We start from the raw sequence: 72,089 nt of genomic DNA, 5'->3' as shown, positions 1-72,089 counted from the left end.
TACGGGTCTCCACCCCTTGTCCTTTTTTTCCACAAGGAAAATATTGCTTACAAAATTCCTGTGATCCCAAGGAACTTCTAGAATTGCACCTTTGGATAACATTGAGGTTACTTCCTCGTCGATGATAGAGTGTTGTTCTCGCGTGAAGTTTAGTAGTTTGGGAATTGAGGTCTGGGAAGGTTTTTCCGTGAAGTCTATTCTGAACCCTTGTATAGTCTGTAAAACCCAAGGATCGTGTGTAATTTGCTCCCAAACGTGAATGAAGAGTTTTAGGCGACCCCCTACTTTTCGAGTTAAAGAGGAAGGGGGAAGAGAAAGAGTACTTACTTGTTGAATTTTGATTGCTGGTGCCTCTCGAGCTGAAGTTCCTTGAACGGAAGGAACGACCTCGTTGAGGGAAGAATGAGGAGTTGTGTTGGTAACCTCGTCCGAAGTCTCTTGATCTTGAAAAGGGTCTTTGAAAGAAGCGGCCGGCAGAACGACCCCTTCTGCCGGCCCTTGCAAAAACATTAGTGTTGAAAACTCTGCGCATGTTAGCCTGCGCCTTATCTAGGGCCGTAAAGGTTGCTACATATTTGCCCAATCCTTTAATCATATCCTCTCCGAATAATAGTCCATTAGGATTGGAAGAGGATTCTTTCTCTGCCATATCGCAGAGTTTAGGGTCAATTTTAGAGAGGACTACTTTCCTCCTCTCGGTATTGAGAGATGCGTTGGCATTACCCAGGAGGATAAGGGCTCTTTGACTCCATCCCCGTAGGAAGTCAATGTTAGGTTGAGTGCCCTTGACATAGCTCTCCTCAATTAGATCAATCATATGGCATAAGGGTCCGAGTAGGTCAAGCATGCGATCCTGGCAACTTTTGAGGGAGCGTTCAATACCTTTCCTAGGGTCTCGGCCCAATTTAAATAAGAACTTAATAAGTTCCGGGTCCAGGTTAGGAGTAAGGCAATATTTATTTATTTTTTATTTTATTTTTGCGATTTGTAAAGCGCCTGGTGACCCGTAGGCATCCCCGCGCTGTAAATCTGTGGAGACCGAGAGAGGGGGAGAGGGGAAAAACTATTTGGGGAAAAGGAAGGTTTTTAGTTTTTTTCGAAAGAGGGCGTGACAGGGTTCCATACGCAAACTGCGTGGAAGTGAGTTCCATCCTGCGGAAGCTTTGACCGAGAAGCGTCGACCACCGGTGCGAGCCTTCCTGAACTTAGGGACCGTGGCCAGATGTTCGCCGTCAGAGCGAAGGGGTCTGGGGACTTTGTAGGGGATGACCATGTCTTTCAGGGCGGCTGGGCCAACACCGTTGACGAGTTTATGGGTGGTGCACAGGGCCTTAAACTCCACTCTCTGGCGAACAGGAAGCCAGTGCAGAGCCAAAAGAGCAGGCCTGGCTGAGGCTCTGGGTGGAAGGTTCATAATGAGCCTCGCCGCCGCATTTTGGGTGCGTTGGAGTTTTGCCAAGGTGAATTCAGGTGCGCCGAGGTAGACGGCGTTGCTATAGTCGAGCCAGGCTAAGATGAGCCCCTGAACCAGTAGTTTCCTGGATAGGGGGGGGAGGAGTGGGAGGATCTTGCGAATAGATCGCAGGAGGCCAAAGCATGTTCCAGCTGTTTTGGCTGCCTGAGTCTTCATAGTGAGGTCAGGTTCCAGCCATACTCCTAGTGTTTTAATTTCTTTTTTTGGTGTAGGGATGTCACCAAAAGTGTCCGGCCAGACTGATGATGGGATCGAAGTCCATTTATTGCCCAAGAGCATGATTTCGGTTTTTGCACCATTCAGCTTCAGGGAGGATTCGCACATCCAGGTGTGAATATCCTGGAGACAGTTCAATAGGCTGTCTGGGTGGTTATCCAGGTGGGAAAGAGAGACAACGAGTTGAGTGTCGTCTGCATAATTTACTATTTTTATCCCGTACGGGCTCACGACATCTTCAAGGGGGGCCATGTAAACATTAAACAGGGTGGGACTAAGCGATGACCCCTGGGGAACACCACTCGTGAGTGGTAGTGGGTCCGAACGTGAGTTGCCGTCCCACACCTGAAATGAACGGCCGGATAAGAAGGAGTCGAACCATATGAGTGCAGTTCCCACAATTCCTGCCCTGGCCAGGCGATGTAGAAGGACACGGTGGTTCACCGTATCGAAGGCGGCACTGAGATCCAGGAGGATCACTGCCACTGATCCTCCTGAATCCAGGATACACCTTGCCTCCTCGATGACGGAGAGGAGGGCAGTGTCCGTGCCATGGCCGGGACGGAATCCTGTTTGGGATGGACGTAGAAGTTTGTTCGCCTCAAGGAATTGGGATAATTGCGCATTCACTAATTTCTCAGCCATCTTGCTGATACATGGAAGAAGCGAGATGGGTCTGTAGTTGGCCAAGTCGTCCGGGTTCAGTTGGGGCTTTTTCAGCAGAGCCTTGACAACAGCATTCTTCCAGTTAGGAGGCACCGTGCCTTGGAAGAGAGAGGTATTGATGAGATCCCTGATGGTGGGGGCTAAGCTGGGAGACACGGTTTTTAAGACTCTAACCGCGGCCGGGTCAAGGGGGGATCCGCTTTTTGGCCAAAGTGGAAATTACATCGGTAAGGAAACTGCTCTAAAAGTGGACAGCAGTGGGCTGTTAGTGCATGCCTCTATATCCGTGTGATTATGTGGGCTGGTAGTTGGAAGGGAGTCCAGTATCCGTGAGATTTTGGAGTCGAAATAGGTGGCCAGGTCCTTTCTTCTATCCGGAGGGGGGGAGTGAGAAGGGGGTGCCATTGGGATATTGAGTAGTTCTTTAACTATAAGGTATGATTCTTTTGACGAGTTAGTGGCATTTTTTATTCTATTGTCATAGAATACGGCTTTAGCTAGCTTTAGGGCAGATTTGTAGCGTCTTACCGAGCTGTGGTACATGTCCTTATTACTATGGAGCCAGTCTTTTCTCCACAGTCTCTCAGCCTTTTTACACTCTTTGCGGAGAGCTCTGAGTTCAGTATTGTACCATGGGGCATGGCCCCTTATCCTATTTTTGTTCTCACGTTGTTTTATGGGAATAATACTATCGAGGGAAGAAGAGATCCAATCTCTAAACTGAATATCAGCGGTGGAAGGATCATCCGTGAGAGTGGGGGTCGTGGAGTCCAGGGCTTTGGACCAGTCCTCCGCCGAGAGTCTGGCCCACGATCTGTCCCTAGTGTAAGTAGTAGGCTTTTGGGGTTTCCTAAATGCCCCTGGTAGGTGTGTCGTGACCAGGAAATGGTCCGTCCACGGGAGTGGTAGGGCATTTATGAATTGGAGAGAAGGAATGTTGGAAAACACCGGATCAAGCAGGTGCCCTTTCGTATGCGTGGCTCCGGTATTGGCAAGGAGGAGGCCATGGGCCGCCAGGTCGCAGATTAGGTCGGATGCCCCTGTGTCTAGTGGGTCATCGAAGTGTATGTTTAGGTCTCCTGTTATTAAGAAGTTGGGTGTCAGATGGGCCGAGGATGAGATAGCTTCCAGAAGGGTGGCAGAAAAGGGGCCGAAATGCCCAGGGGGCCGATACACCAGGAGGCCTGACAGGGAGCTAGTCGGGGATAGCTGGATCGTGAAGAGGCAGCTTTCTGACTCCTGGCTCTGAATCTCACTGGTTCGACAGGCGAAGTGGTCCCGATAGATGATGGCTAGTCCACCTCCTCTACCTAAGGGGCGGGGTTGGGACATAATAAGGAAGCCCGGGGGTAAAGCCAAAACTATGTCCGAGTTAGAATGCCCAGTGATCCACGTTTCGGTAAGGAAAAGTATGTCCAGATCAAGGTCGACAATAAGATGATTAATGAGCAGGGCGTGCTTGGGAAGCGATCTGCAATTAAGTGTCGATATTTTAAGGCCTGGGGGTGGGACAGAAAATTTGTGAAGGAGTAGCTTTTCTGGTTTACAGATATTACAGCTAGTAAAATGACCATTGGGATCGTGCATTACGTGACATGTGCTGTTTTTAGTGGGTCTGAGACTAAGAAGATCTCGACGAGAGTAGCTTACCCTTGTGGCGGTAGGGTCCGGCATAGAGTCTGGCCCTAGGCCCGGTCGTGCGCAGACGGGCGCAGACAGGCTTGCCTTAGGCGCGCCTTCGGCACGCAGATGGCGCTCCCGCTGCGCTCGTCCGCTGCGCTGGTATGGCTGACACATTTGAGGAGGAGGGGGATGGGCGTGGCCTCGAAGTGGGCGTATCTACCCTTCGAGCCGCGATGGCGGGTGGAGGGGAGTTTCCCTGTCTCAGCGGTCAATCGGCTGTGTCAGGGGGATTTCAGGAAGCCTGCTAGGCGCTAGTGGCGAGCGCTTTAGGTGCAGGTGAGTGAGTTTTAAAAACAGTGAAAGTGATAAGCTTTTTTAAAAAACACAGAAATACAAACAATCCTCCGGCTTCCGCCTCAGAGGTCGACAAGATTGTAGCAGCGCTAGTGATCAGCGGTTATATACTACAATGAGTGGGCGTGGCCTCGAAGTGGGCGTGTCTACCCTTCGAGCCGCGATGGCGGGTGGAGGGGATTTTCCCTGTCTCAGCGGTCAATCGGCTGTGTCAGGGGGATTTCAGGAAGCCTGCTAGGTGCTAGTGGCGAGCGCTTTAGGTGCAGGTGAGTGAGTTTTAAAAACAGTGAAAGTGATAAGCTTTTTTAAAAAACACAGAAATACAAACAATCCTCCGGCTTCCGCCTCAGAGGTCGACAAGATTGTAGCAGCGCTAGTGATCAGCGGTTATATACTACAATGAGTGGGCGTGGCCTCGAAGTGGGCGTGTCTACCCTTCGAGCCGCGATGGCGGGTGGAGGGGATTTTCCCTGTCTCAGCGGTCAATCGGCTGTGTCAGGGGGATTTCAGGAAGCCTGCTAGGTGCTAGTGGCGAGCGCTTTAGGTGCAGGTGAGTGAGTTTTAAAAACAGTGAAAGTGATAAGCTTTTTAAAAAACACAGAAATACAAACAATCCTCTGGCTTCCGCCTCAGAGGTCGACAAGATTGTAGCAGCGCTAGTGATCAGCGGTTATATAATACAATGAGTGGGCGTGGCCTCGAAGTGGGCGTGTCTACCCTTCGAGCCACGATGGCGGGTGGAGGGGAGTTTCCCTGTCTCAGCGGTCAATCGGCTGTGTCAGGGGGATTTCAGGAAGCCTGCTAGGCGCTAGTGGCGAGCGCTTTAGGTGCAGGTGAGTGAGTTTTAAAAACAGTGAAAGTGATAAGCTTTTTTAAAAAACACAGAAATACAAACAATTCTCCGGCTTCCGCCTCAGAGGTCGACAAGATTGTAGCAGCGCTAGTGATCAGTGGTTATATACTACAATGAGTGGGCGTGGCCTCGAAGTGGGCGTGTCTACCCTTCGTGCCGCGATGGCGGGTGGAGGGGAGTTTCCCTGTCTCAGCGGTCAATCGGCTGTGTCAGGGGGATTTCAGGAAGCCTGCTAGGCGCTAGTGGCGAGCGCTTTAGGTGCAGGTGAGTGAGTTTTAAAAACAGTGAAAGTGATAAGCTTTTTTAAAAAACACAGAAATACAAACAATCCTCCGGCTTCCGCCTCAGAGGTCGACAATATTTGTCCTCTATAACAGGACGTGGGCATTCTGCCTTAAGAATGTTCCTTGCCTCTCTTTCCAGTGGGTGTTTGATCCATCTCTTAATAAATTTAGCTACATGGTTTTGGGGCCACCACTGGGAGCTCCTAGGGTGTTGTATGTTGTCAGGACAAAACATTTCCCCACAAGGGGGTCGAGAATAAATTTTTTAGATGAGGAGGGAAGGTCTTCCTCCGAGAATTCAGGGTCAATATCATCATCGATTTGATCCAGGTCAAGTATGTATTCGTCAATTGCCTCATTAGAGGGTTCATTAGGTAAGAGAGTATCAGTATTGGCACTTTGATATTTATGAGCCGCTTAGGGCGTCCAAAAGAGGTGTGTCGTTTTTGGCACATAGTCTTTTTGGGGCGCGTAGGCCACCCGTAATATTTGAGGAGCTTAGTCCTCCTTCAGTTCTTGACGCGCATGGACCTCCCAATATAAATGAGGTGCTTTGACCTCCCATAGTGCCATCATTTTCTAAGTTGTTGCATTTTTTGTTTCTTTTACCCCCAACTTTAGGTGGTTCATTAGATTGCGCTCCGAGGAGTGCAGGGGGTCTCTTACCTGCAACAATCTTATCAATAGTCTCCCTCATGCAGGAATGTATTTCTTTATGAATCAATTGTTTGATAAACTTCTCCTTATTAGAGGGGGCGGGTGTAAGGTTCTGAGAGTCATCAGAATCAGACATCTCCTCTTTTTTTTTTTTTGACTCAGTAAAGTGATAATAGTCAAGGGGTATTAGTAGGGTAAGTTGACAAAAAAGTATATTAAGATAGCTGTTATAGCTGTTTATGTTGTAAAGTAGATGGGGACCGGTAGGAGTTGAAACTGCCAACTGTCGGTGATCAGCTGAGGAAAGCAGTTGCTATGAAAACGTATAGCGTGGAGAAAACGTAAGAAAATGAAGGGAAGTCTTCGCTACGACTTTCCTCTAATGTGAAAGGCCAACGAGACGAACGCGTTGTCTTCTCTAGTGAGACGAATGCGTTGTCTTTCTCCCCCTTTTTTAAAAAATTTTTTTTATTTAATTTAGCTTATGCAGAGTAGCGCTGGAGCGGAAGACACGGCGAAGGTGCGGCGCGTCTCGCAGCTTGAGCGTTATATAGCTGCGACGCCCGAATGGCACCAGAACGAACATGATGCGAGTTACTAAGGTAAGAGAGCGTCCGGGGGATGGCAAGGCGGGTGCCGGGTCATTGTGTACTGATAGGCGGCCTGAAGGTAGTGGACAATGAGGTAAAGAGAAAAGGTAACGATGCGCGTGTAAGGGGGAGATCTTATCTCGAGTCTGAGGGAAAACGGAACGATGCATAAAGGGTAATGGAGCATCTACGTTAAGGGTATAAAACGGCAGAGAATGGGGTAATAACAACAGTCAAGAAGGCAGTATTAAACATCTTAGGTTGTAAACACTGTAAAAAACAGCAGTATTAACATTTAGGCTATAAAATAAACAATGAAGGCAATTAAAATGGTGATTAAACCAGGTATAAGAAGATCTAGTAAGGGTCTAGAGGATATCAGAATCTAGTCAGGAATACAAGTAGGTAAACCAATTAAGAAAGGAGCAGTACAGAGAGAATAGTAAAGCACAACTTATCTGACTTGAAGCCGGTCATTGAGAAATTTACTGAACTTTTATTAACAGGGATTTTTGGAGCGATAACTGATTTTCCTATAATATTTACTTTCTTTGGAAAAAAGCTCCCCCGGCTGCGGAAGATAGCTCCCTACAAAATTGGATTTTGCAAGCTTGTTAAATGCTTATTAAATCTGTTCAATTTAAAATTAGATTGTATGCTAATCATTTGAAATGAGATAAAACAACAATTTGAGATTAAATACTCTGATGATTCGCTTCATTATTTGCTGGGGTTAAATTAAGCTGACCTATGATCAACTAATTGGGTGGTAGAAATTACTTGGGAGTTTACTGTGACTTATTAAATACTAACAATTATCTTATTCCATTCCCTCATATGAAAATTGTTAATCCCCTAAGTATCCTGGTCCCTTTCAGCACAGAACAAGATTCATTGGAGCACCTAATGGGATTGGTGTGATAGCTGAGGGTATACTGAGATAAAGTAAACTGGATTAACTAAAATAATTTATGAGGCCCAACACTTTTATGCTTCAACATTGCCTACCTGCTATTGTCGGATTTGGGGCCTCAACTAGAGACTCACTGGCAGGAAACGGCAAAGGCTGTGAATGTCAGATACATACAAAGCATTACAAATGCTTAAAAACATTATTGGTGTTAGATATTACATTAGTAACTGAAAAAAGTAAGGTAAGACACCATATTGTTGGTCATTATATTGTTTACCATATAGAGACAGAGTATAAATATAGTCCGTGGTTCGCAAGGGGCTGTGGTCACTCTAATGGTTGAAATGATGAGCTGAGAAAATGCTCCAATTGAAATGGTTGATAGTGGGATCAGGGTATAAAGGAGACCCTAACGTGTTATATAACAATTGGGCTTTACTCTAATCACCAGCTAGAATGAGGATAAACTGCCCACAGTCTTTTGTATGTGAATGTTAAATACAATGTTTTGCATTTTCCTTTGGGTTGTGATCATTTTGCCGTTGAGAGAAAAAGGGTTTTATGGTCAATAATCTTAAAGTATGCACCTCTCATCAGTCTGAAAGTTCTAAACACTATTCTCTCTAAAGATATTTGATATTTGAGTAGCTTTGGGGACGTATATTAAGGAAGAAGAAAGATTTGTTTCCGATTATTGGTCTTATACTTTTATGAAGGATCATACCATTTAGTTTCTTTTGATTTTATGTACAGAAACTGATATGTTTAATTGACACATGCATTCTGAATATATTTTAAAGTTTTCTGCCTACATCTTGCCATTTTGAAATGTTTTCTTTAACTATTTTGCACTTTATTCAGTGTATTTCTCTCTTTGATGATTTTCTTTCTTTATTTTTGTTTATACTGATGCCTGTTTAAAAGCATTTCTTTGACCTGTTTGAGAAGACTTTGTTCCTTATAATATTGTAATTTTATTGTATTTGTAATTACATTTTATTCTGTAATTTATATGAAAATGTTTTTTAGAAATCAATTAAATAAATCATAATACTAATTAGTAATGATTTAAAACAAAGACAGCTTAAGGTGGTGTGAGACCCTTGAGCTCTTTTTTATGTTCTATAAATCCATCACTGACAAGTTCAGCTTCATCTATTTAAAATGCAAACCAACACATTTTTGTGACAGTATCCCAGAATGTCCCATGGAGAAGTGGAAACCTTTAGAAATAACATGGGGTAGCAGATTTATTCAGTGAAAATGTCCAATACATACCCATGTTGATCTCTTCTTTCTTTCTTGTTATGTCTGTATTCGTTTTGTAGCTCTTCCCCAACAGAAAACTGAGGGACACTTCTTCAGGTGTTATAAGAAGTGGTAAATTGTTGGAACGCTCTGGTCTTAAATCGTGGGATCCCTCCAGTGGAAAGTGTAAATCTTACTGATTAATTTAATCTGGTTTGATCACACTATACTCTTTGTTTCATAAGTATCAAAACTAAAAGAGGTAAGACAAATCTAAAAGCAGATTCAATATTCTCAGGTGAAATTACTTTAAGATTTGATTGTGATGTCAATGTCTGCTATGTTTCATGATAAAGAAAATTGCTAATTAGATTGTATTTACCCTAAATAGATAAGAGTCCTGATGAATAGATGGCACTGGCCAGTGCAAAGTTCTAGGCTGTAAAAACTCACTTTAAATTACGGGGCAAATATTGTGCCTTACGATTCAAGAACTGATACAGATGCAACATATTGGATGGCCTCACTTGTACTGTTGCCTTGCGAAGGGTTAGCTATTTATAATATTATATTCTCCACTTGATCGCCAAATGGTACGTTCAGTACATCGCTCAGTAGGTTGGTTTTGTCACAGAGATCCTTTTGTTACTTGCAGTTTAAAAATTACAATCCTACTAGAGCACAGTGAGCTATAAACTGGCAACAATGAGCTACATGCAAACTGCAAGGCATAGGTTTAGAAGTTTATGTTTTACCTCAGTCTTTCATTACTGAAAATGATTGTGTGCATAGAAAGAAATTATTTTTAGTAAAGCCAACCCTAACTACAGTTTTACATTTTAAATACCGAGTTTGTGCTTTTCCAGACATCCACTCTTAAAATATACTGCCTACCAATATGGATGACATGGGACTCCTACACCATGTGGTCCCCATTTTATTATGTAACATTTTCTATACATTCATTTACACACCTGTGTGATTCATTGTCTCTGTATAATGTGTGTGATGTAAAGTGCTCTGACACTCTACATTGGTATGAGTAATGCTGTAAAAGAAATGAAATACATGTGAGAGAGGACCTATAGAGAGACGAAGGAATCCAGAGAGGGTGGTAGTGATGAAATACATGGAGAATGAAATCTTTTAGGGCACCAACAATGATTGTCCCACCGGGTGCCTCCAGTACTAAAGCCGCCCTGGCTCCTCTCATCTTCAGGATAACTCCACAGAGTGTCAAGGCCAGTGTGGCTACGTCTGCTGAATGACAGTACTGTTTGCAGAATATACTAGCACTAAACTCCGTAGTAAAAGAAACACAAGAAACAGTTTTGACATTTGCTCTCAAAATTGCTGCCCTAAGACATCAGAGTTGTGGAATGACTGCCTTCACGTTGAGATAAACAAAACGGGAGATATTCTTGGAAGGTGTTTCTTTATAATCCTCATAGGAAGGAGTCAGGGTGTAATTAGGAATATTTTTTTCTCTTGACACGTTGGGTCTAGTGATCATGGAGGGTGGTCGTAGCATAATGGCTTGTATTGTGCAGTGACAAGCCTCATCCTTTGCGTTGCAAGGGATTCAAAAAACCTCTCGCAGTGCGAACAGACGTCCCAAATCCAATGCCCCGCTAATATTAAAGTGTCAAGAATCAGTTTGCAAATCAACGTGGAAAGAGCAAATGCTGGAACTGAGGCCTGCCTGGGACAGGTCTCTATCCACGCCTTCGCATGTCCGATTTTGGGGCATTGCAACCAAAGTCCTTGGTAGGGACACAGTTAAATACCCGCGCCACATTGTGTTCTTTTTTCTTTTTTTACTTCAGCGGTCTAAGTCGATGCACTGCTATTCTGAATAGCATTTACGAATCACATTTACTTCTTCTCATATTATGGACCAGGACCTTGTATTCACAAAGTCTCTTGCACGAGATCTGTGGGTATAAATACTTTTTTTTAATTTTTTTTATCTCTAAGCCCCTTATGTTTCGTTCTTGGTACACAGATAGATAAGCGCAGTGATGAAATTGTTGGTTTTGTTTTGTGTGATTGCTGTCTGTGGAATACGGCAAGTACAGTGCAAAGAATAACAACAAAACAACTTCAGGACAGCATACATATTATTAACTGTTTCACCATGTTTTTTTCCATCTCGAATTAAGCTGTCTAGAAGGTACTTCCTGAATTCTACCTCCTGCTTCCACAGAATTCCTTAGCCAGAGTGGGACGTGCTGTGCAATGAAGATGCGCTCCTTTAAGCGAGGCTGGAGTGCTAATACCGCAGTGCTGCTGCGTAGCAGTGTCTACTTTGAAGGGAAGCAATGCTACTTATTAAGTTATTACACCCACGAGGGCTTTTCATTCACACAGTTTGCATTTTTCAGTCATCAAAAATATTACGAGCAATCCAGAAGTTATGTTTAGTTTGATGAGCTTGAGTTTCAGTGTGTAATAAACTTAATTACAATTATTTTCTTCCGAGTCAGCAAGAACGCATTGAGATAAATCATTCACGCATGCAGCAAACACATTATTTAACTGCTTGCTGCGGAGACTTCTATTACATTTAGTATAAAGACGTTAAATCCTGTGAACAGGCAAACACACTGCGCTGTAGCAACACAACGTGCCTCAGTTTTTTCAGTTTTATACAGCGCGTGCAGGACCCCCTTTGGAGAGCTTTATATGAGCACCAGTTCCATTACACTGTCATTTTATTTTATAGGAACTGGGCATGTACGTGATTTGTCCACATTCACAGGATGTTGAGCAGAGGCCGAGAGTCCAACCTGGTTCCCCAGTTACAAAGTAATTTCAACCAATAAGGTGTCAAACCACGGAAAGTGCACGGTTGCTGTTTAGTTTTTAAACTGGTTTGTGACAATTTTGTAGAAGGCATTTGTATCATCACTCGGAGCAAAACAAGCATTTGCACTGGTAGAGGGTGCAAAAGAGCAGTTTCGGTTCAAGACTTTCACAAATTGCCTAGAAGCAATTTGTTGCATCCCCGCATTAGTGCATTTTACTTGATCTGGTCATTGGTGGTATTAATCTGCCTTCAACTTCCATGTCTTAGTAGGTGCAGAGTACATGAATATATGTTTTAAAGATAAAGAGAACCACTTTATCTGGTCTAAAAAAGAAGTGAATTTGAAAAATTGAAGTAAAGGATTAAATATGACATATGTTGAGGTGAAAATTATAATAAAGGCATACACTGATTGGTGTTCTGGTTTGGAGAGGTGCAGGAAGGACTGGTTCAGCTACAGTAGCTAAAGCATGCTTGCAAATATAGCTCATATTAAGGACAATCAGTAGTAAAGGAGAGCAATGGTTTGTGCGCAAGACAATGGATGAGGCTGAGCTCAGAGAAAGTACAGAACAGGTTTGTTTGCCCAAGGGAGGTATGAGGAAAGACTGTGCAGATGCTAAACTTATAATAACTTACTTCTGAAATTGGGGTAGGAGAAAGGCATCTCCAAGAAGCTAGCGAATGACCGAGAACACCGGGGTCAAGAAGGATTTACTGATACTTATGGCCTAATTTAGATCTTGGCGGGACCCCCATCGTCCCTAAGTGGCAGGGTTTACAAGTACTCCGTCGTGCTGACGGATTCCCACCTGCCCTATTTAAATGTTTGCTGGCTGATCCGCCGTCCGCTTTGACAGACTATTTTCTGTCGCGTAAATGGTTCACAGCTGTTGATGCAGCTAACTCCTCTTCTGGCTACTATTACTCAGCAGCCATCAGAGCCTATTTAGATTTCCCAGTTGTGCTGGCATTGTTCTAGTGGCGGATTGCTGATGGAGTGATTCCATCATGGGACGTGTACATTAGTGCACTATTTCTGCGTTTTTGGAATGGATACTAGCATCACACACTTGACTTATTTGCTTTCTCTGTTTCTTGAAAACATTTTTCTTCTTTCATTTATTATCTTGGGGATCTAAAAATGTATTTCAGTTCTTATGTTTTTTATAAGGGCAGGGAGCAGATATCCACATTTTACAGAGGGAGAATTGTCAGTCATGGTGGATGAAATTATTAGCATAGAGCCACAATTGTTTTGAGCCCAAGAACAAAATACAACCATAGCTCAGAAAAGGCAAATATGGACCAGAATAGTTGACAGAGGCAATGATGTGGCAAACAACCTGTGCACAGAGGATGAAATTGGGAAGACGTGGAATGACCTGGGTGAGGGGGCGCATTCCCTGGCCTCCAAGTGTCACTCGGTGTGGGCCGAGTAAGATTGACTGGAACTGTCTGTCCAGGCAGACCAGATGGACCAGGCACTTTCTCATCATACTAACTTGCAGGAGAAGAGTTCTTACTGAAGACTTGTTTCTGGTCTGCAGTGGAGGTATCCTCAGTGGCAGATGGTCATCCAAGTACTGGGTGTAGGACCTTTTATGAATGTAAAAATATATATATATATATATCTTGTAAAAGTCCAGATTATACATCAAATGAGTTTGAAGCAAAAAAAATGAAGCAACAGCTACATTCATTCAATGCAAAATGTGGATTCAGCCTATGTGAAGGGAGATTTGTATGCTTTGGGTGACCTACCACATGTGTTTAGAGTAATTTAAGCAGCACCTATAGCATTGGTGGCAAAAATCAATAGAAAAAAAGTCTAATGCAATCTTAACAAATGCATTTCAATCACTGTGGAAGTGGTCTTTGAATAAGATCTGTACATCCAAAGTGTGTGTGTCTTTCACAGGATTAACCCATGCTAGCTTTGCACTTTCCAACAGCAATCTATATCTGCAAATGTCACAATGTTGAAATGTTGAAATGAAGATGACATGGTGAAGGAACATAAAACAGAGTAAATAAAAAATATTTTATTTGCATGACATTAGAAAATAGACACATCACAAATGACACATTTTGAGGACACATTTTCTAAAAACAATCTACGTTAAACAATGAAAATAAACACAGTAGTCGAGGCAAGATGGTGGCTGCGTGACCACTGTGAGAGTCACTCCCCGACCGTTGTGCTGTTTGATTGGTATCTAATGGAACCTATGCCCAGCTAATTTTTTTTAAAAAACCTGATCGTAACGGATCTGTAATCTTACTCATCGCCCCGGATGATTATCCCACAAGATTTACATGAACTACTGATACGCACAGCAGCGGGATTCAGTATCGGCGTTCTGAGAAGCCGAGCTCACCTGCGGACATTGTGGGCATGGCTTGCCGGGAGCCAGTGGTCGAGCGTGATCGTGAGGCATACCAGGATGGCTCCACGGAGAGTTGCACCGAAGGAAGGAGTGACTGGATCCAAGACCGCCGAGGCGTCTAAAAAGTTGTCTGCCCCAAAGGAACTGGAAGCTGTTCGAACTCCCGCTCAGGAGAGAACGGAGAGGGCAGGGAGCAAGAATGGGACACCCGGTAGTGAACGGTGCCTTCCCGACAGGGGTCCGAGAGCAAAGATTCCGACGGTTCCGGGGATGTTTTCCGGCAAATCGGTAAGTGGAAAACAGGCAAAATTTTTGCTGGAGGAAACACCGAGTAATTTGAAAATCACAAGCATTGTTACTAGTATTGTCTGCAACAATGTATCGTATATGGCGGAAAGGGTTGCTACATTTGATCTTCCCAGCGTTTTAGAGACATGTAAACTGCCTAATGTTTCTGACGCTGTAAATGCCCTAACAGGGGAGGCAGAAGCAATGTTTCACAGGAAAGAACAGGTGGGGGCAGTGGATAAAATTGCTCCTTTAGCCCGCAGCGAGTGCATTAGCGAGCAGCAGCAATCAAGGGGTATAGTGCCCGGAACTCCAGACGGAGAAAACCTTTTTTCTTTGGCAGAGGAATCCGACCTTAATAATGCTAGTGACCCTGACAATACAGATGTAGATGCCTCGGGGGATGACAGTGATTGCCCCCCATGACAACAGAGACTATGAGGAGGGTTATTAGTCAGTCTAGAAGGGAAAGGAAAAGCTCTGACGGTCTGCGGCATGAAAGCTCTCATTCAGAAACCAACGAGCACCTGCAATGGGACTAATCCACCTCTCAGCTGGGAGCTGTGGGAGGGGCAGGGCTTGGATTTCAGGATAAAGATCCTAGGGCCTCTGGCAGTAAACATGAACCGGTCCCTTCTATAGGTTTAATATATGCTACACTTAAGGCAATGCAGGTAGAGGCTCACAGGAGCATAAAAGAGCTCAACTTGCGACCAGAAAAGTCCAGGGCGCAATCCACAAAACAACCAAAGCCTGCACCGAGATTGTAGCAAGAACTACTGCCTTGGAGGAACGCGTGGTGGGACTGGAGGCTGACTTGAAAAGTACAGAGCAAAAAACAACTGCAAATGATGCCAGAATGATGGATATATTGTGGAAGCTGGAAGAATCTGAAAACAGACAGCGGAGAAATAATCTACGCCTGCTGGGTGTTGAAGAGAAAGCCGGGGGGAGCGATGTGCGAGGATTTGTGCTGAAACTTTTTAAATCTGCCTTTCCTGAATTATCGCACTGGAATTGGGAGGCAGAGATCCAGCGAGTACATAGATTTCCTTTGATCTTTAAGAGCAACCCTGGCCCGAACCCAAAGCCCCGAGCAATTTTAATTTTTTGGGCGAATTTTCTACTGTGGCAGGCGATATTCGAAAAGGCAAGACCAGATGCAAAGAGATCAGCTGAGGGGCAGACATTTTTCGTGTGGCCAGATTTCTGCCACACAACAGTGGAAAGAAGATGGCGGCTGCGGCAGCTGATCAGCCCCTTCCAAAAATCTGGATGTGAAGTGTACTTAATGAACCCTGCTCGGTTGAAAATTATTTACCAAGGGAGGGTCAGGCTGTTCACCTCCGAGATCCAGACTGAGAACTATTTACAGGAAATAACTGGTTGTTGATCAAGTCTGAGTCTTCTTGCTTGATCTTTTTTGCCTTAGTGAGGGGTGTGGGGGGAGCGGGTGGGGGGCGGGGGAGGTGGATCCAATTGGGAAGGAGGGGATTTCATGTGGTGTTGTTTTGAATTGTTTTGATGTTTTTCTTTTTTTTAATTGTCAGGTATATAGTGTATCTAGATGTGTTCTCCACTTACAAAGGGGTGCATTAGGATAGCCTCTATCAATATTTGCGGATTAAATGACCCAGTAAAAATGCGCAGGATAAGGGAAGAGATTCGAATCTTGGAGGCAGATATCATCTGCCTCCAAGAAACACATATAGAAGCTACTAGAAATAAAATTATGGATCTTGATGGGTTTCAACTAATCTCATGGACAAGGCAAGAGGTTAAAACTAAAGGTGTCGCTATATTTACACGCCGGGGTATGGCTAATTTTACACAATCTCTTTCGGATAAATATGGCAGATGTGCAATTGTACAATGTTCAATTGACAGCAGTATGTTTACACTATGTTCCGTTTATGGACCGATATTAAATGACCCAGAACTGTATAATTGGTTGAGTTTGTAACTGGTGGGTTGGCCATCCCCAATTATATTATGCGGGCATTTCAACATAAATTTGGGCTGTGCGGTATCTAACCACCCTGAGATTATTTACCAAGGGCGGAAATCGAATGTCTATAAGTCTCTTTCCCAATTAAAGGCTTTGCATGGGTTAGTAGATATATGGGCACAATTAGAAGGAAACGACCCAGGTTTTACTTATTTTTCTGCTCCACACAGAACCCATGCAAGATTGGATTATTTTTTTATTTCCTATTATATGGTTCAGGGCAGTAAGATTACTAAGTTTCCTAGAGTTATGTCTGACCATAACCCTGTGGTACTTGAAGTGAATATTAAATGTAAAACCCAAGTAACCAGCTGGACTTTCAACAGGGCCTTGTTAAATGACAATTCCTATATAGATCATATGGCAAAGTGGACTACTAGGTTTTTAAAGGAGAATATGGGAAGTACGGGGATTCAAAATGTTTGGGACACTCTCAAGGCAGGGATCAGGGGTGAGACGACGCGGTTTGGTTGGGAGACTCAAAAGAAAGAGAGGAATAAGATCAATGAGCTGTACGAAGCATTGGGGAAAGCTGAGACCAATCTTGTTAAGGTGCTATCAGAGGGTGGGGAGGTCGAGAAAGCACAAACTAAAATTACAATTGCGAAATCTGCCATAACCCAAATTTTATTTGCCAAATCTGCAGGTAGATATCTTGCTTGGGGGTCTAAGTTCTATGAGAACAATGAAAAGGTGGGTCATATGCTGGCTGTCCGGGCTAGAGAAAAGCAGGCACAAACACGGATTACAGAAATTTTACATCCAGATTTTGGTTTCGTAACTGACACAGGAGCAATTCTTTTGGCTTTTCAGAAATTTTATCAGAAGGTACACCTGGATGATATAAGTGATAATTGTGGGAACCAAGCTGAAATTAAGAGATATCTTAGGGAGGCTAAATTACATCAATTGACTTCCTTAGATCAGGATCTGTTGGACGCTCCAATTAGGTTGGAAGAAATACAATCTGCTATAGATTCACTTCCACCAGGCAAAGCTGTTGGGCCCGATCTCTTACCAGGCGAATTTTATAAGATCTTTCGAACTCAGCTGGCGTTAACTATGCTTGATATGTTTCGCTTAGTACAGAGTGAAGATACTCCTCCTGAGTCCTGGAGGATGGCAAATATTGTTGTATTTTTAAAGAAAGGGAAAGTGGCGACTGACCCAGGGGCATATAGGCCCATTACTTAGATAAATAGTGACATAAAAATGTATTCCAAATTCTAGCAAATAGATTGGCGTTAGTTATTAAAAAAATGGTTTCTCCCCAGCAACACGGCTTTGTGCCCGGTCGGGAAACTATTGATCATATTCGCAGGACAATAGCATTATTTGAATATACCAAGGTTACAGGAGACCCTATAGCCTTAATTCTGCTGGATGCAGAAAAGGCATTCGATAGGGTCTCCTGGCCTTTTTTATGGGCTGTCATGAAGTATAATGGCATAGGGGAAGGATTCATAAGAGCTATTCAAAGTTTGTATAAAGATCCAATTGCGAGAATTGCGTTGATGGGAGCTCAGTCAGAGATAATAAACATAACACAAGGTATGAGACAAGGTTGTCCGTGCTCCCCCTGTTATTTGCCATCTACATTGACTCTTTAATTAGGAAGATTCTGGAAGATCAAATAATTCAACCTGTTCATGCTAGAGGGGGAAATGGCAACATTTTGGCATATGCCGATGACCTAGCCATTATAACCGCGAATCCCCGCTCTGCTCTAGAAGAAATAAATAACTTAACATCGCAATTCGGTAATATATCAGGGTATCACTTGAATGAATATAAAACTCAAATTGTCATTAATGACAAACTCATTTGAGTGGATAAGCGGATAGTACCCAGTGCTAGATACTTAGGCACAGAAATAAGCTCTAAATCCGAGGATATCATTGATATTAATCTGACACCATTATTACAGAAAATCAAATCAGATTCCCGAAGGATGAATAGTTTACATTTGACATTAATTGGGAGAAGCAATGTCATTAAAATGATATTTTTGCCTAAAATCTTATATTGTTTTAGAGAGATCCCTTTAGATATAAATAAAATCTGGTTTCAGAAACTAGATCAGTTAGTTTCATGGTTTTTATGGGTGGGACAGCTCCCCAGAAGGGCTCTCAGATACATGACTCTAATTAGAGACAGGGGAGGGTGGTCTGTTCCTAATTTTCAAATTTATTATTGGGCAACCGTGCTGATACAGATGGGGGAACTGTTAAACGGGGGCAATCCGGGATGTGGGGAAATATCACTTTACCATTTAATTTATGGGATAGTAGTAGAGGACTTTTCATGCGCCACATAGATTTTGCCTATTTCAAGAGAGTCAAATTAAGGTTTTGCTTGGTGCTTATAGGGTCTGGACAGCAGTCAGGAAAAAGGCTGACATTGGGCGGCTGCATTTATATTCCCCTCTAGCAAATAATACATTACTTCCGCAAATATTTCAAGATGTATATCTTAAACACTGGACTGAGAAAGGTAGTCTGTGTATAGGGGATCTTATATTCAATGCTGAAATACTCACTTCTGAGGCTATAGAAGAGAGATTTGGGATCAAGAACAAATATTTTTTCAAATATTTACAGATAAGGGATTTCCTCACTAAAAAACTCACTTCCCGGAACAGAATTTCTTTATTAGATTTGATCATTGGGGGTCAATCTACAACATCTTCTTTATATAAACTTCTAAATGGGAAGATGAGCGATGATTTAGCCAAACATTTTGACAGATGGCAAACGATTTTACAAGCTGGGCAGAAAGAATGTGAAGATTCTCTTTTGTTCAGCCAAATGGCATGTATCTCAGCAAGTCTGTAGGTACAATTTTATAAGACATGGTGCAACTTATATATAACTCTGGCGCGCATTCATCGATGGGGGGTCCTCGGGGATACACTGTTTTCGGTGTGGGTTGCTGGTCGCAGATAGTACACATATGTTTGCCATCTGCCCTGGTCTTTCTAAATTGTTGGCTAAAACCGAACAGCGTTTAGAATCTATACTGGGATATTTAGTCTCATTGACCCCCAGGTTATAATGTTAGGGATTTGTAGTCAGGAAATGGAGGAGGCCGATAGGAAGTTGGTGTGTATTGCAATGGCTGTATTACGGCTTTGCTTGGCAACTGCGTGGCTCTATCAGGATCCTCCTTCGATACATGTGTGATTTAGTAAATTAGTATTCATTTACAACTGGGAGATTTCTGTGTTTAGGAGAAGAGGAAGTAGGGCAAGGGCAAAGGGGAAAAAGATATCGGAACCATTAACTAAGTGGTTAAACAAGGATTAACTGTTACTGTGATGTGAAGTACCCCTATGTTTGCTTGGTGTATCTTTTTCTTTGTTTTTTTGCGGGGATCCACCGGGGTGGGGGGTACAAAAAATAATTTGAAATCCGGACGTCAGATATGTTTTTCTTTCTCTATGTATTTATGTGCAACATTTTTCTTGTTTCTGATGTCCTAATAAATTTTTTTTTTAAAAGTGAATAAACACAGTAGTCAGTGTGTCAAAACTTAGGTCAAGAAATCTGCGCTGGATTTACCTTAACTTGCCCTTTCACAAAAAAGTTTAGCACTGACTTTTATTCTCGTTGGATTAAAAGTTGGTTTTAAATTTAATGTAATCATTTTTTAATATATATTTACACTCATGTAAAGAAGTTGTCAATAACATCTTGACGTAAGTCAATTCCTTCCTCTTCACCACTGTCATCTTCATTTGGCATTTCAACATCCTCACCCGGTGGCTCATCATGGTTTTCCTCCTCTGCAATGTATGGGATGTTCTGTCGCTGGGCTATGTTGTGTAACATGCAGCATGCCAAGGTGAGTTTGCGGACCTTATCAGGTGAGTAGGCTGGAGGAGGGTTCCACCAGTCTTGTTCAGACATAAAAATCTGACTTTTAGGATCCCGAAAGCCCACTCCACTGGACTCCGCGTTCTTCCATGGGCGTCATTGAAGTACACTTACCCTGGCATTGTTGAATTCCTCAGCGGGGCTAGCAACCATGGTCAGTTAGGATAAGCTGAGTCTTCTATATCAAATCAAAAATAAAATGAGCCAAACAATTACTCACTATTTTAGACTTGCATTTATCAAATAATAGTATTGACAGATTGTACTTACCAACAAGCCAGGCCCTCTCAGGTCTAAGTTGTGACATGTGCAGGGGTATGGTGCTGTTCGGTAGTTCAAACGAACAAAGTGTTGATCCTGGAAAATGTGCACACATGCTTGTGATGTACAAATCTGAAAAGCACACGACTCGCACATTGATTGAAAGGAAGTTTTTTTGATTGCCATAAATGTGTTCTGTCGTGTGGTGGCACCAAGACAATATGTGTGCCATCAATTGCTCCAAGCACATGTGGTAAGTGACCCAAAGCATAAAAGTCTACCCTCACATCTGCAAAATCCTCTATTCATGGAAACTGTACAAAGCTGTTGATGTGTCTCATCATTGAAGAAATAACCTTTTTTAGCACACCACTGAAAGTTGTTTGTGACATTCCACTAGATACTGTCACAATGTATTGGAATGATAATGTGGCCACCCAAAGAAGTACTGTCATGATTTCAACTATTAGTGTAATTGATGTGGGATTCCTATTGGGAGACAGAAGGTCCAGCACTAGCTTATGACATAAATGAAGACTAGTTTGGCTATTTAAGCTGAATTTTTTTAATAATAACCCATTCTTTTATGGTGGCAAGGTCTAGAAATGGTCGTCTCCTCACTCTTCCTGCATTCAAAATAAGAAAAATGTAAATTTCTGCTAACATGCTTTTCAAACAAAACACACATTTCATTAGGGGTGGGAGGAATTTGCGTAGTCGCGCTACGCAAATCTTCGCAAAACGGTAAAAAATCTCGGCGAGCACACAGAAATTCCGCGAACAAGCGAAATTGCTTGTTCCACCCGTTTGCGATGCTTTTTTCCTGTTCGCGAATGCTGTTTGCCTGATCGGGGGGAAACATCTCGCGAACATGCATTTTGAAAGCGCAAACAAGCAAAGAATTCCGCGAAGCCGCAGTTTACAGAATTTTTGGCAATTCCGCATTCTCTGCGGAACGCTAAATTACCCAAATTGACCGCCCAGGCCTACATTTCCTCTAGTTTAAAAAAATACTTTTTTTTAACATGAGTATACACATTCTTTTTTGTACAAATTGTTTTCAAATGACACTTTTTACCTGTCTATTTTATTAATTTTAAATGTGCAAATAATACATTTAAATCTAGTGTTTACACATTCTAGTTTTCTTTTTTTTTAAATTATCATCGATAGTTCTGTCAATGGAAGTATAAACAAAACCACACAAATATTGCATTTAACCACAGTAACACACTACCTAAAACTTTTTTGAGAAAAAAAATGAATAACATTAGCATTTTGTATATGTAAACAGAGTATACACCATTTTGTTGGTGATGAGACACTTAACATTCACAAACACACTATTTCATAATCTAAAATGGTGGGCGCCTGACCTCACCATCAGGACAATTCGTAATTAGATGGCCATCGGTGGAAGTTGACCGGGTAGTGGGAGGGAAACAGCTTGACAGACACTACCATAGGCTAACGTGTGTGAAAGCAATGTACGAAAGCCAATGGATGTCTCTGTCTAGTTGACAATAGCGCATGTTGTGTAGATGTAGGTGATGTTTCAAAAAAAGCTCACTTACCTTTACACCCTGCAGCCAACAACTCGTCCTCAAATTTTACTGCTGTTTTCAGGCTCTGAGAGCCATGATATCAGGAAAAGCAGGTGACAGGGCCCCAAACCTCTTCCCAGAGGAGCTGAAGTTGCTGGCTATGGAGGTAGAGCCCCTGAACAGCCAATTGTGTGGCTCACCAGAGGAACAGGTACATGTTTAAAAGGAAAATGTAATTCTGACTAACCTGGTTTTTTATTTAAACATAGGCTATAATGTCCCTTTTAGTTCCTGAGTCAAGTGTAGTGATTAAAGTGAAGTTCCAGTTCTTTTTTAATTACATAGCAAAATGATGGTGTGTATTTTAAACACATTATATTTAGATCACTCTACAACATTAGCATGTGTTGTGTGTTTGGTGCTATATACATATATATATATATTCACTGAAAAAACCATAGGTTTCACACATGTTACAGTTAGCGGAAATTTTACTGATAAAAAACCAATGAAATTCCCCCGTTATAGTTAGTGCAGGCAACTATAACTCACGCGACCGCAATTCTCTGCTGATGCTAATACTGTATTTAGACACTTATTTGCCCATGTCTTCTTCCATAAATTTTTAGCTATACATATATTACAAATATTTTTTTTTCATAAAGACACATATGTCATCAGCAGAAGATTGCGGTCGCGTGAGTTATAGTTGCCTGCACTAACTATAACGGGGGAATTTCATTGGTTTTTTATCAGTAAAATTTCCTCTAACTATAACATGTGTGAAACCTATGGTTTTTTCAGTGAATTTGCAAGGTTTTTTAAATGCTAATTCCTAACTATAACGTGTGTGAAACCTATGTTTTTTTCAGTGAATTTGTACAGTTTTTTAAATGCTAAGTTACTTTACGCCATTCGTGGCGTGCGTGCCCACTTAACGCAGTTCGTTCCGTGCGCGCACGGTGCGCTTCGCGCACCGTGCGCGCACAGTGAGCATGCGGTGCGCTTCGCGCACCGCGCGCCCACTTTACGCAGTTAGTGCCGTGAACGCACGGTGGGCACGCGGTGCGCTACGCGCACCGCGTGCCCATATTACGCTAGATGGGCCATGTACGCACGATGCGCTTCACGGCGTGCGCGCCCATTCGTGGCGTGCGCGCCCACTTAACACAGTTCGTTCCGTGCGCGCACCGTGCGCGCACAGTGAGCACGCGGTGCGCTTAGCGCACCGCGCGCCCACTTTACGCAGTTAGTGCCGTGCTCGCACGGTGGGCACGCGGTGCGCTACGCGCACCGCGTGCCCACGTTACGCTAGATGGGCCATGTACGCACGATGCGCTTCGCGCACCGTGCGCACATGGAGGACATATGATGCGCTTCGTTGTGAAAGGTAATATTTTAATTTTTCACATCGGCGATATGCCATGCACAAATGGTGCCCTTCGGGCACCATTTGCACATGGGGTGGGGAGAGTATGGATAATTTTTTTTAAAAAAATTTTGTAATCGGCGAAATTATCGAAAAAATTAAGATTCCGTTTTTGGCTTTGGGGGATCTTTGGGGACTCCCCCAACATGGCTAGGTGCTTAGGAGCTGTCTAAACAGCCCCTTTACATGTTTTGGTCCTTTGTTTTTTAATCCCCACTCAGAGTGCGAGAGAGAAAATGGCGGCCGCCGCTTCCTGGTTTCGACCGATTTGAATGTTTACTAAGATCTAACAGCCAATCAGAATCGCGCTCGCGCACGTCACCGTACGCGTACGGTAAGCGCACCGTAAGCGCACCGTAAGCTGGCTCAGATATATATATTGATTTAAAGGCTATTTTCTCAGAATCTACTGAACAGATTTACACCAAACCTACAAAAGGCACTTCCTTGACCTGTAGACTACCTCTCTGCCAAATTTCAAGGAACTCTGTTCAGCCGTTCGGGCTGTAGCTGTGTCTAAAGGTCCTATGGAAAAATGCATGGGAAAAACGCGTTTTGGGACCCCCCTTTTATCTCAGCCCCCGCTTGACGAATCCCCCCGAGACTTTCAGGGTAGGAGCGGAGCGCAGCGCCCCACCTATTTTGAAAATTTCGCGAGGATTCGTCGACCGGCGCCAAAAGTTATTCAAAATAGAATGTTGCGGTTTTCCTATGGAAACAGGGTCCTAACTATAACTACCTACTGGCGACCGCCAGTAGGTAATATATATATATATATATATATTACCTACTGGCGGTCGCCAGTAGGTAGTTATAGTTAGGACCTATTTTCCATAGGAAATCCGCAACATTCTATTTGGAATAACGTTGACGTCGATTGATGAATCTTCGCGAAATTTTCCAAACTTTTGACCAGCTCCGGTCCGCTCCTATCCTGAAAATTTCACGGTGATTCGCCAAGCGGGGGCCGAGAAAAAAGGGGGGTCCCAAAACGCGTTTTCCCCATGCATTTTCCCATAGGACCTGTTGACGCAGCTACAGCCCGCAGTGCGGAACGGAATGACACCAAATTTGGCAAAGAGGTAGTCCTCAGTTCAGACTCGTGCCTTTTGCTTAAATGTTGTAAATCCGTTCAGTAGTTCCTGAGAAAATCAAAAGTAAAATCACATATATATCTGGGCCGAGCCTAACCACACATCTCATCGTGAGATCTGATTGGCTGTCAGCACTTCATCCAAGAAGTGTTGGCAGCCATCTTGGGACCAATATACATGATAGCACCTCATTAAAAAGCATTGCACTTAATAGAAGGTTTTAAGACTTTAGTTACATTATAAATTATTTGTTGATGGTACCATACTGATTTTAGGAATTGTGGTGTGTTCTAAGGTGATTTTACCATGTGAAAAAGCCTTCTGCTGTGATATCATGAATCATGTTTGAGAGAAAACTATTTTCTCATGCTTTTCCGACAGAGGTTTGGAAGGTGATCTATAAGCTAAACTGAGAGCATATTTTCTGTAAATTCACATTATCTTTCTCAGTCATGTGAGAATGAAGTCTGACATTCTCAGTAAAACATGTACATCCAACAAGGGCAGAGACTGTCAGTTGATGCCTTTGTGTTATACTGCAGCTTCCCAGAGTATTCTAAAGAACAACTAGAGCGCTAACAGTCCTACTATGACAAACGTATGGCACACCCGAAGCCATCTTGGTTGGAATAAAGTGGTAACTCTTAAAACATTTAATTTAAAAAGGAACAAAACGAGGGGGTTCATTTTGCCATAGAAAGTATGATTAGTGCTGCAGAAAGAAAAATTAGGGCACATTTTGAGTGACTTCTCAAATCCTCTTCTATTTCATTAAAAAGTTCTGACATGCAGACTGAAACATGCACTTTCAATACCAGCAGCAGATTTCCCTGGTGAGCAGTAGCTTTACTACAGTGATCTAATAAGCAACTAGAGTGCTAACATTCTGAATTTATGGCAAATTTGTGACACATCTGAATGCCTTCTTGATGGAATCAAAGTTAAAAAATGAAAGTATTTCCTACTGAGGAGACTGTAGTAAATGAGGAAATTAGAAACATCATAACAAATAAGTCTCCCAAAATGGCCACCAGAGACAAAAGAGCCCAAATGTTGCCCAAATATCACCCAGATGTAGCCCAAGTATAGCCCAATGACAGAATGTCCCAGAGTGTTCTAACGAACAACTAGAGCGCTAACAGTCTTACTTATGACAAAAGTATGGCACATCTGAAGCCATCTTGAATGGAATAAAGTGGTAACACTTAAAACATTTCATTTACAAAGGAACAAAATGAGGGGGTTCATTTTGCCATAGAAATTATGATTAGTGCTGCAGAAAGAAAAATTAGGGCACATTTTGACTTCTCAAATCCTCTTCTATTTCATAAAAAAATTCTGACATGCAGACTGAAACATGCACTTTGAATACCAGCAGCAGACTTCCCTGGTGGGCAGTAACTTTACCACAGTGATCTAATGAGCAACTAGAGTGCTAACATTCAGAATTTATGGCAAATTTGTGACACATCTGAATGCCTTCTTGATGGAACCAAAGTAAAAAACTGAAAGTATTTCCTACTGAGGAGACTGCAGTAAATGAGGAAATTAGGAAACTTCATAACAAATAAATCTCCCAAGATGGCCACCAGAGACAAAAGAGCCCAAATGTAGCCCAAATATCACCCAGATGTAGCCCAAGTATAGCCCAATGACAGAATGTCCGAGAGTGTTCTAACGAACAACTAGAGCGCTAACAGTCTTACTTATGACAAAAGTATGGCACACCTGAAGCCATCTTGATTGGAATAAAGTGGTAACACTTAAAACATTTAATTTACAAAGGAACAACATGAGGGGGTTCATTTTGCCATAGAATTTATGATTAGTTCTGCAGAAAGAAAAATTAGGGCACATTTTGACTTCTCAAATCCTCTTCTATTTCATAAACAAATTCTGACATGCAGACTGAAACATGCACTTTGAATACCAGCAGCAGACTTCCCTGGTGAGCAGTAGTTTTACTACAGTGATCTAATGAGCAACTAGAGTGCTAACATTCAGAATTTATGGCAATTGTGTGATACATCTGAATGCCTTCTTGATGGAACCAAAATAAAAAACTGAAAGTATTCCCACTGAGGAGACTGCAGTAAATGAGGAAATTAGGAAACTTCATAACAAATAAATCTCCCAAGATGGCCACCAGAGACAAAAGAGCCCAAATGTAGCCCAAATATCACCCAGATGTAGCCCAATTATAGCCCAATGACAGAATGTCCCAGAGTGTTCTTAAGAACAACTAGAGCGCTTACTGTTTTACTTATGACAAAAGTATGGCACACCTGAAGCCATCTTGATTGGAATAAACTGGTAACACCTAAAACATTTAATTTAAAAAGGAACACAATGAGGTGGTTCATTTTGCCATAGAAATTATGATTAGTGCTGAAGAAAGAAAACTTAGGGCACATTTTGAGTGACTTCTCGAATCCTCTTCTATACCATAAAAAATTCTGATATGCAGACTGAAATATGCACTTTTAATACCAGCAGCAGACTTCCGTGGTGAGCAGTAGCTTCACTACAGTGATCTAATGAGCAACTAGAGGGCTAACATTCAGAATTTATGGCAAATGTGTGACATATCTGAATACCTTCTTGATGGAATCAAAGTAAAAAACTGAAAGCATTTCCTACTGAGGAGACTGCAGTAAATGAGGAAATTAGGAAACTTCATAACAAATAAATCGCCCAAGATAGCCACCAGAGACAAAAGAGCCCAAATGTAGCCCAAATATCACCCAGATGTAGCCCAAGTATAGCCCAATGACAGAATGTCTGAGAGTGTTCTAACGAACAACTAGAGTGTAACAGTCTTACTTATGACAAAAGTATGGCACACCTGAAGCCATCTTGATTGGAATAAAGTGGTAACACTTAAAACATTTAATTTACAAAGGAACAAAATGAGGGGGTTAATTTTGCCATAGAAATTATGATTAGTTCTGCAGAAAGAAAAATTAGGGCTCATTTTGACTTCTCAAATCCTCTTCTATTTCATAAACAAATTCTGACATGCAGACTGCAACATGCACTTTGAATACCAACAGCAGACTTCTGTGGAAATATGGATTTTTCTGGTCAGTTATGTCCCCTATCTTGGACCCCAACGGTTTCATGTATAAATCACAAGTACATGTATGTTCCCTCCAGTTCCAGTTATGAAGACGCAAACACATGTGCGTCCACCGTCAACATGTCCTCTTTCAGATCCACCATGAATGGGCCAGATATTCCATTCCTAAGTATGAAAGGCCACCGGCTTTATATGGTTCACTTATGCCATTTTTACAGTCCAGGCAAGTAGGCCCTGATTCTGCCATCAAGCTTTTCCTGCCTTTTGCCTCTGAAAGCTCCAGTCTGAGCTCGCATCTGTATCCATGAACTTTGTCCTATTCCCTGCGCGGCTAACGGTGCCTGACATCAGCCTGTTGCCTGCCAAAAACTGTATTTCACCTTCGAAATTATCTGCTCCGCTCCCTATCCAATGCATTCCTGTCTAGTAGTTTAAGTAAACATTCTTCCAGCTACCGAGCAAAAGGCCCGGCTTCTCTGTCATTATGCAAGTAATTCATAGCCCTGTTACTATGGAAGATTTCTGCCCTCGCATCTAGTATAGACACTTAGACGCTTGTACACGCACTCGCAGTCAGTATAGAATAGATTTTGTTCGAAAGACCTTTCTTTTTGGATAACACAGTTCTTTAAACATAGGATGTTAGATATGATTTGGGATTAGGTTGACTTGACCCTCCAGACTTCTGTCGCCACATGTAGAGCTAAATGTCAAGTCCCCTTCACCCCCTAGTTGCACGTCAATCACACGTCATGCTGCTGCGCGCGCATTTCTGCCAAGTATTTCTGCTGACATTGCGAAATTCTTTCATGGAACCTCCCTATTATGACATCATACCTGATGACGTTCTTTAGTTACACCCACTTTTGCTACGCATGAATGATTTATCTTTACTATCAATTGTTACGCCTCCTGCATTTGCTTCACTGTAATGCCTATTGTATAAAAATGATTACTTGTCAATAAAGTAGCGTCTTCACTTCCTGAACCTTCGTGGTGATGGAATATGGAGCTCCTCAATTTAAATTGATCTTGGAATAAAGCCCGTTCCGAACCTCTAATACCACGGATTCTGCCTCTTATTTTACTGAGCTATTGTTATAGATTTTCCGCATCAAATTAAGTTCCGGTAATTAAATTATTTACCACATAAATGGCGCCCGAACAGGGACACTTTCTCATCTCACGCGCCGGCGGTGCGTTGCAGGCCCGGTCTCCTGTCACAGCTGGACGGACAACAACGCGTACCCACAGGATTTCCTGTATCTTCCTCCTGCCGAGCGGGGGTAACTGAGGCTGCGATCAACACCCAGACGAGGCGGTGAGAAGTGCGAAGTATCCCGACCAGAGCCTAGCTGAGAGAGCAAGATCCGAGGTATACAGAGGCCCACCAGTTTCCGAAGTTTCCGAAGTTTCGAGTCGAGTCCAGTCCGGTTCAAGTTCAGTTCAGTTCCGAGGCCTTCCGTTCCGAGCTACCCGGTGAGTACCATTATCGGGGAGGCGTTCTGACGTGCACATAGTTTGTGCCGGTCAAGACGGGTTTGGGTACACAAATCCGGTCTGCACTGTTTCAGCAGTGTATCTGTACTGTTTAGCAGTATATCAAGTATGTCTAGTATATAATTCAGAATTACCTAGTTAGTATCGAGTATTATGCTTAGTGACTAGTTCCCTAAATGGCCATCATTGTTTGTTCATTAAATGTTAAATGTTAAAAATGTTTTAAATACGTTCTGTATATTGTGGTGTGAATGACTGTTCATTATTGTGTTTTATGGTATTAAACGTGTTCAAAATTAGGTATCAGATCAGTTCTCAAAAATGCCGCTCTTTTCGAAATTAAGACAGATCAAAACCAGAAAAGGGGTACTCGAAGAAGCTGTTCCCATTCCTCCTAGGGACACTCCAGGGTACTTCATGTATCACAAACATGGCCTAGACGCCATATTATTTCTTGATCTATGGGTAGACTACACCAAGGAATTACCAGAAAGTCAGAGGTGGCCCGCAGCTGGGACCTGGGATGCAGATTGCATTATGAAAGTAGAAGAAGAATTATGGAAAAAGAAAGCTAGACAGTCACAGAAAGATGCCATTGAATTATGGCGTAAAGAATCATATAGACGTACAGAAAAAGCGCTCAGACAGGAAGAGAAAAGTAAGGAGAATTCAAATAAAGTTCGAGAAAATGTATTAATTGAAGAAGGTACTCGAGTAAAGTCAGAACAAACAGACAGACAAAGAAATGCCCTTGTGAATGGTATGTATCCTCTTCTGGCCGAAGGATTACCTAAGGCTACTCCGGAGATACCAAAAGACTTGCCACCCCCATTGTTTCCTATAAAAGCACATCCCAAAGGGCATCCCAGAACCGCAGAAGATGTTTTTCTTTCCTCTTATTTAGACGACGCAGCTCCCGAGTATGCAAATGCTGCGCCACATAGACCGCCTGCCGAGGGGGTTCAACGCCAAGACCCTCCTTCGTCTGTACCTCTGCAACAGCAAACTCCGACACAAGTTCCGGCAAGCACATCTGTTTCTACATCCGCATCCACACCTATGGTTGCTATATCCCGTTCAACGAATCCTTTCACATCCAGCACCCCAGGTGGTGCTACCGGAGGTACATCAAGCATTTTTTCCACGCCGCCCAGAACAAATAAACTTTCCTTTCAAGAATTAGCCCACCAACGTACACCCAAACTAGTAGCTCCCAACACGCTCAAGGAACTTCTAATAGATTGTAGATATGACCCTGTGCCCGGAAAAGGGGACGAAATGATGCTGGCATCATTACGTATCCGACGAGCTACAATATATTTAGGGAAGCTACCAGGAATGACTGCACATTTAGAAAATATATATCACTTTGTTCAGTCAGGGCGAGACCCTGAGAGTATTAACAGAGCCATGGAGTACCAAAAAGTGGAAATCCAGGGGGAACTGTTACGTTTCCTCATAAACTGTGTGATCAGAAATCAAGATCAACCAGGGGTAAATCCGGAAGAAATGCAAATTCTTACCACATGGGGTAAGAATATATCAGAGGGGAGACATGATAAACGATCATGCATAGTAGCTATGAGCCGAAAGATCCGCAAAGAAATAGAACGAATACACGAGGAAAGATTAGCAGTAGACGAACCAGAACAAACCGAGGACGAGGAAGAATTAGAACTGCCCACAGGACAGTTAGAAACTATGGCCTATGTAGGTAGAGGAAGATCTTGCAATAATACTAGATGCTTTACTGATCCGATACGTCCGATACGTCCAGATAATAACAGAAAATTCCAAACTCCTATAATAAATACAAGGTCCCCCGAACATTCATTCCAAGCCGCTGACAAATTACTCCGAGAACGAAGGGGTTATCATATACTCGATTCTATGGACGAACAAGAATTAGCCAGGTCAGCCGTTCACTGGGTTGATAGTCCTGGAAAATATGGTGATGATACACTAGCACATACGTTTTTGAACCTCGCCCCAGATGAACAGCGTTTAGCTGGTATCTATATGATTCAACAACTCCTTATATTATATAAAAGCCAACACTCCGATCCTGGCCCCTTACCTGATATATTGACTGAATTACTCACGAATAAATGGAGAGGTTCCGGTACTAAGTTAATTAGAGAAATACTAGAATCTAGAAGGCAGTACATTCTTTTTGTATGTCCTGAACATGTCTCACTGCCCATCAAGGAAAGAACGACGTATTACATGGATAGACAAAATCCCTTACGCGAAGTGCACCCGATAAAGGGTGAGGACAATGAGTTTAAACGTGTGTTTGTATACACACCCGTATCCAAAATAGAACTATTAGAAATGAAGAAAGTGGTACCCAGTCATGACAAAGACCCAGCGGGTTTCCACCGTGAAATTAAAGATATGTTACTCATGGGAGAATATACCTACCCCGACATTATGACAATATTGAAGGTATTAATGCCTGCGGGCATTTACGAAAAACTCAAGGAAAAGGATTGGGAGGTGGGAGACCAGAAGATAGATTGGACAGCATTAGAAAACGAAGAAACAGCTCGAGGTCCAGGTTCAGGGCTCGGGGACAAGACCAAAGCACTACCAGGTCTACTAGTACAGGTACTGCCACGTTTATTAACTACGAAAAAGGAAGACTGGGGTGCAATCTCAGCCTGTAAACAAAAATCAGATGAAGACACTAGTGATTTCTATTCCCGATTTGAGAAATGTTTTGGTATAAATAGTGGAATAAAAGCAAGTAGCGAGTCGTATCCACATCTGTTTGTGACAAAATTGGTTGAAAATGCCTTGCCCCAAGTTAAGAATAGAGTATTGAAGTTCGAGAGTACCTGGCAAGGTAACACTCCGTCACAAATGTTACAAATGCTACAGTACCATCACAATAGAATTAGAGAAGAACAAGAACATGAACACAGACGCATGAAAGACACGAAAATGAAAATGCTAGTTTCCCAGACAGTTCCAGCTGATGGTCATAAGAAGGGTATAACACAGTCCAGTGTTTCAACAGGTCCTGTAAAAGGGACATGTAACTATTGTAAACAGCCAGGTCATTATGTACACGATTGTCCAGTCTTAAAACATAATATCGCCATAGGTAACACAAAAGAAAGACCAAGACCACTTAGACAGGATCAGAATCAACAAGGAACACTGCAGCATGCACAGTCCATGCCAGCTCCGCAACAGTCTATGCCAGCTCCGCCACCACAGCCTATTGCTGCCACACAAACAACGACCCGACAGATGTATCAGACCGCACAGTATGACTATCCTGATTATCAACGATACTCATGAAACAGCCTAGAGAGGGAAGTTGGCTTACCCCTTATTGAGGTCCCTGTAGATCAAGAAGGACCTTATGTACACAGTGAACTGTTAGGTCAAGATAGAAAATTCTTACTTGATACAGGGGCAAGCCGAACAACAATAAAACGTAGTGAAGTTCCAGGGGCACCCCTCTCAGGCTCACAGAATATTTCCCTTGGCTTTTCAGGAAAACCTATCATTAACGAAGTAACACAGCCTCTTCCACTTACGATCGGTCCCTTGACACGAACTACAGATTTATTACTTACTAAATCATGTCCAGAAAACTTGTTAGGCATAAAAACTTTGAAAGCTCTAGGAGCTATTATATGTTGTTCTCCGGAAGGAGTAAAATTGTTTTTACGTGATTTCAAAGGGCACTACGTGTCCCGAGACATGGATCACCGACTACAGACTTTACCCACACATTTATGGGCACAAGGCCCTACAGATGTTGGTTGCATGAACATTACACCATATCGAGTCACACTAAAGGCAGGAGTGGTACTTCCACGAATGCGACAATACAAGTTACCCCCAGATGCTGTAGTGGCTTTACTGCAAATCATTGACGAGCTTATTACCCAAGGAGTGGTTGTGGAAACTGAATTCACCGATAATTCCGATTCTTAAACGAACCGATCCAACAGCCCCGCCAGTATATCGATTGGTTATTGATCTGCGCGAATTAAATAAATGCATAGTACCACAATACCCCGTAGTCCCAGACATTTCTTCATTACTGACAGCCATTGATTCCGAAGCAACATTCTTTACTGTAATTGATCTCAAGAATGCCTTTTTCAGCGTCCCAATAGATCCGGAAAGCCAATACTTGTTCGGATTTAGTTTAAATGGACGAAGCTTTAAATTCACACGCGCACCTCAAGGATTTACCGAAAGCCCCAGCATCTATAGCCAAGCACTGAAACGAGAACTCGACAGTATCCACATGCCAGTCAACACTGCCCTGCTTCAATATGTCGATGATCTGCTGATCACCGCTAGAAGCGAACCTGAATGTGAAAAAGCCTCACTGACGGTTTTACAATTTTTGGCCGAAAAGGGGCACAAGGTGTCCCCTTCTAAACTGCAATTCTGTGTCCAGCGAGTTGTTTACCTTGGTCACTCGCTGTCCAAGGAGGGAAGGCAGCTTACATCAGATCGCATCCAGTTAATTGCTAATATGCCAATACCCAAGACACAAAAGGAGGTGCGGGCTTTCATAGGCCTCACTTCATATTGTAGGCAGTGGATCCCTCAGTATGCATTTCTAGCGAAACCACTCATTCAATTGACAACACAGGAGGCAGCCACATCAACTGTTCTCCCTTGGACTCAGGAACATACACAAGCTTTTGAAAGCCTAAAGAAAGCCTTATGCCAAGCACCTGTTTTAGCAACACCATGTTACAATAAACAGTTTACACTCTTCGTTACAGAACGCGAAGGTACTGCCTTGTCAGTACTCACACAGGAACAAGCAGGATCACACAAACCATGTGCTTATTTTTCTAGTACATTAGATCCCGTGGCTCAGGCTTTGCCTGCGTGCCTGAAATCAGTGGCAGCAACAGCTTTAGCAATCAGACAAAGCGATGCCATAGTATTAGGACATCCATTGACAGTACAAGTACCACATGCAGTAGAGGTTCTCTTGAACCGCACACAAACACAACACTTGACTATAGCGCGACTCACTGGTTACGAATTAACATTGTTTCAGCCACATATAGAAATCAGACGTTGTAGTACATTGAATCCTGCCACACTGTTACCAATAAACGGAACAGACCCACTAGCACATGATTGTATTGAAGTTATCACTATCACGACGAAACCCAGACAAGATTTAACAGACGTCCCATTGTTAGACCCAGACCTGACGTTGTATGTAGATGGTTCATGTATGAGAACAGGTACAGGAGAGCTAGTGGCCGCTTACGCAGTCACAACAGACACTGAAATCATTGAAACAAATTGCATAAATACCTTGTCAGCTCAAGCAGCAGAGCTCATCGCTCTGACACAAGCCTGTATTCAAGCCACAAATAAAAAAGTCAACATATACACTGATTCACGTTATGCATTCGGAGTTGTACATGACTTCGGCGTGCTGTGGCGAGAGAGAGGTTATTTAACTTCTCACGGTGCCCATATTCAGCACGGACCCCTCATTCATGCCTTATTAGATGCAATACATCTACCCACTGCAATATCAATTATGAAATGTAAAGCTCATTCGAAAGTTACTGATATCATTTCTCAAGGCAATGATCTAGCTGACAGAACAGCTAAACAGACTGCTCAAACTCAAACATCCGACATGACAAAGACAATAGTCCCGACACCAACATATTGCATGATGGTTAAGGATCCCGCTCTTGACGTAATTGACATACAGACACATGCTACACCAGACGAAATAAAGAAATGGACTGAATTAGGAGGGATCCAAACGGATCAAGGATGGATGACGAAGGAAAAATCTGTGTGGTTCCTTCCTGATTCAATGGTCCAAGTCATTATTAACACTGTACATAGTCCAGCGCATCTAGGAGAAAAAGCTATGCTAGACAGCATTCAACACATTTGGTTCAACAAACATTTACGAACAGCAGCTAAACAAAAAGTTCGTACCTGTATGATCTGTTGTCAGTTTAACCCAGGTAAAAGCATTCCCGTAGAACAGGGTGGATTTCAGCCTCCTGATCACCCTTTTGAAGTCCTCCAGATGGATTATATCCAGATGGAACGATGTCGAGGATTCAAATATGTTCTCGTAGTTGTCTGTGCTCTTTCCCGTTGGACAGAGGCATACCCGGTTTCAGATTACACTGCTCCGACTACTGCCAAACAGTTGGTTCGAGAATTCTTCCCACGGTACGGTTTACCACGTGTTGTCTACTCAGATAACGGCCAGCCGTTCTCATCCGAATTAATGAAACACGTTTCACTTTTGTTAGGCTATCAGTGGAAATTTCACTGTGTCCGACACCCCGAGGCAGCAGGTCTCGTGGAAAGACATAATCAGACCCTGAAAATTAGATTGTCCAAAATATGCAGAGAGAAAGGTGTCGACTGGGTAGTAGCGTTACCAGTTGCACTCTTTTACATGAGAATGGTAGCACACTCTCGAACAGGGCTATCCCCTTATGAGGTGATCTTCGGTAGACCACCAAATATGTGGGGGACGCCTATACCACGCAAAATAACTGATATTGACTGTAATATGCTGACAGATTACTTGGCTTCCTTGATGTCTGCACTACAATCTTGTCGTTCACAGGTAGCTGCAGCCTTTCCCGACAACACCGAGGTGAAACCCCATGACGTAATTCCAGGGGACTTGGTTTTAGTGAGGAACTTTGACCGGAAGTCTCAGCTGGATCCTAGGTGGAAATCGCCTCAACTCGTATTGCTAACGACGAGGACAGCCGTGAAGATCGAAGGTCGAAAAGGCTGGATACATTCAAGTCATATCAAGAAATTTCATGGACTACCGTCAGACGTAAACGACACACCTTGTGTGTCTTCACCGATTGACTCAAAACTTCCTATGGTTGAACTGAATAACCATGAACAATATAAACTAAAACTTCGGTCTAACAAGTCAGGCAATTTGATTGTTTAAGTCCTCTCCAAGGTGAATCGGTCGAATTTGTCTCTGACATGTATCCCTTAGACCTGTATAGAGAAAGAAACAGAAGGATAAAGTTGAAACGACATGCGTACTGTAAATCACTGCGTAGTCATTGCACAGTGACGTTATTTATTTTGTTTTTCTTAAGTCTTTTAATAATTACTGCAAGTATATTGTTGCACACATATTATCCTATTTCTAGACATGTTTATAATGTTACTGCTGAACATTCTTTTAGTGAATTACCTCCGCATGAGTTGTCTTATAGATTTGCGCTGCGCAATAACACGTTTATTAGTATGTTACATCATTCCCATCAGGTTAGCAATGCTACAAATTGTTGGATATGTGGTCGACTCCCTCCCTATCAGAACTATAAAGGAATTCTACCTCTCTTTCCATACCCGTTCACACACCATGGATCCTGTGGAGCATGGTTTAGTTTAATTAATTCCCTAGATTCGAATTCTGCAGTTTACCAGAATAACTGGGTATGGGGAAATCTGAACTTAGTTTTATTCAAAGTCTGTCACCCTAACAAGGAGGGACTTCCCAAAAGAACAGGAACTGATCTAGAAAATGAAGTGTATGGATTAGGTAATTTTACGCTTAATCTCATGATCCTAAATGTCGAATCCGAAACTACACCAATTTTGCTCGCCATGTCAGTATTTCCAGTAAAAGGTGAATTATGTGTAAGAAAGAATGGTTCCATACATATGGGCCATAGTAGATGCACCACTGTGATAGAATTTAGTGATCAAGGCAAGTCTACATTTAGAGCTTCCCGCCATTCCTACTTCATATGTGGTCAGACGGCATATATACGTTTGCCTCTAGATTGGGATGGTACCTGCTACATCGGATTCCTTTTGCCACCTGTTTTCCTAGCTCCTCCTGATTATCATAGAAATACTCATTTAGTACACAATAGAGAAAGGAGAGATCTCCCAATAGTCGATTACACTGAGACAGCATGGGAAAAATACACAGATTTCAATAAAGGTCTCTTTCCCTATATAGGTACAGTTACCAATAGTAAGCTGATACGTAGATTAACCAGAACCCTTGAAGCAGTAGTGAACGAAACTATTTCCGCCTTAGGCAATTTAACAGAAGAGCAGTCTGCTATGCGGATTGTTGTGCTTCAAAATCGTCTTGTCCTTGACGTCATCCTGGCCGATAGGGGCGGAGCTTGTAGGGTCATCGGATCAAGCTGTTGCATTTTCATACCAGAAAATTCGCCATCTGTATATAAAGCCATAACTCGCCTTCATAAGATTGTAAGCCAGATACACCAGAATCCAGGCACCTGGACTTGGTCCGGTTGGTTTTGGAGTGTATTATCTACCTTTGGATGGAAGGTCCTATCCTTCCTAGGTATTGGCTTTCTCATACTATTCAGTTGCTGTCTATGCCTACAATGTGGACCAGCGATCTGTGGTCTGTGTGCCACATCGTGTATTCCACCACCAAGACTTCATTCACTCCAGAAGAAAAAAGAAGAACAAATGATGCTATATGAACAGATCGATGGATTGATGAAGATTGATATCTCTTAACGGGCAAGTAGGGGACAAGGAGGGAATGTGGAAATATGGATTTTTCTGGTCAGTTATGTCCCCTATCTTGGACCCCAACGGTTTCATGTATAAATCACAAGTACATGTATGTTCCCTCCAGTTCCAGTTATGAAGACGCAAACACATGTGCGTCCACCGTCAACATGTCCTCTTTCAGATCCACCATGAATGGGCCGGATATTCCATTCCTAAGTATGAAAGGCCACCGGCTTTATATGGTTCACTTATGCCATTTTTACAGTCCAGGCAAGTAGGCCCTGATTCTGCCATCAAGCTTTTCCTGCCTTTTGCCTCTGAAAGCTCCAGTCTGAGCTCGCATCTGTATCCATGAACTTTGTCCTATTCCCTGCGCGGCTAACGGTGCCTGACATCAGCCTGTTGCCTGCCAAAAACTGTATTTCACCTTCGAAATTATCTGCTCCGCTCCCTATCCAATGCATTCCTGTCTAGTAGTTTAAGTAAACATTCTTCCAGCTACCGAGCAAAAGGCCCGGCTTCTCTGTCATTATGCAAGTAATTCATAGCCCTGTTACTATGGAAGATTTCTGCCCTCGCATCTAGTATAGACACTTAGACGCTTGTACACGCACTCGCAGTCAGTATAGAATAGATTTTGTTCGAAAGACCTTTCTTTTTGGATAACACAGTTCTTTAAACATAGGATGTTAGATATGATTTGGGATTAGGTTGACTTGACCCTCCAGACTTCTGTCGCCACATGTAGAGCTAAATGTCAAGTCCCCTTCACCCCCTAGTTGCACGTCAATCACACGTCATGCTGCTGCGCGCGCATTTCTGCCAAGTATTTCTGTTGACATTGCGAAATTCTTTCATGGAACCTCCCTATTATGACATCATACCTGATGACGTTCTTTAGTTACACCCACTTTTGCTACGCATGAATGTTTTATCTTTACTATCAATTGTTACGCCTCCTGCATTTGCTTCACTGTAATGCCTATTGTATAAAAATGATTACTTGTCAATAAAGTAGCGTCTTCACTTCCTGAACCTTCGTGGTGATGGAATATGGAGCTCCTCAATTTAAATTGATCTTGGAATAAAGCCCGTTCCGAACCTCTAATACCACGGATTCTGCCTCTTATTTTACTGAGCTATTGTTATAGATTTTCCGCATCAAATTAAGTTCCGGTAATTAAATTATTTACCACACTTCCCTGGTGAGCAGTAGTTTTACTACAGTGATCTAATGAGCAACTAGAGTGCTAACATTCAGAATTTATGGCAAATGTGTGACACATCTAAATGCCTTCTTGATGGAAGCAAAATAAAAAGCTGAAAGTATTCCCACTGAGGAGACTGCAGTAAATGAGGAAATTAGGAAACTTCATAACAAATAAATCTCCCAAGATGGCCACCAGAGACAAAAGAGCGCAAATGTAGCCCAAATATCACCCAGATGTAGCCCAAGTATAGCCCAATGACAGAATGTCCCAGAGTGTTCTTAAGAACAACTAGAGCGCTTACTGTTTTACTTATGACAAAAGTATGGCACACCTGAAGCCATCTTGATTGGAATAAACTGGTAACACTTAAAACATTTAATTTAAAAAGGAACACAATGAGTTGGTTCATTTTGCCATAGAAATTATGATTAGTGCTGAAGAAAGAAAACTTAGGGCACATTTTGAGTGACTTCTCGAATCCTCTTCTATACCATTAAAAAATTCTGACATGCAGACTGAAATATGCACTTTTAATACCAGCAGCAGACTTCTGTGGTGAGCAGTAGCTTCACTACAGTGATCTAATGAGCAACTAGAGTGCTAACATTCAGAATTTATGGCAAATGTGTGACATATCTGAATACCTTCTTGATGGAATCAAAGTAAAAAACTGAAAGCATTTCCTACTGAGGAGACTGCAGTAAATGAGGAAATTAGGAAACTTCATAACAAATAAATCTCCCAAGATGGCCACCAGAGACAAAAGAGCCCAAATGCAGCACAAATATCACATAGATGTAGCCCACATGTAGCCCAATGACAGAAGTGTGCAAAACACTTATTTTTTGTGTATTTGCAGTTTTATATAGTGCAGACTTGTCAGGTATTGGAGTGCTTTACATGAGCATTGGTTACATCACACAAGATCAAATTCATTTTGGTTGTAGACATGGGGAGATTAAGTGATTTGACCAGAATCACAGAATGTTGAGCTGAGGCAGAAACTCCAACCTGGTTCCCCAGTTGCAAAGTCTGCAGCTCTGTAAGTAACACCACATCCTCTCCCCTAGGTGCAACATTTAATCAAGTGGTCAACTGGAATAAAAAACATAAAGATTACAAATAATTTAAAAGTTCTTTGTCGCTATTTGAACACTCAGAAAATATGTCCTCATTTTTGTTTTTTAGAGCACTAACCATAATTGTGATGCAAATAAGACCCTCTCATATATGTAATTTCTAAAGGAAATACTCTAGGTATTACAGTTTTGATTACATCAAGATGACGTCACGCGTTCCACAATTTTGTAATAAATATAGAATGTTAGCAATCTAGTTGTTCATTGGAATACTGTTGAGAGGCAGAGGCCAGGGGCACGGACTCTGAAAATTGAAGGCAGGTAGGAGAGTGCAGAGGCAACAATTTGACCACACTGGGCACGCAGGAAGGGCAGTGGCAGCACAACAGACTATGGAGGGCAGTGGAAAGGGGGGCAGGGGCAACAAACCAACAATACAGGACTGGCAAGAGAGGCTGTGGCAATATAATAGACCATTGTGGGCAGAAGGAAGAGGCTGTGGTAGTACAACCATACATGGCAACAGACCCGTTTCAGCCAGGATACGTCTAATGTTTTTAAGCTCAAATGGGCTTTATTTGATCTGTCTCCTGTCTACAATCTCCTCTTTTTCAATGTAACTCAAAGGGGAAAATCAATACCCCATTTTTTTTCAAAATCTCCCTCTTACCAAGTTCAAAATGTTGCAAGTATGGTACATTGGATCATGGTAGGCAGGAGGAATTGGGGTAGGGACATGGACTCGGATAACAGAGGACAGGGGGGACATGGAGAGGTGCACCAAACTGACCCTACAGGGCAGGCATCAGGGTTTGCAGCAGCACAATACACCACACAGTGCATGCGGGACGGGAGTGCAGCACAACAATCCATAGAAAGCAGTTGGGAGGGGACAGGACCATGCACATGGACAACAGAGAACAGAGGGGAAAGAGGCAATGGTAGCTAGCTGACCATAATGGACAGACAGGAGAGAAAGCTGCAGCATAACAGACCATAAAGGGCAGGAGGGACGGATCAGGGGCATTACATTGGAACAGACAAGCCAGGAGGGAGGGAATAGGGGTCTGCACATGGAAACAGAGGGCTGGGGGCAAGGGGGCAGGGCAGGAGCAGCAAGATGACCATGGAGGTCAGGAAGGATGGGCACTAGAAACAAGACACACCATGGAGAGCAACAATGAGACTATGGTGGCATACACACAGACCATGGAGGGAAGGTGGGAGGTGGTCAGGGGCAGCTAGCTGACCACACAGGGAAGGTGGGAGGGGCCATGGCAGCACAGAAGAGCGGGAGGGTTAGTGGCAGCACAATGGCTATGATGGGCAAGAAGGAGGGTGCAGGGGCATGCACAAAGGACCATGGAGGATAGAAGGGAGGGTCGGGACCTGGGCACAGACAAGAGAGTTCAGGGGAAGGGGCCTCACAACAGACCGCGCGGGGCAGGCAGGAGGAGCAGTTGCAGCACAACAGACCAGGGAGGGCAGAAGGGTGTGGCAGTAAAATGGACCATGGAGGACAGGAGGAACGGGATAGGGGCATGGCATGTGGACAGGCAGGGTGGAGGTGGCAGGGACAGGTTACAGTCATCTGATAATGCTAGGCAGGTGGGAGGGGAGTGGCAGCTCAACAGGACACTCAGAGTAGATAGGAGTGGCAGGTCCATGGAAAATGGTGGGCAAAAAGGATGGAGCAGGGGCATGCACAAAGACATCGGAGGTCAGGGGGAAGGAGAATAGGGGCAGCAAGCTAAGCACAGAGGCTAAGCAGGAGGTCAATGATGGGCCATAGAATTGGGCAATGGAGGGCAGGAGGAGTGGACTGGTACATCATGCTAAATGGAGGGCAGTGGCAGCACATCAGACCATGCATGGCAGGAGGGAGGAGGCTAGTCCATGGATTCAGACAACTGAGGATAGGGAGGAGGTGGATGGGGCAGCAAGCTAACTGTTCAGAGAAGGTGGGTATTAGGAACTTTATTGTTTTTAAAATGTGTGTCTGTGCGAACTACTTAAAATATGAACAAGTATGCAGCATAATCTCAGTTTTATTCAGGAAGAAAAGGACGTTTGTGACTTTGACTCCGGGCTCACTTGGCAGAAACACCCTCTGACCCTCCACCCCCATCGCAAAATGTAATGCCCGTGAAAAGGGTAGGTGGAAGCATTGTTATATAGAACATAGTCCTGAGAGCACGATTGAAAATGAAAACTAGATATAGTATATGGTATAAACTATGCACCAAAAAGTGTGATATAAGATGAACCAGGGCATGAAATCTAATATGCAATACATTGTGCGCAATGACAGATTCATTGGAGAGCGCGAGATAGCACAGGCACTAGCGCGTGCTATGCGATATGCGCCTTGGAGTGTAATATGCACAGGGCAGTGTTGTGTAACCTAACTAGTCTCTAAAGTTGTAATATAAAATATGTGCTGGGGAGTGTAACGTTGCATATGCACTGTGACAAAGATATGGATATCGAGGAAGGCACGTTAGATGGGGCAATATAACCCATGCGAAGGCAAGTGTGGCATGACATATTCACGGTGTGGCGTTACAGTGCACATGGGCTAGAGAGTGTCATAGCATACGCACTAGCTGGTGGAATACAACACAGAGGTGTGAGGCACTCGGCGGGCACTGGTGGGTGTAACACAGCATTGGGCTCAGCCAGGAGCACGCTGTGACTCTCAAGTGAGGTTCGTCTCCTTTCCAGAGAGTAAAATAAAAAGTATTACACATCCGGCGGTGGATGTGTGTTTTATTAACCATGAGGGGGGTTTCTTGAATAGTTTGGTCGAAATTGTGGATTTGAATGGCTTGGTGTGCGTGTATATTAAATGTGCCCGTCAATAGATACCCATGTTTGTATAAATAAACGACAAAGGTGTCTACTTGGAGAGTACCCACCGGCGTGGGCGCCGGGATTAGGCACGGTAGGGCGTCAGACACGTCAGAGCTTCACTAGCGGTGTAAATAAATTCCATGTGGATTCATTCTATGCATAGTCGCCTTTTAATGAATATCACGCAAATCGTCATGGTGATAGCTACATGAGGTTTGTCCAGCATTTCCTAGGTGTTTCTATAAATATATATTTTTTAAAAATAATAAAAAACAAAGGCCGGCCCCGGGGATGGGGTCCCTGGGGCCATAAGTGGACTGAGGAGGAGGGCAACGCAGCCCCCTCCTAAAGATTTTTTTTAAAAAAAGGCCATGACCCGGGGGTTGGGGTCCCCGGGGCCGATTAAGGCCTTATGAGGGCAACATTTATTTTTTTTCAACAAAAAAAATTAGGGTGCAGGCCCTGGGGGATGGGGTCCCCAGGGCCAGTAAATTAGAAAAAGAAGGGGGGGCCACACAGAACTATTTCTTAGAAAAATAAAATAAATAAAAGACCGGCATCGTGCTGGAGGCCACATCCCCTCCTTGCAGCACTCTTCAAACGCGCCCCCTGGCCAGTTGTAAGTTGGGGAATTAATTCCCCTTCAATACTGAGGGTCCCTGAGGGCCAACTAGCCCAACAGGTATCTCCAGTATGCGCCAGGGAGCTGCGTTGTAGACAGGTGTTCTGAGGCCACGCCCCTTTTTACACCTCTATGCAACGCAGCTCTGTGGCGCTTACTGGAGGTACCTAGTGGGCTAGTTTGACCCTAGGGAGCCTTAGGATTCAAGGGGACTTAATCTCTCAACTTAGAACGGCCACAGGGCGCGTTTACACAGTGGTGAAGGGAGGGGACGGGGCCTGAGGTGACGTGTGCAAACACGCCCTGTGGTGCGTTTTAAGTTGGGGAAATAATTCCCTTTCAATCCTGAGGGACCCTGGGGGCCAACTAGCCCACGAGGTGCTTCCAGTAAGCGCCACTGCTCTGCGTTGCAGAGAGGTGGTGCAGGCCATGCCCCTTTTTACACCTCTCTGCAATGGCGCTTACTGGACATACCTAGTGGTCTATTTTGCCCCTAGGGATCCTCAGGATGCAAGGGGACTTAATCTCCCAACTTAAACGGCCACAGGGCGTGTTTACACAGTGGGGAAGGGGCCTGAGGTGACATGTGCAAACACGCCCTATGGCGCGTTTTAAGTTGGGGAAATAATTCCCCTTCAATGCTGAGGGCCCCTGGGGGCTAACTAGCCCACCAGGTGCTTCCAGTAAGCACCACTGAGCTGCATTGCAGAGAGGTGGTCCAGGCCGTGCCACTTTTTACACCTCTTTGCAACGCAGCTCTGTGGCGCTTACTGGAGGTACCTAGTGGGCTAGTTGGACCCAAGGGACCCTCAGGATTCAAATTAACTTAATTTCCCAACTAAATACGGCCACAGGGCGTGTTTACACAGTGGTGAAGGGAGGAGACGGGCCTGAGTTAACATGTGCAAACAAGCCCTGTGGCGCGTTTTAAGATGGGGAAATAATTCCCCTTCAATCCTAAGGGACGATGGGGGCCAACTAGCCCACCAGGTGCTTCCAGTAAGCGTCACTGTGCTGCGTTGCAGAGAGGTGGTCTAGGCTGTGCCCCTTTTTACATCTCTCTGCAATGCAGGTCTGTGGCGCTTACTGGAGGTACCTAGTGGTCTAGTTGGACCCTCAGGATTCAAGGGGACTGAATCTCCAACTTAAAACGGCCACAGTGCGTGTTTACACAGTGGGGAAGTGAGGGGACAGGGCCTGAGGTGACGTGTGCAAACACGCCCTGTGGCGCGTTTTAAGAGGTAGTTTTAATCCCCTGCCCTATTATATACTAGGGGCTTACAGAGGAGGTCATGCTGATCACAGGGGGACCCCAACGCATAGTGTTCCCTAGTGTATGTAGGTGTTTTCACTGTATTCTGAGTGTCTTTTAACATAGCACTGGCTCTAGGACTGGTTAGTCAGACTCAGTTACCACAAGTATCCGTCTGAAAAAGTTGAGGGTACAGGATGATTTTGCAAAAAGGCTTCTTTCTGCTCTTCTGTTTGTTCTTTCTGCACGTTATCCTTCTTCCTGCACTTTTCTTCGTCTTTGAGGACTTCTGCTGCTTCTTTCTGCATTTCTTTTTTTTCCTTTCTGTGCGTTTTCCTTCTTTCTTCACATATCCTATCTTTGTAGGCATAGTTAGAAATTAGCATTTAAAAAACCTTTGAAATTCACTGAAAAAACCATAGGTTTCAGGCACGTTATAGTTAGGAATTAGCATTTAAAAAACCTTAGAAATTCACTGAAATAACCATAGGTTTCAGGGACGTTATAGTTAGCTGGACTTTTCACTCGTACAAAACCATTGAAATTCCCCCGTTATAGTTAGTTCAGCTAACTATAACTCGCAATGCACTGCTGATGACGTCACATATTACATCACTCATGACATGGTCAGTGACATTACTGATGACATCACTGATGACATCTCAAATGACATCACTGATGACATCACTCATGACATCATCCAGTGGATGTGTGTTTTTCTGAAAATTACATATGTTTTATATATGTATATGTGCTGGAACTGGCCGGGAGGCACAAATAAAGCTCGCTGATCCCGAGCAGAGATGCTTCGTATTCCTGCCAGGGGCGTAACACAGGCCCCCGCATCTCCTGTGGTGTGGGGGGGCCTACCAGCTGCAGGGTGCCGCCTCAGCACAGCACTCGGGTCTCAGTGCTCTGGATAAAATCCGGAGAAGGGGCCCCTCTTTGTACATTGCAGGGGGGGCCCTTAAACTTTCATTACGCCACTGGTTCCTGGGCACTTACCTTCACTTCCGGGTCGTCGTTCTCCTTGTGAGCATTCTTCGTCGAGGTGGTGTCTCTTTCATTGGTATTCCTGTTCTTGGCATCCTGTGTCCACTCCAGGTCCCTGGTGGCAACTTCTGTAGGCTCCTGTTTCCTGAGGTTCATTTCCTGTACATGAGACAAAAGCAAAAGAAAGCGCCATAAGGCCTATCACGGTAACAGCGCTTGTGCGCTGGATCCATCAAGTATAGTTTATATTATTATATACGTATCTGATTTGAGCTCCAAGTTTTGTGGAGATCTGCTCTTTCTGATTAGTAAGATAAGGAATAAGGTTATTTCTGACTGAAGTGAAGGTGGAGAACTTTTAGTACTTTAAAGGGCATTACTAGTATAAGAGAGAATCTTTGGGCGATTGTTACATGTTTTTAGGTGGGTTTTGTTACAGAACTTCCTCTGCATTTCCCTTACATTTGCTCCTACCCTTAGGATACTTTAATTACCTTATCTTTTACCTTTCTAGATATATACACCCTTTCATTTACCACAGCTACCAGAACACATGGAAGAAGGGAATCACCCAGATAGACTTAAGCACAAATAGAAAATATATTTTGTAGGATCAGAAAGACCATACCTACTTACCTCCTCTTCTGTTCAACTCAAATGTCTGCTTTTCTATCAACGTTTTTAAGCATAGGATTAGCACAGTGCTATCCATGCTGACATAGAAAGGGACAAAGTCTTTTGCCATTTCTACAGCAAAGTCTTTAAGCATAGGATTACCACAGTGCTATCCATGCCGAGCTAAAAAATTACAAAAAGCCATTTACCACTCCAGGCACAGCATTAGAGCTGTGGATTGGTAAAACACCATCCAAGCCAACACGAAATGAATAAAAGCAACCCCTGACATGTGTTTCGCTATCATTAAAGCTCTTCAGAGTGGTTTAGCTTTGTCCAGACACATGGGAGCACCCATTATAAGTCAAAACAATACCTTTGAAGGAATAGAGAGTCGCATAAATTATGCAAAAAAGAAGCAGAGAACTCTGGGTAGTTCTCAGGTTTAGGTGGAAGGCAACTCCTGTATAGAGCACCCTCAACACCAGTGACACTCTAAATTTGCTCACCTCAAATGTCTGCTTTTCTATCAAAGTTTTTAAGCATAGGACTAGCACAGTGCTATCCACGGCGCAATAAAAAGGGAAGAAGTCTTTTGCCATTCCTACAGCAAAGTCTTTAAGCATAGGATTAGCACAGTGCTATCCCTGCTGAGCTCTGAAATGACAAAAGCCATTTACCACTTCAGGCACAGCATTACCGCTTTGGATTGGTAAAGTACCATCCAAGCCAACCTGAAATGAATAAAAGCAACCCCTGACACGTATTTCGCTGTCATAACAGCTCTTCAGAGAGGTTTAGCTTTATATATATATATTTAACATTCCAAATAAAAAATAGTTTTTGATATTTGTATTATCCCACAAACCACACTAGATCAGGTGTCTTTAACCAGTAGATCAGGAGCTACCACTAGCTCCCAGACACCTTTAGAGTAGCTCACAGCCTTGATTTAATTTTTAAATAAGCACAAGGTCATATTTTCCTTTTGAAGTTAAAGGAGGACTGTGTTCATAATGCAATATAATCATGAGGCTGCAGATAGCAGGGCCCAATAATGAGCAGTCCTCAGTTAGATTTATGACCCAGGCAGGGGCTGGGTAACAGAGGTGAACAACTGAAGCGCTGAGATATACTTCTTAAATAAAAGTCATTTTCAACTTAGTATCGGAGATGTGAACACAATTATGTTTATGAATGCTTTTAAATGGAAGAAAATTAAAATGGAAAGCTACCTTAATGATTAAGTTGACTCTTGCTTTCAATTTCCTCCCTTTTCAAAGTGTTGCATTTATAAACAGCAGGCCATTTACTCCTAGTAGCCAGTAGACACTGTGCCATAAGTAGAACATAACAATAGAGCCATTGTTTTTAAAAGAGAGAAGTTTAAAGTGCAGAAAAATGTTCCGTATTATGAAAGTTTTAGCAGACTAAATTTCTGCACTTTAAATTTCTCCCATTTAAAAAACAGTTTGCATGTTTGTGTTATACATGTAACTGTGCCACATATGGTAAAAGGTATGTCCTGTGCTTCAGGTACATACCACACAGGCTCTCAGTCACCTGTAGAAATATTAGGCCTGGGCGGTGAACTTCGCACCGTTCTGAAAGTTTGCGGAGTTTTCAGCATTTCAAAACTCCGCTTCACAATGTGCAGCGGATTATTTTCCCTGCTCGCGATCCTGAACCCTATGTCCACAAGCGCGAGCTGCTGCTCGGGTAGAATTTCCACCCGAGCTGCAGGAATAGCAGCACAAACTGCAGTTCGCACTGCACTCTGCCACTCGCGGAACTTCGCAGAGTTTTTTTGTAACTTTGCGAAGTTCCGGGTAGCAAATCTCCGTGAACTACGCCCAGGCCTAACAAATATATCCCAGCCATATGCTCACATGTACATGCATTCCCAAAGACAATGCTCTCACTGACACACATGGCAGCCCTTTCATAATGCCTTTAGTTATAGTCTGTTTTTCAAACGATAGAATTTGGCTCTATGGACATTAGGCTTAAAGTCAATGAAGCTAGGCGTGGGGGTGTCTGGTAACAATGCAGAAGTTGTTTAGCCTTTAGTAGCTCACAATGATTTTCACTGATCAGAACTAGCTCTCGCCACAGAAAAATTTGGAGACCCCTGGCCTAGATGATGTCAATGGCCTGGATCAGTAAAATAAGGACATGACAAGGGATAAGGGTACTCAACACCTTACTACAATTTCTATTCTGATTGACTTCTCAAAGGTGTGTAACAGCAATACAAACAAACAAAAAGTCATAAAACATTTTTTTCTTTCATTATTTATATCCATACAGGTCATTGCCAATCTAAAGAAGGCCATTGTGAAGAAGGAGCAGACCCTGGGGGTCTACAAGCGGGGCAGCATCCACTTCAGAAAGTTAGGGGAAGACCTACAAGTTTGGACCAAAAAGGCATCTGAAGTTCATCTCGGCCAGTCCTTTCAACATGGGAACCATGTGCACCGTAACCTGACCCCCCCAATGGCCCACATAATTGAAGTGGCCAATACCCAGCTTGATGGGCAGTTGAGAGCATCAAGGGGGTACGTTCTTTTTTGAGTTGTTCATGTTAAATAACTATTTTTTGGAACAGCAACAAATTATTGCATCAACATAAAGGTTGACACATGTCCAAAGCACTAGAAGAGTTCCTGAAGGTTTAAGTTTTGCACAAGGTGTATGATGATGTGTTTTGAATATTGAATGGTGTAAAATGATACCACTGTATATCACTACCAAAGGACTGTTTTGAGCAGACACATGCCTGCCAAAAAACAAATATACATTAGTTTCTTTGTTGTTATAAGGGACAGTTGTACTAAACAGGCCACAATTTATAATTGTGTCAGGTGTGATGCTCCGTCATAATTGTGAAGGATGTTACGTTAGCCCTCTTACAGATGGCATATCATGACATGCACGTATAATACAGTGGATGTTCCAAAACATCACATTTGTTAGTTAGTATTATTGACAAACAAGAGTGAGCATGTGAGCCAAATTGCCTAGAAACATAAGAATAAATTACTACTTTTAATTAAAAACATATCACAAATATCAAAAATACTATTTAATTTTTGTTAAAAGTGACAACTTGGCATGATGTCTTACTCCTTCACAAATGTGCATGTAAGCAAGTCTATTTTTTTAACAAAAGAATTTGATATACCTACATTTTTGGAAAAAACAGACAGGAATGTCTCCCAAAACATTTTTTTAAATAGCCGTTGTTATGTCCAGATGATAGATCAATGGTGAATCAAAATAGGATAATTAAAGAGACTTTTGCAGATGGGCTGTTCCATCACATATATGTTGGAGTATCCCACCTGGAAAAAAAATGACTCATTAGGACATTTTCTAAATGCATCAAGGTTTAATACTTTTCATATTGTGACTAGCCTTTTGTTCCTAATTATGAAAACATATCTGAATAAGTGTGTATCAAATTTATTTTAACATAAAAAACATTTAACAATAGTAAAACAAACAGAAAATAATGAGCAATATTTTGGAGTCAAATGTAAAAATATGTTTGCTCTGTACTAAAGTGAATAAAAAATGTATCATGCCCTATGTATTTACTTATACTGCAGAAGTTATTTGAAAATGCCACCAAAAATATTTTTGAATTTCTTCAACAGCATAAATAAGTACATTGGCCATGATACAGTAATAAGCAAATGAAGTACTAAGTCCATAACATTTATTTTAACATTTGAAAAAAATGTAAGTGGCCAAAAAAACGAAGAGAGTTTCAGTTAATACAAATATTGGTGCAATATTGCAGTAAATATTAACACACACTGATTCATATATATATATATATATATTCAGTGAAAAAACCATAGGTTTCACACATGTTATAGTTAGCTCGACATTTTACTCGTAAAAAACCAATGAAATTGCCCCGTTATAGTTAGTTCAGCTAACTATAACTCGCGCGCCCGCAATGCACTGCTGATGACGTCACATATTACATCACTCATGACATGGTCAGTGACATCACTCATGACATCACTGATGACATCTCAAATGACATCACTGATGACCTCACTGATGACATCATCCAGTGAATGTGTGTTTTTCTGAAAATTAAATATGTTTTATATATGTATATCTCAAGGTCGATGGAAGAATAAATGGGTATATAAGTGTCTAAATGGATGATTTGTTTTTGAAAAATTGATTGTGTAACTGACTGATTAAGTGTATCTCTCACTTTGTGTATAAGTGGCTGCATGGGTTGGTGAGTAGCTACATGGGTGTCTATATAGGTTATTAGTTGTTTTTTTGAGTATCAGTCTGAGTGTCTGTATGGTTCGGTGGGGGGTATTACGTAGTGCATAGGTGCATGAATGAGTGACTCACTGTTTGTATGTGTTGAAGACAGCATGTGTGCAGGACTGTATGGGTGGATGAGTGTGTGTATGGGTGTGTTAGTGAGTGAATGACTGTCTCAATAGTGTCTTCAGGAGTAACTACATATGTTTTAAACTAGTATATGTGACTATTGGTGTATATATGTGAGTATATGTGAGAGGGAGAGATTGAAAGAGTTCCTGTATGAATAAGTATGTGTTTCTATAAGTGATTGTTTAAAAGACTAAGTATGTGTAAGTTTCCGTAGAAGTAAGTGTGGTGGTGTGTGTATAACTGTATATGCAGGTGAATGTATGTTTGATTCTTTATTAGCATGAGTGACTATGTGTGTGAGTAACTCTATGGATGAGTGGCATTGTGTAACAGGATGTATAGGTGTATGAGTACATATGATGAGTGAGTACATGTATGAGTGACTGTATAGGACTGTTGGTGAATGAGTGGATGTGTATGTGGATCTTAGAATTACTGAAGAGGTTGTTGTAACTGGTATTGGTATGTCCATTGTTTTGAAATTTTTAGTCTCTATTTTTGAATGTGTGTATCAAAGCTTATATTAAGGTGAGAGGAGGTCTGCCACTCTATCACAAGGATGATGTCATCAGTGATGTCATCAGTGATGTCATTTGAGATGTCATCAGTGATGTCATGAGTGATGTCACTGACCATGTCATGAGTGATGTAATATGTGACGTCATCAGCAGTGCATTGCGGGCGCGCGAGTTATAGTTAGCTGAACTAACTATAACGGGGCAATTTCATTGGTTTTTTACGAGTAAAATGTCCAGCTAACTATAACATGTGTGAAACCTATGGTTTTTTCACTGAATTTCTAAGGTTTTTTAAATGCTAATTCCTAACTATAACGTGTGTGAAACCTATGGTTTTTTCAGTGAATTTCTAAGGTTTTTTAAATGCTAATTCCTAACTATAACGTGTGTGAAACCCATGGTTTTTTCAGTGAATTTTCAAGGTTTTTTAAATGCTAATTCCTAACTATAACGTGTGTGAAACCCATGGTTTTTTCAGTGAATTTGCAAGGTTTTTTAAATGCTATTTTTTTCTTTTATTCTTCATTTTTTTCAAACATATTTTTAATTTAATTTTCTTATCTTTTATAAAGACTATGCTTAAATTTTTAAAATCCTTAAATATTTTTTTTATATATATTTTTTAAAATAAACATGTAAAATGTATTTCCAGATTTTTTTTTTTTTTTTTTATTTTTTTTTTATAGTACGCGTACCGTAAGCTCACGGTAAGCGTACGGTTTACGCAACGTCCGTAATCTATCTACGCTGCTTGCGCATAGTTACGTACTTTGCGTAGCCGCGCGTACTGCGCGTGGGACGCGTGGGCGCTTACGCAACACGCGCACGTTACGCGGAAGTGCCGGGAAATGACTGTTATGCGCATGCGCGCAAGCGCGTGTCTTTTTTACGCGCACGCGTACTTTTTGCCGTAAGCGTACCGTAAGCGTACCGTAAGCGTACGGTAGGTCATGTGATCTTGAAACACAACTTTTGATTGGTTGAAACTACTTTCAGTTCTAGAACTCTCCTACACCACACCCATTCCCCTCATTTCTGCTTGTGATCCCTTGGGAGAAGGAGCTGGTTTGTCTTTGGGATACGATGGCAGAACAGCAGAGCTCTTCTGAGAGTGAGGCTAGCACCAGCAGCACTGTCTTGAGGCAGAGAGCGAGGAAAGTAAAGCCTTCTTACGTTTGGGAGTATTTTACTTTTCCAGAAGGCCAGCAAAAGGTGAATGCACCCTTAGTTACTTGCAAGCTGTGTAAGCGTGTACTTTCTAGAGGTAATCCTAACAGGAAGTATTCCTTTGGGAATCACACCATGAAGAGACACCTCCAGGAAGTACACAGAAGGACACATGGTCATCTTTTTGGAGGTAACTCTTCAGAAAGACGAGCCAGTACATCCACAGCAGCTCAGCCTGGACCATCATCTGCAGGGCAGACTCCTTCTTCTGCAGGTCAGGTGAGCCCTTCATCTGTGGGGGGAGAATCTCCTTTTGCTGGCCCTCTGGAAATTAACCCTCGGTTTGCGAGGGTTGAAGTACGGTGCGCCACTTGTCACGATCTAATTACTTATAGGGAGACCAGTGTTTCCCTGGTGAACAGTAAAATAGATCAGCACACTTGTCGTACCGTCTAATATTCCCAATCTTTCTTTCCTCTGTCCCTGCATGAACACAACGGTTCTTTTAAGAGCCAACCTTATCTTTCATCTTTTTTTTTCTTTTTTTTTAAAAACTTTTTTTTTTTTTTTTTACCGTACGCGTACGGTAAGCGTACCTTTTTTTTATTTTTTAAAAAAAAACACTAAAAATCATTTATCTCATTACAAAGTCCTTGAGAGACTACAATTTTTATTTTTAACTTACCATACTCACTCAAAAAAATATTTATTCATTTGTTTTTTTAAAAAATAGTTTTTAAAATGGTTGTAGTTTCCGAAAATTTTCTATATCGATCTGAAAATAAAGAAAAAAGTATTAATATTTTTTATCCATTTTATAATACAATACACATATTTACATTTTTTACAAAAAAATATTTTTGCCTTATTTTTGCTGTTTTCAGAATATATTGCATTTCACTATTAATTGTGAAAGCAATTGCATTCATCATTTTACAGCGGGCAAAAAAAATTAACAATCACAAAGATTGTATTAAAAAAGCCCAGAATGTCTTCTCACTTAAACTTATCATTACAGAAATGCATATTATTCTAAAAAAATATCATCTAAAAACAATACTTTTTTCTTTAAAATACCGTCTGATATGTTTGTTTCAGAAGTATAATCACAATATTATATCTCAAATAACTCCAAAATACATCTGATTTTATTTCCTTTAGGCCAAATAGTATTTTTTTTTTTTTCCTGGAATAAATTTCCAAGGGAAAACCATTAAAATTCTAACGTTTAATCTGTCCAGATCTCACCAATTCTCTGTAACATTTTGGTTCACGAAAATTTTTTGAATAATTTATTTAGTCCACAATAGAATTGCTTACTTTTCCACATGGCCAAATAGTAATTTTTTAAATCATTTTTGAAAAAATTTCCAATGGCAGTCCAATAGCATTCCATAATTTAAAATGTGCAGAAGTTACCGATTATCTCTAAATTATTGGTTTTTGAAAATTGCATTAAAATTTAAAAAAGTCCACATTACAATTGGTTATCTTTCCTTTAGGCCAAATGATAATTTTAAAAATCTTTTTTCTACAAAATTGCAATGGTAATCCAGTAAAATGGTAAAATTATTTTGTCCAGATCTTGCCAAATCTCTCTAAAATTTAGGTTTCAGGAAGATTAGATAGGAATTTGCTAAATCAAAAGGCAAACGTTGTTTGAAAATCAATTGGGAATCATTACACAGTGTCCAGCCTTTTTCACATTTTAGATAAACTGTGTAATGTCCAGAAGTAACAGTAGGTCCATCATGGAAAATTATTGCAACAGTTACAAAAGTTTTTCCTGAAATTGATAATTGCTGTCCTGTAAACTTCTTTATTAAAGTATCCAATTTTGATCCATCAGCTCTACATCGTTGCATCATTAAAATTACATACTGTCCGTATTCCCTTAAAATTAATGTTGAAAACATGTCAGAATTACACTCACCACATTTCATGCTATGATTAGCATCTTTAACTAATTTTGCAAAAGTGACTGTTTTACTCTCTGGCAATGTCAAATAAATAAACCTTTCATTATCAACAATAGAGCCACATATATTATAACAATTATCACAACTATGTTCCCATTTATAAGAGAGACCAAAAAAAATGTCAATGGGAACTCCTTCTTCTTCCACTACCTGAAGAAAATACATCAAAAATTCGTGTGCATCTTGCTGTTCATTTTGAGAAAACTGTGTTCGTCCTGAACATACATCTAAAAGTTTTCTAATTTCAGTAGCACTTTCTATTTGAGTTTTATCTTTACTCAGCTTTTCAAAAAGGAGACTGAGCTCTGAACAGAATCTTTTTCCCTGATTTACTATTATCTGCTCTTGCAAACTTTCCAGATAAAATGCAACATTCAGCACTACATTAGCGTAGCAGTTGACACCAGAGCTATTTTCAAAATGACATCCTACAACCTGTTCTTCATTTTCCTTATTCTTTTTGCTTGCAATTACATCACTCCTCTTTTTTTTCCTCTTCTCTACATCTTCATTACAGATATTCTCATTTCTCCTTTTACGAGAAACTACACGTTTCTCCAACACAGGATACTGACCTAAATGAGGAGCATAGCTTCTTCTTAATTTATTATACTCCTTTACACAGTTTGTATCAGCACTAACTTTTGAGTCATCAAAGTCTATCATGAATAAACCTGATAATGTTTTGACTCGTGACAAAGCTACATATGCCATACCTTCTTTGAACACAGTTGAACCAATGTTCACAAATGCACAATCTACAGTCAATCCTTGAGACTTGTGGATAGTTACAGCATATGCTAGTGAAAACGGAAACTGCTTCCTACGTACATATAAGTCTTTCACAAGCATGAAACGAACTGAACAACGACAAATGTCTTTAACTTCCTCTATCTGATCAAATTTTATCTGTAAACATTCAATTCCTTCTTTATTCTGATAATTAATAAAACCCACAACTCTTCCCATCGCTCCATTCACTAAGCCTTTCTCAACATCCAAATTTCTCCTTAAAAACACTCTACAGTTCATGCAAACATAAAGATTTTTTTCTAATCCTGCTGTTTTGGAGATGTTCTTCTCTAGTGAGTCCAATTTATTTTTCAGTTTGCCTGTTACTGTGACTGTAATTCTTCCATCCTCAATTTTGTCCACTGCTTCCAATTTCCTGATGTCTTCCTTTTCCAATTTCAAAAGCTCCTCATTAAATATTGAGCATTCACGTAGAGTTGGCATTAAGCAGATGACACTTTTGTTTTCTGCAATATTCTTGTATATTTTCTCTGCAACTATTTCTTCCTTTGGAAATAAATTATGTAGCAGCCGACTCTGTAATGCTTTTTTCCCAACATCTGTGAGTAGTCCAATCCTGATATCTTTCAGAATACTTCCATATTCTTCATCGTTTGCTTGCCTCATATTAGTTGTAAGTTCCTTGTACTCAAAGAAGGACCAAATATTTGTATTTCCAATGCTTCCCAATGACTTCTTTGTGTCTTCATGTGTCACAGTATTAAACACTGGTTGTCCTTTAACTGGAGTAAGTTGCAAAAGATCGCCAAAAACTATGACGTGTTTTCCACCAAATAACACGTCATAGTCTGTCTTCAAAATTTGCTGCATTCTTAAATGCACAAAGGCAAGCATTAAGTTTGATACCATGCTCACCTCATCAATAATGAGAACTTGCATCTTCTTCAATACTCGTGAAACTTCCAAGGATGCTTCTCCAGTTAGCTTGTTGAATTGTATTTTGTTCTCATGCTCCACTGGTAACATTAGCAAACGATGTAAGGTGATTCCTTTTATGTTATATGCTGCTAACCCAGTTGGAGCAGTAACCACACAAGACAAAGTAGAATCCGTTTTTTGCTTTAGGTAGCTTCTGATGACTTTAATTAGGAAACTTTTTCCAGTGCCAGCTTGTCCGCTTACATACATCCTGATTGGATGAAATGATGTGCATGAGCACTCTTTTTTGATATGTAGAAATCCGTGATCAATTTTGTTTTTGATCTCTTCATAAATTTGTTGCTGCTCTTGATTCAGTTGTCTTTCCAAATTTTCTAAGTCTATAAATTCTTCTTGAGCTTGATTCATAGCCGTTTCCACTTCATTCATGGCTATTGATGCTTCATTTTCAACGATTGGTTGTCCTAGGGGATCTTGACTGTGTGTTCCTGAACTTTGGCTGTCCTGAGAACTGTCTCTAGCTATTTCTGCTGCAATTGTAGTTTCCTGTTCAATTTCTTCATTTAACATTTGCAGATAAGTTGAGAATGTACTGCATTGTATGCTGTCTTTGCAAGCATTAAAAGAATCTTCATAGCTCTGGAATTCTCCCAGTAGTTCATCCTCTGTACGCCATGGTTTAAACAACTGTAAAAGAGCCAAGTAGTAAAATTCTTTCTTGTCGGTAGTGTCGCAACTCAGCTTCCGGTGATTTATCAAACTTCCTTTGGTTTGCTTCACCAAACATCCTTCTTCACCAACAACTTTATATTTTCCACTGTTGATGTCTTCTGCAGCTTTCCGTGAATAAATGTAGTTCTGCAGCACTTCATAGAGACACATGTTCTCCAGATGATGACTTCTCTTGGGATAATATGTGTCCAACATGTTTGTTTTCAATATGTCTGTACTTTCTGGGTCATTCTCAGCCAAATATTCAATTTCTCCAACAGATTTCAGTACCCAATTTCTCATTGCTGCAAGGCCTAAACTTGCCCAAATTATTCTTCTTGACTTCGAGTAGAGACTTGCAGAAGATAACCTATCTGAACATTCGTAGGATCCAATTTCTCGATGCGATAACATCTTCAAACTGAAACTGTACAGCTTCTTACTGACAGTCTTCTCGTGAGAAATCTCTTCCCACATTTCCTTCAATTCTGTTTTTTCTGATTTCGTAATGTAAGACGTTACATATCGAGCAACAGCAATGGAATTGTCAGCAACATACTGTATATCCATGTTAGCGTTCCACATGGATAAAATGACTGGGTTGTAGTCATTTATATTTTTTGATTCTTCTTTTCTTTTAAGGTTGTAGGTATTCTTAGGTGATTTTCTTGTGATAGTATGTCTCACAGCTGACATAAAACTGTTGACTCTTCCATTTGTAAGAACAGGTCTAGGAAATCCAAATCGACATTTAGTGTAGTATTTTTCTTTGCTCTTGTATTTCCGTCGACAGTATTTTCCACACCGATGACTTTGGAAACGTAAAACTTGCTCCTTTAACTTGTTCTCTTCTGTGCTTTTAGGTATAGCACATGTTGCATATTCTTCAATGTAAGATAACACTGCTTCATCAGTATCTGTTCCAAACTTTGGGGCATCCTTGATCCACAGCAGCATATGAATATGAGGAGCACCTCTTGCCTGGTACTCTTTTCTCCAAAAGAAATCCACTACTTCTCCAAGGGGTGGATTTTTTTTATTGCAGATGAAGGACATCATAGCCTCAAATCTATGATTGAAATATCTGCAAACATTAACCGGATCCAATGAGCACAGTTCTCCTGCTGTCTTGTATTCGATGTTTTCAATGTTTGAATTGGCCTCTCGTAGAAAATCCAGTAAATCATCCCAAGCGTACTCGGCGCAGCTTAGGGTAAGGAACCATGTTGGTGTTCCTAAGTTGCGTAACATGCATTTTAGTTCACCATGGCGTCGGTACCAATATTCATTTGTCCCACGCTGACAAGCCATCAGATTGATCAGTTGTGTTTCCAAATGATCATCTCGGTGCTGCACTTTCTCCATAAAATCCTTAGCAGACACATTTTGTAAATGTACTCCACTTTTTAAAATGTGATTTACTGCATAAGACAGTGCAGACAAGTCGCTTTCAAATAAAAGATGGAACAAATAAGGGATACTTTGTCGAAATCTGGGATCTTCAGCATATAGTCTTGTAGTCCGATACTCAGAAGCTGGAATCTGTTCTGGACGTTCATCGTATCGCCCTCCTTTTCCTTTAGGAAACAGCTGAGGAAAACATCGAGCTTCCAAGCTCTCCTCCCATACACTCACGGGATTTCCTTTTGCTTTCTTCATCTGAAAGAGATCAATATTGTCTCCCATAACTTCTTTCGAATGAAGAGGATGTATGCTAAAATGTTCATAAATTTCTTCTTCCTTTGACTTGTCCACTTTTTCAATTTGTCCAGTTGGTGTTTCTGTGTCTTCTTGAAAATCTTCTTCTTCTTCTTCTTCTTCTATATAAATTGATTCATACCATTTGTTATTTTTTTTCAAATACAAATTTGCTCTTTGTACTTTCCGCACATCTACCAGCTCCTGCCAAATCTTCTTATTCTTTGTAGGTACACCATTAACCAGAATAATTAATGGTTCAGTTTCCAAAGTATCCGCATCAATAGTTTCCATATTTTTTTTCAAATCCAAGGGCAAATACACCACTCTACCTTTTAAACCTCTCAGTAAATCTGAAGGAGGTAATTTACCAGTTTTGGGCTCCATACGTACTATGGTCTGGAACGGATGAACACATTGAATGAGTATAGACTCATATGTATTTAATTCAGAAAGTTCAGCAGGAATAGCATCCAATTCTAAATTATTATGTACAGCTCTGGTCGGCATTCTATTTTCCTCTAACTTGTTGTAGCAGTATTTACAAATACGCTGATCTTCACCCAATTCAAAACAATTTTCAAGAAATATATATGTGGCAAAATCCATCCACTTATAATTATCTTCATTGTCACTCTTTCTGTAGAGATCAACATTCCTAGTTTGTTTTCTATAATGAGTTCTGCGGCAACAAATACAAGTAACATTTGGTCTTTCATTAGAGACTATTGCAAATTTTGTTATGTGATCATTAAATGTGTTACTTACAGAGGGTTCTACATTCTCTTCCACTTCTGCCTCATTTACTGTGTCCTTCTCTGCACTGTTTTGTTCAGGACCAAAGTAACAAAACTGAATTTCATCAACAACCTTCTCTACATCTGATACCGTTCCTCGGAACAGAGCCCTATTCAATTCATTTAACTTTATTGCTGGACTTTTGGCAAAATACAACCGTCTCACAAACTTTCTCATTTCAGTATGATGAACAGCCAGCATCCTAAAATGATGGAAAACACTATTGCACACTTTTCTAGATAGACAAGCCAGAGAATGACCCTGCAAACCAGTATTCTCTCTCACTCTGCATGGATCCAGACTTTGAAGCACCTTAATCTTCTGTTTTACACTTTTTTTACTATATTCTCTTAGAAACTCTCGAAATCTGTCAATAGATTCCTGACGCACAGTGCAAATACTACTACAATTCCAAGTGTACACTGGGGCTTTAGGACGTCTCCCCATTGCCTCATCTGCCATCACTTGTACCTCATCTCTTGGAACCATTATCTCCTTCTCCATTATGCAACCATTTTTTACTTCGTATGAACGACCTCTGGTGTCAACTGCATGCAGCAAACTATTACTTTGAAAATAGCTTTCTTCATTAAAAAAAGGTTCACTACTTGAACTATGCATCCACTTTCCTAAAAACACTTTACAAAAGTTTGTTCTGTTCACTACTCTTTTGCTTTTGCTTTGTGATTTCAGTACATTAACCATTTTATCTAATGTACGCATCCTATTCAAAATTAATATGAATAGTTTCCTTTTTAATTCTAATGCTTTTGCTGCAATGGCTTCAATTTCTTTTTTTCTCTTATAATATTTAGCCTTTTGCTTATATTTCTTTATATCCTTTATCAAATTGGACATAACTCTTCTCTGAAACATTTTTCTACGTATCTCTTTAAATGCTGTTTTTCTGTTTATGTTAAACTTTTCAATTGCAGAAGGTATATTTGCATTAACTAAATCCTCAATTTTTTGCTGTTCTGTAGGTTTTGTTACATTTTTCCGAGAACAGACATTTTGTACATTTTTGTTTGTTTTCAATATTTTGTTTAGGAATTGTTTTTTTTGCTTACCAGAAGATTTTTTCTTTTTCCCAACATCAGCATCTTCTACTAACTTTGGTCCTCCAGTTGTCCTCAAATATAGTTTTTTTTTTAGCGTTTTTTGAACTCGAGATTTTGTAGGCATCTTAAATTTTGTTCACTGTTCTTCAGCAATACCTGAAAAAAACTAAAAAAAAAAATCCTTTATTGTATTTAAATATATTACTACATTTCTTTTCACAACAGTCACAAAACGAAATTTCTTTGCCATTTTGAATGCACACAAACTGCTCTTTTTTTAAAATTTATTTAAATGCACATGTCCAAGCTTTTTTTTTTTTTCAGATCACCACCGTGTGTATTCTCTGTGACTGCCTACACTCCAGCAGGGGCAACCAGCCTTAGTGATGCTGAATGTATTTGCATTACAGACTTAAACCTGAAAACCCCACTCGCTTCTAATTACTGTGCATGACTATACATGGCAAGCACATGGGTGTGTGCTAAGCCTCTGCTTCTTCCCCCAAAAATTCGCTCCTCTTTTCCATCTACTGCAACTGTGAAATCACCAGAGCAAGACGCAATAAATTTCTGCCTATAATTCTTCTATGCACACAGAGTCATGTTTTCACATTAGTGCCAAAACGAAATTTCTTTGCCAATTTGAAAGCACACTTACTGCTCTTTTTTTTTGGGCCAAGTGAAAATCTCTTTTTACACTTTGAAATCACTTTTACAGACTGACACATTCTGAAACCTTTTTTTTAAATTTATTTAAATGCACATGTCCAAGCTGTTTTTTTTTCAGACCACCACCGTGTGTATTCTCTGTGACTGCCTACACTCCAGCAGGGGCAACCAGCCTTAGTGATGCTGAATGTATTTGCATTACAGACTTAAACCTGAAAACCCCACTCGCTTCTAATTACTGTGCATGACTATACATGGCAAGCACATGGGTGTGTGCTAAGCCTCTGCTTCTTCCCCCAAAAATTCGCTCCTCTTTTCCATCTACTGCAACTGTGAAATCACCAGAGCAAGACGCAATAAATTTCTGCCTATAATTCTTCTATGCACACAGAGTCATGTTTTCACATTAGTGCCAAAACGAAATTTCTTTGCCAATTTGAAAGCACACTTACTGCTCTTTTTTTTTTGGGCCAAGTGAAAATCTCTTTTTACACTTTGAAATCACTTTTACAGACTGACACATTCTGAAACCTTTTTTTTAAATTTATTTAAATGCACATGTCCAAGCTGTTTTTTTTTCAGACCACCACCGTGTGTATTCTCTGTGACTGCCTACACTCCAGCAGGGGCAACCAGCCTTAGTGATGCTGAATGTATTTGCATTACAGACTTAAACCTGAAAACCCCACTCGCTTCTAATTACTGTGCATGACTATACATGGCAAGCACATGGGTGTGTGCTAACCCTCTGCTTCTTCCCCCAAAAATTCGCTCCTCTTTTCCATCTACTGCAACTGTGAAATCACCAGAGCAAGACGCAATAAATTTCTGCCTATAATTCTTCTATGCACACAGAGTCATGTTTTCACATTAGTGCCAAAACGAAATTTCTTTGCCAATTTGAAAGCACACTTACTGCTCTTTTTTTCTCGGGCCAAGTGAAAATCTCTTTTTACACTTTGAAATCACTTTTACAGACTGACACATTCTGAAACCTTTTTTTTAAATTTATTTAAATGCACATGTCCAAGCTGTTTTTTTTTCAGACCACCACCGTGTGTATTCTCTGTGACTGCCTACACTCCAGCAGGGGCAACCAGCCTTAGTGATGCTGAATGTATTTGCATTACAGACTTAAACCTGAAAACCCCACTCGCTTCTAATTACTGTGCATGACTATACATGGCAAGCACATGGGTGTGTGCTAAGCCTCTGCTTCTTCCCCCAAAAATTCGCTCCTCTTTTCCATCTACTGCAACTGTGAAATCACCAGAGCAAGACGCAATAAATTTCTGCCTATAATTCTTCTATGGACACAGAGTCATGTTTTCACATTAGTGCCAAAACGAAATTTCTTTGCCAATTTGAAAGCACACTTACTGCTCTTTTTTTTTTGGGCCAAGTGAAAATCTCTTTTTACACTTTGAAATCACTTTTACAGACTGACACATTCTGAAACCTTTTTTTTAAATTTATTTAAATGCACATGTCCAAGCTGTTTTTTTTTCAGACCACCACCGTGTGTATTCTCTGTGACTGCCTACACTCCAGCAGGGGCAACCAGCCTTAGTGATGCTGAATGTATTTGCATTACAGACTTAAACCTGAAAACCCCACTCGCTTCTAATTACTGTGCATGACTATACATGGCAAGCACATGGGTGTGTGCTAAGCCTCTGCTTCTTCCCCCAAAAATTCGCTCCTCTTTTCCATCTACTGCAACTGTGAAATCACCAGAGCAAGACGCAATAAATTTCTGCCTATAATTCTTCTATGCACACAGAGTCATGTTTTCACATTAGTGCCAAAACGAAATTTCTTTGCCAATTTGAAAGCACACTTACTGCTCTTTTTTTTTGGGCCAAGTGAAAATCTCTTTTTACACTTTGAAATCACTTTTACAGACTGACACATTCTGAAACCTTTTTTTTAAATTTATTTAAATGCACATGTCCAAGCTGTTTTTTTTTCAGACCACCACCGTGTGTATTCTCTGTGACTGCCTACACTCCAGCAGGGGCAACCAGCCTTAGTGATGCTGAATGTATTTGCATTACAGACTTAAACCTGAAAACCCCACTCGCTTCTAATTACTGTGCATGACTATACATGGCAAGCACATGGGTGTGTGCTAAGCCTCTGCTTCTTCCCCCAAAAATTCCCTCCTCTTTTCCATCTACTGCAACTGTGAAATCACCAGAGCAAGACGCAATAAATTTCTGCCTATAATTCTTCTATGGACACAGAGTCATGTTTTCACATTAGTGCCAAAACGAAATTTCTTTGCCAATTTGAAAGCACACTTACTGCTCTTTTTTTTTTGGGCCAAGTGAAAATCTCTTTTTACACTTTGAAATCACTTTTACAGACTGACACATTCTGAAACCTTTTTTTTAAATTTATTTAAATGCACATGTCCAAGCTGGTTTTTTTTCAGACCACCACCGTGTGTATTCTCTGTGACTGCCTACACTCCAGCAGGGGCAACCAGCCTTAGTGATGCTGAATGTATTTGCATTACAGACTTAAACCTGAAAACCCCACTCGCTTCTAATTACTGTGCATGACTATACATGGCAAACACATGGGTGTGTGCTAAGCCTCTGCTTCTTCCCCCAAAAATTCGCTCCTCTTTTCCATCTACTGCAACTGTGAAATCACCAGAGCAAGACGCAATAAATTTCTGCCTATAATTCTTCTATGGACACAGAGTCATGTTTTCACATTAGTGCCAAAACGAAATTTCTTTGCCAATTTGAAAGCACACTTACTGCTCTTTTTTTTTGGGCCAAGTGAAAATCTCTTTTTACACTTTGAAATCACTTTTACAGACTGACACATTCTGAAACCTTTTTTTTAAATGTATTTAAATGCACATGTCCAAGCTGTTTTTTTTTCAGACCACCACCGTGTGTATTCTCTGTGACTGCCTACACTCCAGCAGGGGCAACCAGCCTTAGTGATGCTGAATGTATTTGCATTACAGACTTAAACCTGAAAACCCCACTCGCTTCTAATTACTGTGCATGACTATACATGGCAAGCACATGGGTGTGTGCTAACCCTCTGCTTCTTCCCCCAAAAATTCGCTCCTCTTTTCCATCTACTGCAACTGTGAAATCACCAGAGCAAGACGCAATAAATTTCTGCCTATAATTCTTCTATGCACACAGAGTCATGTTTTCACATTAGTGCCAAAACGAAATTTCTTTGCCAATTTGAAAGCACACTTACTGCTCTTTTTTTTTTGGGCCAAGTGAAAATCTCTTTTTACACTTTGAAATCACTTTTACAGACTGACACATTCTGAAACCTTTTTTTTAAATTTATTTAAATGCACATGTCCAAGCTGTTTTTTTTTCAGACCACCACCGTGTGTATTCTCTGTGACTGCCTACACTCCAGCAGGAGCAACCAGCCTTAGTGATGCTGAATGTATTTGCATTACAGACTTAAACCTGAAAACCCCACTCGCTTCTAATTACTGTGCATGACTATACATGGCAAGCACATGGGTGTGTGCTAACCCTCTGCTTCTTCCCCCAAAAATTCGCTCCTCTTTTCCATCTACTGCAACTGTGAAATCACCAGAGCAAGACGCAATAAATTTCTGCCTATAATTCTTCTATGCACACAGAGTCATGTTTTCACATTAGTGCCAAAACGAAATTTCTTTGCCAATTTGAAAGCACACTTACTGCTCTTTTTTTTTTGGGCCAAGTGAAAATCTCTTTTTACACTTTGAAATCACTTTTACAGACTGACACATTCTGAAACCTTTTTTTTAAATTTATTTAAATGCACATGTCCAAGCTGTTTTTTTTTCAGACCACCACCGTGTGTATTCTCTGTGACTGCCTACACTCCAGCAGGGGCAACCAGCCTTAGTGATGCTGAATGTATTTGAATTACAGACTTAAACCTGAAAACCCCACTCGCTTCTAATTACTGTGCATGACTATACATGGCAAGCACATGGGTGTGTGCTAACCCTCTGCTTCTTCCCCCAAAAATTCGCTCCTCTTTTCCATCTACTGCAACTGTGAAATCACCAGAGCAAGACGCAATAAATTTCTGCCTATAATTCTTCTATGCACACAGAGTCATGTTTTCACATTAGTGCCAAAACGAAATTTCTTTGCCAATTTGAAAGCACACTTACTGCTCTTTTTTTTTTGGGCCAAGTGAAAATCTCTTTTTACACTTTGAAATCACTTTTACAGACTGACACATTCTGAAACCTTTTTTTTAAATTTATTTAAATGCACATGTCCAAGCTGTTTTTTTTTCAGACCACCACCGTGTGTATTCTCTGTGACTGCCTACACTCCAGCAGGAGCAACCAGCCTTAGTGATGCTGAATGTATTTGCATTACAGACTTAAACCTGAAAACCCCACTCGCTTCTAATTACTGTGCATGACTATACATGGCAAGCACATGGGTGTGTGCTAAGCCTCTGCTTCTTCCCCCAAAAATTCGCTCCTCTTTTCCATCTACTGCAACTGTGAAATCACCAGAGCAAGACGCAATAAATTTCTGCCTATAATTCTTCTATGCACACAGAGTCATGTTTTCACATTAGTGCCAAAACGAAATTTCTTTGCCAATTTGAAAGCACACTTACTGCTCTTTTTTTTTTGGGCCAAGTAAAAATCTCTTTTTACACTTTGAAATCACTTTTACAGACTGACACATTCTGAAACCTTTTTTTTAAATTTATTTAAATGCACATGTCCAAGCTGTTTTTTTTTCAGACCACCACCGTGTGTATTCTCTGTGACTGCCTACACTCCAGCAGGAGCAACCAGCCTTAGTGATGCTGAATGTATTTGCATTACAGACTTAAACCTGAAAACCCCACTCGCTTCTAATTACTATGCATGACTATACATGGCAAGCACATGGGTGTGTGCTAAGCCTCTGCTTCTTCCCCCAAAAATTCGCTCCTCTTTTCCATCTACTGCAACTGTGAAATCACCAGAGCAAGACGCAATAAATTTCTGCCTATAATTCTTCTATGGACACAGAGTCATGTTTTCACATTAGTGCCAAAACGAAATTTCTTTGCCAATTTGAAAGCACACTTACTGCTCTTTTTTTTTCGGGCCAAGTGAAAATCTCTTTTACAGACTGACACATTATGAATCCACCATGTGTAACTACAACAAAAACAATTCCCATTTCTATTATTCATTTCTTAAGTTACCACATACATCCCCTCTCAAACTGTAAACTCACCTTTAAAATTAGTTAGTTGTGAAAGAAATGTGTCACTCAAACAGCAGATTATCAGAGCCAGGATCTCTGTTCTGTACACCTCTCTCCTCTCAGCAGAACCAGATAATGGCAAACTTTCCCTCTATTTTTCCACACATATACATGTAAGTTTCAAATCTCAGTGCTTCCCCCTTTTTTTCAAATGTAATGACACATTTCTATTGGTTGAAAACCAACCCTTTTCCAAAAGTACCCTGCCCCCAACTTGACTTCTGCCTAGTACCCTTCCCCCAACTTGACTTCTGCCTGCTACCATAGCAACAGCTCATGGAACACTGCTGTGTGCAGTTAGGTCAGAAGTTCGACACACAATGTTTCAATTCCACAGAGCAAGAGTGCTTGACTTTTCAATCCTAACTGCAAATCCATAGTACTGTTCTTTGGTTACACATTTTTTTGTACCAATACAAAACATGCTTCTATTAATTTTCACATACAGCCTAGTTTTTTTTCTAGAATGGTATGAAACAGCCAATCAGTTCTTTTTGTTTTGTTAAAAATATGTATGCCTCCATTTCCAAACTGTCTTTCTTTTCATATTGCCATTCTACTGAAAGACACCTCCTGAGTGCATCCAGTTCTCCTTTGAAGATGTTCACAGTGTGGATTGTAGGGCACAGCTATGTCTTCTGGAGTGAAAAGTTTGCAGAGAAAACAGATATGGTGAGAGACCTTGCTTTGCCAAATGTAGACATTAAATGGATTGGTCAGAGAGGGTTAAAGTGGCACCAATTGATGCCATTGGTGAAATCCTTCATGCAAATCCAACACCCTGACCTCATAATAGTGCACTGTGGTGGCAATGACCTAGGCACTTTGACTGGGGTAGGTCTGGAAATGCTTATGAAGGACACCTTTGCACAACTGTTTACACTTTTCCCTAAAACTGCCTTTGTGTTTTCCAACATATGCCAAAGGCAAAAATGGAACTGGTCCAATCATTTCTGTCCACAGATTGACAAAGCAAGAAAGCACGTCAACAAATCTGTTTCTGCTTTCCTCCGTGACTATGGTATGGGTGCCATTTACCACAACAACTTGCGTTACGACATGCAAGACATTTATAGAGGAGATGGTGTGCACTTCAATGATGAAGGGAACAGAGTCTTCCTCTTGAACCTTAGACTCTGCATCGGTACTTACTTGTAGGTACCACTAAAAAAATGACTCCATAAACACAACAGCTCTTTTTAGAGCTCCCTAATTTCTAAACTCTTAAATCTGATTTTCATTTATTTATTTTTATTTTTTTTACCGTACGCTTACCGTGAGCTTACCGTACGCGTACCCCGTGATTTTTTTTAAAATCAATAAATGTTTTTTTTGTACTTTTCTGTCCTTCTTTGACCCCCTTACAATTGTTAGGGGGTCTGTAACTCTCCTCATTGCCCCCTTTCCTTGTTTTCACTCTTTTTTTTCAGAGTGAAATACACAAAATGGCGGCCGCCGCTTCCTGGTTTCGGCCGATTCGAATGTTTACTAAGATCTAAGAGCCAATCAGAATCGCGCTCGCGCACGCCACCGTACGCTTACCGTAAGCGTACGGTAAGCGTACCGTAAGCGGGCTCAGATATATATATTGATTTAAAGGCTATTTTCTCAAAATCTACTGAACTGATTTACACCAAACCTACAAAAGGCACTTCCTTGACCTACGGACTACCTCTCTGCCAAATTTCTAGTAATTCTGTTCAGCCGTTCGGGCTGTAGGTCGTTCTAAAGGTCCTATGGAAAAATGCATGGGAAAAACGCGTTTTGGGACCCCCCTTTTATCTCAGCCCCCGCTTGACGGATCCCCCCGAGACTTTCAGGGTAGGAGCGGACCGTAGCGCCCCACCTATTTTGAGAAATTCGCGAGGATTCGTCGACCGGCGCCAAAGTTATTCAAAATAGAATGTTGAGGTTTTCCTATGGAAACGTGGTCCTAACTATAACTACCTACTGGCGACCGCCAGTAGGTAATATATATATATATATATATATATATATATATATATATATATATATATATATATATATATATATATATATACATATATATATATATATATATATATATATATATTACCTACTGGCGGTCGCCAGTGGGTAGTTATAGTTAGGACCCTCTTACCATAGGAAATCCGCAACATTCTATTTTGAATAACTTTGGCGCCGGTCAACGAATCCTCGCCAAATTATCAAAATAGGTGGGGCGCTGCGTTCCGCTCCTACCCTGAAAGTCTCGGGGAGATTCGTCAAGCGGGGGCTGAGATAAAAGGGGGGTCCCAAAACGCGTTTTTCCCATGCATTTTTCCATAGGACCTTTAGACACAGCTACAGCCCGAACGGCTGAACAGAGTTAAATGAAATTTGGCAGAGAGGTAGTCCTCAGGTCAAGGAAGTGCCTTTTGTAGGTTTGGTGTAAATCTGTTCAGTAGATTCTGAGAAAATAGCCTTTAAATCAATATATATATCTGAGCCAGCTTACGGTGCGCTTACGGTGCGCTTACCGTACGCGTACGGTGACGTGCGCGAGCGCGATTCTGATTGGCTGTTAGATCTTAGTAAACATTCGAATCGGTCGAAACCAGGAAGCCATTTTGTGTGTTTCACTCAGAAATAAAAAGGTGATAACTTGAAAAGGGGGCAAGGAAGAGAGTTACAGACCCCCTAACATTTGAAAGGGGGTCAAAGAAGGACAGAAAAGTACAAAAAATATATTTATTAATTTTTTTTTAAAAATCGCGAGGTACGCGTACGGTAAGCTTACCGTACGCGTACGGTAGAAAAAATAAATAAAAAATGAAATGAAATTCAGATTTAAGTGTTTAGATATTAGGGGGCTCTAAAAAGAGCCGTTGTGTTTTTGAAGTGATTTTTTAGTGGTACCTACAAGTAAGTACCGACGCAGAATCTAAGGTTCAAGAGGAAGACTTTGTTCCCTTCATCAGTGAAGTGTACACCATCTCCTCTATAAATGTCTTGCATGTCGTAACGCAAGTTGTTGTGGTAAATGGAACTCATACCATAGTCACGGAGGAAAGCAGAAACAGATTTGTTGACGTGCTCTCTTGCTTTGTCAATCTGCGGACAAAAATGATTGGACCAGTTCCATTTTTGACTTTGGCATATGTTAGAATAAACAAAGGCAGTTTTAGGGAAAAGTGAAAACAGTTGTGCAAAGGTCTCCTTCATAAGCATTTCCAGACCTACCCCAGTCAAAGTGCCTAGGTCATTGCCACCACAGTGCACTATTATGAGGTCAGGGTGTTGGATTTGCATGAAGGTTTTCACCAATGGCATCAATTGGTGCCACTTTAACCCTCTCTGACCAATCCATTTAATGTCTACATTTGGCAAAGCAAGGTCTCTCACCATACCTGTTTTCTCTGCATATTTTTCACTCCAGAAGACATAGCTGTGCCCTACAATCCACACTGTGAACATCTTCAAAGGAGAACTGGATGCACTCAGGAGGTGTAATTCAGTAGAATGGTAAAAAGAAATGAAAGACAGTTTGGAAATGGAGGCATACATATTTTTTTTTTTTTTAAAAAAGAACTGATTGGCTGTTTCATACCATTGTACAATAAAAACTAGGCTGTATGTGTAAATTTATAGAAGCATGTTTTGTATTGGTACAGAACAATGTCTTACCAAAGAACAGTACTATGGATTTGCTGTTAGGTTTGAAAAGTCAACCACTCCTGCTCTTTGAAAATGAAACATTGTTTGGTGAACTTCTGACCTAACTCTGCACAGCAGTGTTTCAAGAGCTGTTGCTATGGTAGCAGGCAGAAGTCAAGTTGGGGGAAGGGTACTAGGCAGAAGTCAAGTTGGGGGAAGGGTACTTTTGGAAAAGGGTTGGTTATCAACCAATAGAAATGTGTGATTACATTTGAAAAAAAGGGGGAAGCACTGAGATTTGAAACTTACATGTATATGTGTGGAAAAAGAGAGGGAAACTTTGCCATTATCTGGTTCTGCTGAGAGGACAGAGGTGTACAGAACAGAGATCCTGGCTCTGATAATCTGCTGTTTGAGTGCCACATTTCTTTCACAACTAACTAATTTTAAAGGTGAGTTTAGAGTTTGAGAGGGGATGTATATGGTAAATTAAGAAATGAATAATAGAATTGGAATTCCTTTTGTTGAAGTTGTGTTTATCATTTTCTGTTTTGGGAGAAATTTAAATGTGAGGAACATGTAAAATAATATGGACTATGTTTTCACGATAAATTAAGGTGTACTGGTATAAATAAGGAATACTTTAAGGGTTTGAGGTTGCACTCAGTAATGCAAATACATTCAGCATCAGTAAGGCTGGTTGCCCTTGCTGGAGTGTAGTCAGTCACCCAGGCTACACATGTTGTTGGTCTCAGAAAGCTGTTTGGTATTGCTCTGGTGATTTTACATTTGCATTAGATGGAAAGGGGGAGGTATTTTTTTCTGCAGAAGCAGACTCTTAGCACACAGCCAGCTGCATATCATGTGGAATCATGCATAGTATTCACAACCGAGTGAGGTTTGAGGTTTCAGTCAGTAATGCAAATACATTCAGCATCACTAAGGCTGGTTGCCCTTGCTGGAGTGTAGTCAGTCACCCAGGTTACACATTTTGCTGGTCTGAAAATGTTGTTTGGACATGTGCTTTTTTAAGAATCTGAAAAGTGGATTCATAATGTGTCAGACTGTAAAAGTACTTATCACTTGCCAAAAAAAAGAGTAGTAAGTGTGCTTTCAAATTGGCAAAGAAATTTCGTTTTGTGACTAATATGAAAACATGACTCTGTGTGCAAATAGGAATTACAGGCAGAGATTTATTGCGTATTGCTCTGGTGATTTTACATTTGCATTAGATGTAAAGGGGGAGCTATTTTTTTTGTGCAGAAGCAGACTCTTAGCACACAGCCAGCTGCTTATCCTGTGGAATCATGCACAGTATTCACAACCGAGTGGGGTTTGAGGTTGCAGTCAGTAATGCAAATACATTCAGCATCACTAAGGCTGGTTGCCCTTGCTGGAGTGTACTCAGTCAACCAGGTTACACATGTTGCTGGTCTGAAAATGTTGTTTGGACATGTGCTTTTTTAAGAATCTGAAAAGTGGATTTAAAATGTGTCAGACTGTAAAAGTATTTATCAGTTGCCAAAAAAAAGAGTAGTAAGTGTGGTTTCAAATTGGCAAAGAAATTACGTTTTCAGACTAATATGAAAACATGACTCTGTGTGCAAATAGGAATTACAGGCAGAGATTTATTGCGTATTGCTCTGGTGATTTTACATTTGCATTAGATGTAAAGGGGGAGCATTTTTTTTATGCAGAAGCAGACTCTTAGCACACACCCAGCTGCTTATCCTGTGGAATCATGCACAGTATTCACAACCGAGTGGGGTTTGAGGTTGCACTTAGTAATGCAAATACATTCAGCATCACTAAGGCTGGTTGCCCTTGCTGGAGTGTAGTCAGTCACCCAGGTTACACATGTTGCTGGTCTGAAAAAGCAGTTTGGACATGTGCTTTTTTAAGAATCTGAAAAGTGGTTTTAAAATGTGTCAGACTTTAAAAGTATTTAACACTTGCCAAAAAAAAGAGTAGTAAGTGTGTTTTCAAATTGGCAAAGAAATTACGTTTTCAGACTAATATGAAAACATGACTCTGTGTGCAAATAGGAATTACAGGCAGAGATTTATTGCGTTATGCTCTGGTGATTTTACATTTGCATTAGATGTAAAGGGGGAGCATTTTTTTTTATGCAGAAGCAGACTCTTAGCACACACCCAGCTGCTTATCCTGTGGAA

Source organism: Triturus cristatus, chromosome 4_2 (genome assembly GCF_964204655.1).
Source record: "Triturus cristatus chromosome 4_2, aTriCri1.1, whole genome shotgun sequence".
Classification (NCBI taxonomy): Eukaryota; Metazoa; Chordata; class Amphibia; order Caudata; family Salamandridae; genus Triturus; species Triturus cristatus.
This window is presented reverse-complemented; position numbering follows the sequence as displayed.